We start from the raw sequence: 72,089 nt of genomic DNA, 5'->3' as shown, positions 1-72,089 counted from the left end.
TGCTTTCATATTAACATACATAGACCATAGTCTTCATTACATAAAGAGCCTAATCATAACCTCCCTTAGAGTACACTTGTGCAATGCATAAGTAGGGCCCATAGTCCTACCTACACTAAGTAACTCTTCAAGAAATCATGACTAGAGTTCATATTCTTATCTTAGTTCATTTCTTAACTTTCGGGAGACATTTCCATAACCGACATAGACCATGTGACCTACATGGAATCCGGTGTTCTACTCCCACACCGAAAAGAGAGGGTACTACTTGCCAAAGTAGGGCCTATATACATAATAGCTATCTAGTGGATCCACTAAGTTAATACCTACGGGGGCACGTAGTTATGGAACAAAGAGATTGCTACTAGAAACATTGACTTACTAGGCGTGGAGGTTTCCATCGCATGAGACAACATCTATGTTGGGAACCCGTACTTGCTAAACGTGAAGGTTCTTTTGTGGGAAGCCGGACTTGCTAAACGTGAAGGTTCTTTTGTGGGAAGCTGGACTTGCTAAACGTGAAGGCCCCACTCTCATTTTTCATGTTCACTCAATGCTAAGCTCCAACTCCCTTTTTAAACATCTTTAAGCCTTTATTTAATATTAGTTCATAAAATAGGCTTTAGGGACTTAATCCCTCATATCATATAGCTCAAAGGTTTCTAAGATAAGAATGACCTTTCATCATAGAACCTATATTATGTGAGAATGACCTTTCACATAATCATACCATATTTATAACATAGTCTAGTTTAGAGTACAAATGAGGAAACCTTTCAAGAGACTCACTTTCACTAGATTATCATAAACCTTATTCATTCATTCATGTGTGTGTACATATGTGAGAAAGGCTTTCACATAAACACCTTTATACAACACATATTCATACCTTTCTAATCATATACTTTGTATGCATAATAAGATGTAAGGGTGCATATAAGATTTCACCTTTCAATAGACACCATAACACATCATATTCATAGCTATACATGTAGAGAGAGTGTGTGCGCATATTGGTCCTTATAGTGACATATTAGCAACAACATTGATATTGAGTGTTCTTCCCTTAAAGGGATCAGAACACATTCATAATGTCCCCAATTCATGAGCAATTCACATATAAAGCCCTTAGGGATTCTAGACCACACACCCACACTTCATCATAGGAGACAAGGATAGATTATACCTTGAATAGGTACTCCTAACATGTATATGATCAAACATTCATATAGGGGTCATATAGGTAGGGGTCATTCCACAATAGTACCTAACATAATCAATCATGTAGACCACACCTTATACCTAACATTATCATTCACATTATACTCCTCATCATCAACACACTTTAAACATCATGCTAGCATTGAGGATTTCATACATAACCTTCATAGCATAACTTCATAAACATATGCATCATAATCATCAATTCACTTCACATATATTGCCTTCAAGGCCATGATCTCAACATGCATACATAGACAAGAAGTGAACACCTCCACCATAAGTGGATGACACCACACAACATCAATTCTCATACTATAGACTAGAAGTTAGGTCAACTTACCAATTCTCCAAGCTATGATCACCATAGATCAATCCTCAACAATTCATAATCAATTGACATAGATATTAATAGGAATCAACAATGTAATTCAATAACATAAACACAATCTAAGTACAATTCTATAAACAAAGGGATCAACCCATAACTTTGCCCATTAGGCCATAATCCTCAACTCATCAATATACCAATAATTCAACATGAATTAGTATAAATAATCATAAGAAACATCAATACAATCTAATCTAAACCTAATTCCACCAATAGAGATCATATTCACAAAGACCCACATCATAGACCAATTTTCAAGAATTTGGGGATCATGGGTTCTTCAAGAATTCCTTTGAAAATTGTCTTAAAAACATTAATTTCACATGAATTCATCAATAGAATGATTTAGAAAATCATTTGACAAGGAACCCATGTTTAGATTGAAAATTGGGAATATTGGTCTTTGAATCACTTTTGAAAATCTTTGATAGAACTCCTAGAATGAGAGGTTATTCAAGAATCAAGAGTCACCATACCTTAATTATTGAAGACCCATGAAATTGAAGAAGAAATCAGTTGAAAACCCATCTTCTAGCTTGAGCTTCATCAAGGTCTTCAATGGAGTTTTTGAGAGAATCTATTTTGAGAGGGAACAGTCAATTTGAAGAATGGGGTCTAATTTTAGGTTTTGGGGTTTTAACCAACTTTAAATATCCTAAAATAGGTAGAATAACCGTTTATAATAATTCCCCAAAGTACCCAAACTACCCCTCACTTAGTTGGACCTTTTAAATAAGTCAAACTTGAGTTTTATTTTTGCAGATTTCATCTGAAAACAAGTTCGCGACGCGGAGGTGTTCCCACAAGTTTTCATAAATTAAATCTGGGACAGTAGAGTTCGCGACATGTCCGCGACGGGGACCAAACTTTTGGCCCTTGGTGGAGCAGGTCCGCGACGCGGAGCCACTCCCTCCATGCACAACTTAAAGCTGCCTTGGTAGCTAGCTTGGCCAAGGTTGGGGTCCTCCTCGGGGACCCTTAGGGTGGCCCCCGGGGCGTCGTATCTGAACGTTTTGACCCTAAAACCATTTATTAAGGCACTAGGGTCACCTCCACTGATTTTAGACTCCAAACAATAAATAAAAACATGAACAACATACTAGAACACACCAATACGTAAAAGATTAGTTTCCAAACATCTTGGTCGTCCCTTGACGTTTGACTTCCAAACTCTTTAAAACTGACTTAAAAGGCTATTCTTCATTATTTTGACAAGTTATAAATGCATAAAACCCATGTGAGGTTCTACTTTATCCTACTTTATTTTGAGGGTCGTTACAAAGCTTTGCTTAAAAGTAATAAGTAATTAATTATCTAAAAAGTATGACCCTTTACTTGCATACATGGTTTTTGAGGATTTTGAGTTGTCTGAACTCATCCCCATATTGGTGCTCAATACTACTCTCAATAATATATAACTCATGCTCAAATGTTTAAAAACATAACTATTTCTAAAATTGAGATAATTACTCAAAAAATCTCTTAAAAGAGGTGATACTTAAGACTCCTCATAAACTCAATTAGAAATCAATGTTTCTCTCATTTTAAATGTAAAAGTAGTACACACTTGTGAATACCTAGTTCCTTTATACTCATTTTGAAACATGAAAATCAACTCTCCCCATTTTCATACTCATTTACTCAAGTCTTACTTCAAGTTATAGATAATTGCAAAAGACTTCTCAAATTGACTCAAAAGGACATCCTTGAACTTTTCTCTTAACTTTACCTTGATTTGAAAATGTAAATTAAGAGACGTGATTAGAAATATGTAAGATCTCTGAAGGATCAATGAAGATTTTAAGTGTGGATATCAAGGAGAAAACATAGGTATGATTCGAGGGAACACACACGGAAAGAAGAGTGGAAGAGTAAGGACATGGCGACCCTGGCACACTGAGTGGCGCAGGGCGCCAGCCCCAAAACTACTAGGTAGTAGTTGGGGTGCACTGTTGACGCGGCGCTCCAGGCCCCAAACTACTGGCCAGTAGTTTGGGGGCGATGGTGGTGCGGCACCCCACCCCTCTACCCAGATTTTTGACGATTTTTCTTGCTCAATTTCAAGGCCTAACTCATCTAGAATCGAATTATTTCCTCCCAACTCTTTTTTATTCATAAACCCAAAAAAAATTAACAAAAGCCCACCCAAAATCAATCAAGAACAACACTCATTCACAAGACCATCACCTTAAGAACTCAAAAACCTTCATAGTTAAGGAATGGGGTTAAAACTCAAGAACTTCTCAAGAAACTCAATCAACCAACTTAAAGAATGAATTCATGGATAAAATTACATGATTGGTGTAAGGGAAAAAAACCCAACACTATGAAAGCTTACATACCTCGAAGAACACTTGTGCTTGGCGAAATCCTCAAGTTCTTGAAAGAACACTTGAAACCCTTCTCCTTTCTCCTCCTAAACTTGCTCTAAAATCCCTAAATGTTATTGGAATGTCTAAATTAACTTAGCGTCTTATTATACCCTTTATTTGGGTGGGTAAAATGTGGGTAGGCCTTTAGGGGTAAGGAAAAGACCAAAATATCCTTTCCTTAAATGGATGAAAAGTCTTAACTAGAGAGGCTCCACTCAAACGAGAATAATCTCTCACTCCTAGCTTGGAATATAGTAAACCCGGTAGTATTGGAAAGCAGACTCAAAGACCTTCGATTTGATACCTGATGGGTCACCTAACTTTTTATGTGCTTAAAGTTATGGTCCTTTGAAGTTGACCCAAAACTAAAAACTGAAGTTTAACTTGTACGAATCTCTAGTTGGCTTTTCGAAGTATGAGATGTTACAAAGACTATCTTCACATGTAACTTTATTGAGCTCTAGCTCGCCTGAAAAAATATATGTGACAGTGCATGATATATGTGAAACAAATTATAAGTTCAAAACTTTGGATTGGAGCTTCAATCTAATGACTGCCATTTAGGTTGTCACTATGTTGTATGTCATTTAGGTCTAAGGGTTTCAATTACCTTGCGCTCATTGATTTAAAATTTCTTCAGTACCATCGATATCTCCTTCTTATTGTTGGTTAGGTAGTTCCTCCTCGAAAGAATCTTTTTGATCCTTTCTTATGTTGCTTTCATTGCGTTCTTTGAAATATCTCATTTTCCAACTCCTATAAATCCACTTTATTTATTTTTTTATAAATAACTGAAGATAAAAGAAATATGGAATATAATAAATGTGCTCAATGAAAAAATAATGTAAATGGGCATAAGTGTTGCTAAATTACCTTGCACCCTATGTTGTTGTCCATTAAGTTACAATTACACTTATTCAATGGGCATATTCAGCAAGACTCCCACCCAAGTCTGCCTACATCAATTTAAAAGAAGCTATAAAAATGCTTCGATATCATTGAAAAAACCGTCCGACCCGGCATAGGAGAATTTTCTAAGGCAAACGGGCTATTCTATGACAATCTCTAGTCTAAGTCTAGACTAAGGTCAAGAATAACTTTAAAAAATCCTAGGCATAAAACATCAACATGGCATGATAGGCATCGCAGGCAAGATAAAACATGCTTAATTCCCCTAAAAATATCAAAAATGAATGCTAAGAAAATAATTATATCAACTAAACATGAATGATACTAAGAAACCTCTCAAAAGTAGCTAAACATCGTGCAAATATATTGTCTAAGATCGGTAAGTCGTACCCTACCTCGAAGCCGATCACACACGCTTCAAGGTCTACTAAATTGGAGTTTTCCCTTTTGAACCGCCTCCGATCACTGACACACTATCAAATTAATGATCACGAAGTTAATATGGTCGAAACAATATCCATATTGCAAATAATATCATGGACCTAAAATTGAGTAAAAATGGGCTTGTGGGTCTCGTATGCGTAACTATGAAACTAACTACAATGAGTCCCAACCAGCTCAAGAAACTTATGCCCAAAAATTAGGCACAATCCTAGCCCAAATCGACACCAAAATAGCCCCAAACAAGTTAAGAGCATCAAAATCACCATTAAAGAGAAGAAGAGAGGATTATGGGACAGGAAATTAACAAGTCCACAATGATATCCCAACAACTCTAACTTAAGACCCCCACAAATGCAAACAAATAGCACCAGAAATGAGCTCAAATGGAGTTCAATTGATCAAGAAGTCGCCTTTGGAATTTTGAGAAATGATGCTACAATTCGTCTATATAACTTATATATTGCAAATAACCTCCGTATATACGGAACCCAGGGCTGCGAACAGGGTAGTTATAACACTCTCGATAGGGTGTATACATCGGACTCCAAATTTAGCTCATGTGGTTTAATGTTGGTTAGTAGTGGCTCTCACAGTTCAGTTAGATTCTATTGCATTGACCATGTTATCAGTACAGTCAGTATTCAGTCTCAGTATGTTATAAACTTTGTTATTACATTCAGTTAGTTTATGTTCAACATTGTTAGTATCCTTATCATGTTTAGATTATATCATTGCTTTATTGCTTTGTTCAGATATGTTATTATTCAGCTTTACTCTATCCTACATGCTCAGTACCTTTCAAGTACTAACGCATACTCTGCGCTACATCTTCTCGTGATGTAAGTGCAGGTCCTCAGCTTCTAGATCACGCCTAGATCGGTTCTTGATCTCCAGTTCAGCAGAATCAATGGTGAGTCCTTATTCTTCGAGGACAAGTGACATGATTATATTCTTTTGCTTTTAGTTCTAGATTCAGTGTTTCTAGATCTAGCTGGGGCATGTCCCAGCATTTTTAGTCAGTTAGAGGTTTATTTCAGACATAGATAGTTTTAGCTTTTAGATTTGAGTTTCATCTTCAATTGTTATTGAACTCTTCTCAGATTGGCTATTCAGATAGTATATGGGTATTCTCCATCATTTTAGTTTAACTAATGATTTAGCTTCCGCATAGTATATTTTATTCAGTAATGTCATAGTATGTTTATGATATGCTACTAGGGTTAGCTTGGGGTCACTCCTGATCCTAGGTCCCGTGTCCGCATCCTGGGGATAGTTTCGGGGCATGATAAACTTGGTATCAGAGAATTAGGTTTAAGTGTCCTAGAATGTCTAAAAACCCACACTAAGTAGAGTAATTTTCATGGGTGTGAAGTGCACCACATCTAATAAGAGGGAGGCTATGAAATGTTTTAGGAAAACATCATTTTCGTTGCTACTCTTATCATGCGTCAAGTTTAATCTAATTCCTCGTTCTCACTCGTCGTTTTACATTTCAGATCATGCCTCCTCGTAGAGCTTACGCAAGGAATGCGAATGCCAGGAATGCAAACGCAGCTCCTCCAGTCCCAGATCAGGAAGTTTTGAATGCTGAATTTTGGAATGTTACCCAGTTGTTGGCTCAGAGTGTAACCAACCAGAACAATCAACAGGTTCTAGTTCCGGAAAATGCTAATGTTAGGTTAGCTACAGCAAGAGTTCAAGATTTTGTTAGGATGCATGTGCCTGAGTTCTTAGGATCGCAAATTGGTAAGGATCCCCAAAACTTTATTGATGAGTTCAAGAAGGTCTTTGAAGAGATGAGGGTAACTGGGAATGATCGGGTTGAGTTGGCATCTTACCAGCTTAAGGTTGTGGCTCATATCTGGTATACTCAGTGGAAAGAGAACAGGGGTACAAATACAACTCCTATCACTTCGGAATGCTTTAGTAAAACCTTTCTGGACAGGATTTTCCCAAGAGAGCTAAAGAAGGCAAAAGCTCAGGAGTATATGAACCTGAGGAAATGTAACATGACAGTCCAAAGGTATGGACTCAAGTTCACCCAACTCTCCAGGTATGCTCCTCACATGGTTGCTGATTCCAACGCACAAATGAACAAGTTTATGTATGGAGCGTCAGACTTATTGAAAACGGAGTGTAGGAATGCTATGTTGCTGAAAAATATGAACATCTCTAGGCTCATGACTCATGCTCAGTAGGTTGAAGGAGATAAGCTTAGGGAACAGGCTAAGGAGAATAAGAGGGCTAGGACAGGCAACTAAGAGTATTCTCAAAAGAAATTGGGTAGTGGAAATCGCTCACAGTTTCAGCAGAAATCTTGAGCTCCAACACCTTCATCAGCTAGTGTTCCATCCTCCAAATTCTGACATGATCAAAAAGGTAAGGCATCAGGCTCTAAGTCTCAGGGGAGTGTTTCAGGCACCAGAACCTACCCAACTTGTCCTAAGTGTGGTAAGAATCATCCAGGCGACTATCTTGCAGGAAAGAAAGGATGTTTTGGATGCGTTCAGACTGGTCACAGGTTGAGAGATTGTCCTTCTGCTAAACAGGGAGAATGAATCAATAATAGTATAGCTCAGTCTACAACTTCAGCAGCATCAACAGGTCACCTGACTCAGCAGGGTAACTCATCCCGTACAGGTGATGTATAGTGCCAAAATAGGTTGTATGCTCTTCATGCTCGCCGGGATCAGGAAGATTCTCCTGATGTGGTCACTGGTACGTTACGAGTCTTTAATCTAGATATTTATGCTTTGTTAGATTAGGGGCTACTCTTTCCTTTGTAACTCTTTATATAGCAATCAAATTTGATGTTAGTCCAGAAACTCTCTCAGAACCCTTCTCAGTCTCTACTCTAGTCGGTGACCCAGTTATAGCTAGACGGGTATATAGAAATTGCCCTGCCACAGTTTCTCAGAAAGTCACCTCAGCAGATCTTGTAGAATTAGAAATGGTAAACTTCGATATCATTCTAGACTTGGATTGGTTACATTCCTATTTTGCTTCAGTAGATTGTAGAACTAGGATCGTTCCTTTACAATTTCCAGACGAACCAATCTTAGAATGGAAGGGTAGTAGCTTAGCACCTATGGGTCGATTCATTTCTTACCTTAAGGCCATGAAGATGATCTCTAAGGGTTAGCTCTATCATCTAGTTCAGGTTAAGGATTCAATCTCTAAAACCCCAACTCTTGAGTCAATCCCAGTAGTTAATGAGTTCCTAAAACTGTTTCCACAAGATCTTCCCGGAGTTCCTCCCAAAAGGGAAATCAACTTTGGAATTGATCTCCTTCAAGATACCCAACCTATTTCTATCCCTCCTTACATAATGGAACCAATTGAGCTTAAGGAATTGAATGAGCAGTTGAAACACCTTCTAGATAAGGGCTTCATCAGACCAAGTATCTCTTCATGGGGTGCACTAGTATTGTTCGTGAAGAAGAAAGATTGTTCTCTTAGGATATGCATTGACTATAGGCAATTGAAAAAAGTCACATTCAAGAATAAATACCCTATCCTTAGGATTGATGAATTGTTTGACCAACTTCATGGTACAATCATTTCTCAAAGATAGATCTCAAATCCGGTTATCATCAGCTCAAAGTCAGTGATAGTGACATTCTCAAAACAACCTTCAAAACTCGGTATAGTCATTATGAATTTGTAGTTATGTAATTTGTACTAACCAATGCTCCTACAGCTTTCATGGATTTGATGAACAGGGTGTTCAAGCAATACTTGGACTTGTTCATTATCGTCTTTATTAATGATATACTCATTTACTCTAGGAATGAGGAAGAACATGCGAGTCATTTGAGGGTTGTCGTGCTAACTCTCAAATATCTCCAATTAATCACTAAGTTTAGCAAATGCGAGTTTTGGTTGCAATATGTTGCTTTCCTTGGGCATATTGTGTCTAGCAAAGGAATCCGAATGGATTCTCAGAAAATAGAAGCAGTGAAACAATTGACCAGACCTACCTCTCCTACAAATATCAAAAGTTTCTTAGGTCTAGCGGCTTACTATAGAAGGTTCGTGAAGGGATTTCATCCATAGCCTCTTCATTGACTAAGTTGACTCTCAAAAAGGTTAAGTTTCAGTGGTCAGATGATTGTGAGAAAAGCTTCACAGAACTAAAAACTAGGTTGACAGGACTTGTTTTTAACTCTATCAGCAGGTTCAAACGGTTATGTTATCTATTGTGATGCATTTAAAGTCGGCCTAGGTTGTGTGTTGATGCAGCGAGGTAAGGTTATCGCTTACGCTTCCAGATATCTCAAAGTGCATGAGAAGAACTATCCAACTCATGACATCGGGCTTACAGCAGTGGTGATTGCACTTAAGATTTGGAGACAGTCCTTGTATGGTGTTCACGTCGATGTGTTCACTGACCATAAGAGCCTTCAGTATGTGTTCACCCAGAAATAGTTGAATCTTCGCCAGAGGAAATGACTCAAGTTCCTCAAGGATTACGATATGAGTGTGTATTACTATCCGGGTATGGACAATGTAGTAGCAGATGCTCTTACAAGGCTATATATGGGTAGTGTAGCACATGTTGAAGAAGAAAGGAAGGAACTAGCAAAAGATGTTCACACGCTTGCTCGCTTGGAAGTTTGCCTTATGAGCATATCAGATGGTGGTGTAACAGTTCAGAATGGGTCAGAATCTTCATTGGTAGTGGAGGTTAAGGAAAAGCAAGACGGTGATCTGATATTGCTTCAACTAAAGGCAGCAGTCCATCGGCAGAGAGTTGAGGTTTTCTTCCTAGGGGGAAATGGTGTGCTTTGTTATCAAGGTCGATTATGTGTTCCTAAGGTGGGTGAGTTGAGACAGCACATTTTTGCAGAAGCTAATAATTCCAGGTATTATATTCATCCAGGCGCCACGAAGATGTACCTTGATCTGCGAGAAGTCTTTTGGTGGAATGGCATGAAAAGGGATATAGCAGATTTTGTGACTAAGTGCCCAAATTACCAGCAAGTGAAAGTAGAACATCAGAAACCAGGAGGTACGACTCAAGAGTTCAACATTCCTACTTGAAAGTAGGAAGTGATCAACATGGACTTCATTACAGGGTTGCCCCGTACTCGCAGACAACATGACTCAATTTGGGTGATTGTTGATAGAGTTACTAAGTCTACATGTTTTTTGGCGGTTAAGATTACAGACTCCGGGGAGGACTACGCCAAACTTTACATTAATGAAATATTCAGGTTGCATGGGGTTCACTTGTCTATCATCTCAGATATGACGAGCTTTACATTAATGAAATAGTTAGGTTGCATGGGATTTCCTTGTCTATCATCTCAGATAGAGGTCCTCAGTTTACCTCTCATTTCAGGAAGTCATTTCAGAAAGGTCTTGGTACTCATGTTAATCTTAGCACATCATTTCATCCACAGACGGATGGTCAGGCAGAACGTACCATTCAGACCTTAGAGGACTTGTTGAGAGCGTGTGTGATCGATTTCAAGGGTAGTTGGGATGATCACATTTCTCTTATAGAGTTCGCCTACAATAATAGCTATCATTCCAGCATTCAGATGGCCCCTTATGAGGCATTGTATGGGTGTAGATGTAGATCTCTAGTTGGTTGGTTTCAAGTAGGTGAAGCAGCCTTGATAGGGTCAAATTTAGTTCATGATACTATGGAGAAAGTGCAAATCATTAAAGATAGACTTAACACAGTCCAGAGTCGCCAGAAGTCCTATGCAGATGTAAGGAGAAGGGAATTCGAGTTCCAAATTAATGATTGGGTTTTCCTAAAAGTGTCACCTATGAAGGGGGTTATGAGATTTGGCAAGAAGGGAAGCTCAGTCCTAGATATGTAGGCCCTTACAAGATCTAGAAAAGAGTTGGAAAAGTGGCTTATGAGTTAGAGTTGCCAACAAAACTAATACCAGTGCATCCAGTTTTTCAAATTTCATTGTTGAAGAAGTGTGTGGGTGATCCAGTAGCTATTATACCTTTAAAGAGTATGGTTGTGAAGGACAATCTCACTTATGAAGAGGTACCAGTTGAAATCCTTGATCGTCAAGTTCGAAGGTTGAGAAACAAAGAAGTCGATTCAGTTAAGGTTTGGTGGAGCAGTCAATTTGTAAAGGGAGCTACTTGGGAAGCAAAAGCAGCCATGAAGGCAAAGTATCCTCACCTATTTCCTTTTGATTCCATTCCAGCTTGAGGTAATAGTTCCTCTACAGATTTTCAGTCATTCATGCATATATTTAGTCTTAGTATTATGTTCCTTCAGTTGTCCTTGCATTTTCTATGTATTTGCATATTTTGTGTATTTGCATGTTCTTGGAACTTAGTTCAGTCAGAAATCAGTTTCCAGTGTTTAGTGGTAGTGTTTGCAGCTTTTCCCACCATGTTCAGCTAGTTTAGTCTTCATTCGAGGACGAATGTTCCCAAGGGGGAGATAATGTAACACCCCGTATGTTAGAACTACCAAAATGCAGGTTCAGAAGTTGCAAGGTCCACCGACGGGCCCATCCACGGATAGTAGGGTGACCAACAGTCCGTTGTGCTAGTCTGTGGTTCACCACCTGCGACCCTCCCCATAATCAGCCCAAAAACTATTTTTAAGTGTCGACCCACGATCAGACCCACGGATTGTAAATCAGACCACTGACCGCGGTCTTGGTCTGTCAATCGACACCTCATAATCAGTCCCAGAACTCCCCAGAAAATTCTCTAAGTCCATACCTACTCCAGGACCTACAGACTATAGGTCAAACCATGGTCCGTGGTCCAGCGCCATAGTTCAGATCCCAGCTTTTCAGCCTCAGATATCGAATGACAGTTGACAAGAATGGACAGTCAGTCCATCCACGGTACGTGGGTCTAGTTCATCGGTGACCTCGATAACTTTTAAGTCAGGGGTCATTTGGTCTTTTCCTTATGCGTTAGACCCCTAAACTACGTCGTTTAATCCCTCAACTACGTAGTTTTGGTCAATTTTCGCCTAGTAAACTAAGTTGAACCTACCCTAGTCTCTTCATTCTCAAAATAATCAATCAAAACAGATAAATAGAGGAGAAGAAGTTGATCAACCCTAGTTCCAAGAACACAACAGGTTTTCACTGTCCAACCTTGAAATAGAAAGATTTCTCCATGGAATTCGTCACTAGGTATGTGGGATTTCACTAGTGGGTTCCTTTCGCCCATTAGGTCCCTAAAATACAGTCAGATTCTTGATTCCCTTAACATAGGGTTTCTAGAATTTTTGCAGATCAGTATAATTTAGTTACTTTGATGTTCCTAATCTGATTATCATAATTTTAGTATGTTTTAGTATAAATTCCTTCATAAATTTAGAGCCCTATCTATGTAGTTCTTTTAGTTCATGAATTGCACATGCTAGGTCAGTTTATTCAGTTATACATGCTCCAGTTATAAATGTTTCATTACCAGTACATAAATGTTGCACTTTCAGTTAGCATGTCAGTATTTGAGCTATCCAGAATTACATCATTTCAGTTATAAATTGCTAAATTACATAATCAGTTGGGAGTAGACTTAATACCAAGTGGACCAGGGTCAGTCACTCGCAAGTCCCAAAACTACGTGCCCAATAGGTTGTAAGTCCCCTTTGTAGCCAACATTTTAGTGATCATGTCAGTCATGCCTTTATACCTCTAGCGGGGTATATTGGGTCCTCTCGATGGGACGTATACATCGGACTCCACATTTAGCTCATGTGGTTTTATGTCGATTAGTAGTGGCTCCTAGAGTTCAGTCAGATTATATTGCAATGACTATGTTACCAGTACAGCCAGTATTCAGTCTCAGCATGTTATAAACTTGGTCATTGCATTCAGTTAATTCATGTTCAGCATTGTCAGTATCCTTATCATGTTCAGATTATATCATTGCTTAATTGCTTTGTTCAGTTATGTTATTATTCAACTTTACTCCATCTTGCATGCTCAGTACCTTTCAAGTATTGACGCATATTGTGCGCTACATCTTCTCGTGGTATGGGTTCAAGTCCTCAGCTTCCAGATCACTTCTAGATCGGTTCCCAATCTCTAGTTCAGCAGCATCAATGGTGAGTCATCATTAGTTGAGGACGAGTGACATGATTATATTCTTTTGCTTTTAGTTCTAGTTTCAGTTTTACTAGATCTAGCTGGGGAATGTCCCATCATTTCTAGTCAGTTAGAGGCTTATTTCAGACATAGCTAGTTTTAGCTTTTAGTTTTGAGTTTCATCTTGTTATTGAACTCTTCTCAGATTGGCTATTTAGCTAGTATATGGGTTTTTCCCATCATTTTAGTTTAAATTATGATTCAGCTTTCGCATAGTATATTTTATTCAGTAATATCTTAGTATGCTTATAATATGCTTGCAAGGTTAGCTTGGGGTCACTCGTGATCCTAGGTCCCCTGTCCGCATCCTGGGGTAGCTTCGGGGAGTGATAAACTTTATATCAGAGCATTAGGTTTAAGTGTCCTAGGATGTCTGAAAAGCCGCACTAAGTAGAGTCTTTTTCATGGGTGTGAAGTGCACTTCATTTAATGAAAGGGAGGCTACGAAGTGTTTTAGGAAAACATCACTTTTTTGCTACTCTTATCGTGCGTAAGGTATAATCTAATTCCTCATTTTGCCTCATCATTTTGTGTTTCAGATCATGCCTCCTCGTAGAGCTTACGCAAGGAATGTGAATGCCATGAATGCAAACACAGCTCCTCCAGTCCCAAATCAAGTTTCGAATGCTGAATTTTGGAACGTTATCCAGTTGTTGTCTCAGAGTGTAACCTACCATAACAATTTAGCAAGTTCAAGTTCCGACAAATGTTAATGTTGAGTCAGCTGCAGCTAGAGTTCGAGATTTTGTAAGGATGAATCCGCCTGAGTTCTTAGGATCGCAGATTGGTGAGGATCCCCAAAATTTCATTAATGAGGTCAAAAAGGTCTTTGAAGTGATCTTGGTAACTAGGAATGATTGGTTGAGTTGACATCTTACTAGCTTAAGGATGTGGCTCATATCTGGTATACTTAGTGGAAAGAGAACAGAGGTTCAAATGCAGCTCCTATCACTTAGGAATGCTTTAGTGAAACCTTTCTATATAGGTTTTTCCCAAGAGAGCTAAGGGAGGCAAAAGCTCAGGAGTTTATGAACTTGAGGCAAGGTAACATGACATCCACGAGTATGGACTCAAGTTCACCCAACTCTCCAGGTATGCACCTCACATGGTTGCTGATTACAGGGCTCAAATGAACAAGTTTTTGTATGGAGTGTCAGACTTAGTGAAAATAGAGTGTAAGAATGCTATATTACTGGAAAATATGAACATCTCTAGGCTCAGGACTCCTGCTCAGCAGATTGAGAGAGATAAGTTTAGGGAACAGGCTAAGGAGAATAACAAGGCTAGAACAGGCAACTATGAGTATTCTCAACAGAAATTGGGTGATGGAAATCGCTCACAGTTTCAACAGAAATCTTCAGCTCCAGCACCTTCATCAGCTAGTATTCCATCCTCCAAGTTTCAACATGATTAGAAAGGTAGGGCATCAGGCTCTAACTCTCAGGGGAGTGTTTCAGGCACTATAACCTACCCAACTTGTCCTAAGTAGGGTAGGAATCATCTGGGCGAGTGTCTTGCAGGAAATCAAGGATGTTTTGGGTGTAGTCAGATTGGTCACTAGTTGAGAGATTGTCATTCTGCTAAACAGGGACAAGGAGGCAATAATAGTATAGCTCAGTCTACAACTTCAACAGCATCAGCAGGTCGCCCAACTCAGTAGGGTAACTCATCTAGTACAGGTGACGGACAACGTCAAAACAGGTTGTATGCTCTTCAGGCTTGCCAGGATCAGGAAGATTCTCGTGATGTGGTCAATGGGTACGTTACGAGTCTTTAATCTAGATGCTAATGCTTTGTTAGATCAAGGGCTACTCTTTCCTTTGTAACTCCTTATACAGCAGTCAAATTTGATGTTAGTCCAGAAACTCTCTCAGAACCCTTCTCAGTCTCTACTCCAGTCGGTGACTCAGTTATAGCTAGATGGGTATACAGAAATTGCCTTGTCAGAGTCTCTCAGAAAGTCACCTCATCAGATCTTGTAGAGTTAGAAATGGTAGACTTCGATATCATTCTAGGCATAGATTGGTTACATTAATGCCTCAGTCGATTGTAGAACTAGGATCGTTCATTTTCAATTTCTGGACAAATCAATCTTAACATGGAAAGGTAGTAGCTTAACGTCTATGGGTCGATTCATTTCTTACCTTATTGCCAGTAAGATGATCTCTAAGGGTTATCTCTATCATCTAGTTCAGGTTAAGGATTCAAGCTCTGAAACACCAACTCTTAAGTCAGTCCAGTAGTTAATGAGTTCCCAGAAGTGTTTCCATAAGATCTTCCTAGAGTTCCTCCCGAAAGGGAAATTGACTTTGGAATTGATCTCCTTCCAGATACCTAACCTATTTTTATTCCTCCTTATAGAATGTCTCCAGCTGAACTTAAGAAATTGAAAGAGTAGTTGAAAGACCTTCTAGATAAGGGCTTCATCAAACCTAGTATTTTCTCGTTGGATGCACCAGTGCTGTTCGTGAAAAAAAAAAGATGGTTCTCTAAGGGTGTGCATTGACTATAGGCAGTTGAACAAAGTCACAATCAAGAATAAGTACCTAATCCCCAGGATTGATGACTTGTTTGACCAACTTTAGGGTGCTAGTCATTTCTCAAAGATAGACCTCAAACCTGGTTATCATCAGCTCAAAGTCAAAGATAGTGACATTTCAAAAACAACCTTTAGAACTCGATATGGTCATTATGAATTTGTAGTTATGTCATTTGGACTAACCAATGCTCTTGCAGCTTTCATGGATTTGATAAATAGGGTGTTCAAGCAATACTTGGACTTGTTCGTTTTCATCTTTATTGATGATATCCTCATTTACTCTAGGAATGAAGAAGAATATGTGAGTCATTTAAGGTTTGTCTTGCAAACTCTCAAAGATCGCCAATTATTCGCTAAGTTTAGCAAATGCGAGTTTTGGTTGCAATTTGTTGCTTTCCTTGGGCTAACTGTGGCTTGCTAAGGAATCTGAGTGGATTCTTAGAAAATAGAACCAGTGAAACAATGGCCCAGACCTACCTCTCTTACAACTATCAAAAGTTTCTTGGGTCTAGCGCATTACTACAAAAGGTTCGTGGAAGGATTTTCATCCATTGACTAAATTGACTCAGAAAAAGGTTAAGTTTCAGTGGTCAGATGATTGTGAGAAAAGCTTCGCAGAACTAAAAACAAGGTTGACTATAGCTCCTGTTTTGACTCTACCAGAGGGTTCAAACATTTATGTTATCTATGGTGATGCATCTAGAGTTGGCCTAGGTTGTGTGTTGATGCAGCGAGGTAAGGTTATAGTTTATGCTTCCAGACAGCTTAAGGTACATGAGAAGAACTATCCAACTCATGACCTCGAGCTTGCAGGAGTGGTGTTTGCACTTAAGATTTAGAGACACTACTTATATGGTGTTCACGTAGATGTGTTCACTGACCATAAGAGCCTTCAGTATGTGTTCACCCAGAAAGAGTTGAATCTTTACAAGAGGAGATGGCTCAAGTTCGTCAAGGATTACAATATGAGTGTGCATTACAATCTGGGTAAGGCCAATGTAGTAGTAGATGCTCTTAGTAGGCTATTTATGGGTAGTGTAACACATATTGAGGAAGAAAGAAAGGAACTAGCAAAAGATGTTCACAGTCTTGCTTGCTTGGGAGTTGGCCTTATGAGCATATCAGATGGTGGTGTAACAGTTTTGAATGGGTCAGAATCTTCATTGGTAGTGGGGGTTAAGGAAAAGCAAGACAGTGATCTGATATTACTTCAACTAAATGGTATAGTCCATCAGCAGAGAGTTGAGATTTTCTCCCAAGGGGGAGATGGTGAGCTTCGTTATTAGGGTCGATTATGTGTTCCTAAGGTGGATGAGTTGAGATAGTAGATTCTTCCAGGTATTCTATTCATCCAGGCACTACTAAGATGTACTGTGATCTACAGGAACTATTTTGGTGGAATGGCATGAAGAGGGATATAGCAGATTTTGTGGCTAAGTGCCCAAATTGCCAGCAAGTGAAACTGGAACATCAGAAACCAGGAGGTATGACTCAAGAGATCAACATTCCTACTTGCAAGTGGGAAGGGATCAGCATGGATTTCATTACGGGGTTTCCCCGTACTCGCAGACAACATGACTCCATTTGGGTGATTATTGATAGAGTTACTAAGTTTGCGCGCTTTTTGGCAGTTCAGACTACAAATTCGGGGGAGGACTACGCCAAGCTTTACATTAATGAAATAGTCAGGTTGTATGGGGTTCCCTCGTCTATCATCTCAGATAGATGTCCTTAATTTACCTCTCATTTCTGGAAGTCATTTCAGAAAGGACTTGGTACTCAAGCTAATCTTAGCACAGCATTTTATCCACAGGCGGATGGTCAGGTAGAATGTACCATTCATACCTTAGAGCATATGTTGAGAGCGTGTGTGATCGATTTCAAGGGTAGTTGGGATGATCACCTTTCTCTTATAGAGGTTGCCTACAAAAATAGCTACCATTCCAGCACTCAGATGGCTCCTTATGAGGCATTGTATGAGCGTAGATGTAGATCTCCAGTTGGTTGGTTTCAAATAGGTGAAGCACCCTTGATAAGGCCAGATTCAGTTCATGATGCTATGGAGAAAGTGCAACTCTTTAGAGATAAACTTAAGACAGCCTATTGTCGCCAGAAGTCCTATGCAGATGTAAGGAGTGGGGAATGAGAGTTCCAAATTGATGATCGGATTTTCCTAAAGTGTCACCTATGAAAGGGGTGATGAGATTTAACAGGAAAAGGAAGCTCATTCCTAGGTATGTAGGCCCTTACAAGATCTTGAAAAGAGTTGGAAAAGTGGCTTATGAGTTAGAGTTGCCAACAAAACTAGCAGTAGTGCATCCAGTTTTTCACATTTCATTATTGAAGAAGTGTGTGGGTGATCCAGCATCAATTGTACCTTTAGAGAGTGTGACTGTGAAAAACAGTCTCACTTATGAAGAGGTATCAATTGAAATCCTTGATCGCCAGGTTCGAAGGTTGAGAAACAAAGAAGTCATTTTAGTTAAGGTTTGTTGGAGGAGACAATTTATATAGGGAGCTACTTGGGATGCAGAAGCAGCCATGAAGGCAAAGTATCCTCACCTCTTTCCTTTCTATTCCATTTTCTCTTGAGGTAATAGTTCCTCTTCAGATTTTTAGTCATTCATACGTATATTCAATCTTAGTATCATGGTCCTTCAGTTGTCCATGCATTTTCAACGTATTTGCATGTTCTTGGAACTTAGTTCAGTCAGAAATCAGTTTCCAGCTCTTTCCCTCCATGGTCAGCTAGTTTAGTCTTCATTCGAGGACGAATGTTCCCAGGGGGAGATAATGTAACACCCCGTATTGTAGAACTACCAAAATGTTGGTTTCAGAAGTTGCAGGTGCCACCGACTGGCACCATCCACGGACCGAAGGGTGACCCACGGTTCATTGTGGTGGTCCATGGCTCACCACCTGCGACCCTCCCCAGAATCAGCCCAAAAACTATTCTAAGTGTTGACCCATGGATCGTAAGTCAGACCACGGACCGTGGTCCTGGTCTGTGGATTAAGGCCCCAGAATCAGTCTAGAACTCCCTAGAATATTCTCTAAGTACAAACTTATGCCAGGACCTACGGACCGTAGGTAAGACCACGGTCTGTGGTCCAGGGCCGTATGTTGAACCCCAGCTTTTCAGCCTTAGATGTCGATCGATGGCTGACCAGCACGGACCGTCAGTCCATCCACGGTCCGTGGGTCTGGTCCGTCGGTGACCCTGACAGCTTTTAAGTCAGATTCATTTGGTCTTTTCCTTATGCATTGGACTCCTAAACTACTTCTTTTAATCCCTAAACTACGTAGTTTTGGTCAGTTTTAGCCTAGTAAACTAATTAGAACCTACCCTAGTCTCTTCATTCTCAAAATAATCGATCAAAACAGAGAAATAGAGGAGAAGAAGTCGACCAACCCTAGTTCGAAGAACGCAGTAGGTTTTCATTAGTCTAACCCCGAAATTGAAAGATTTCTCCATGGAATTCGTCACCCAGTAAGTGGGATTTCATTTGTGGATTCCTTTCGTCCATAAGATCCCTAGAATTCAGTCAGATTCTTGATATCCTTAACATTATCTAGACCTAGGGTTTCTAGAATTTCAGCAAATCAGTACAATTTAGTTACTTTAATGTTCCTAATCAGATTATCATGATTTTAGTATGTTTTAGTATAAATTCCTTCATATATTCAGAAACATAGCTATGTAGTTCTTTTAGTTCATGAATTGCACATGCTAGGTCAATTTATTCAGTTATACATGCTCCAGTTATAAATGTTTCATTATCAATACATAAATGTTGCACTTTCAGTTAGGCTGTCAGTATTTCATCTATCCAGAATTACAGCATTTCAGTTATAAATTGCTAAATTACATAATCAGTTGAGAGTAGACTTAATACCGAGTGGACTAGGGTCAGTCACCGCAAGTCCCAGAACTACGTTCTCTGTAGGTTGTAAGTCCCCTCTGTTGGCCAAATTTTAGTGATCCCAGTCATGCCTTTATACTTCTTGCAGGGTATATTGGGTCCTCTCGAAGGGGGGTATACATCGGACTCCACATTTAGCTCATATGGTTTTATATTGGTTAGTAGTGGCTCTCACAGTTCAGTCTGATTCTATTGCATTGACTATGTTACCAGTACAGTCAGTATTCAGTCTCAGCATGTTATAAACTTGGTCATTGCATTCAATTAGTTCATATTCATCATTGTCAGTATCCTTATCACGTTCAGATTATATCATTGCTTTATTGCTTTGTTCAGTTATGTTATTATTCAGCTTTACTCTATCATGCATGCTCGGAACCTTTCAAGAACTGACACATACTCTGCGCTACATCTTCTCGTGATGTAGGTTCAGGTCCTCATCTTCCAGATCACGCCTAGATCGGTTCCCAATCTTCAGTTTAGCAGCATCAGTGGTTAGTCCTCATTCTTTGAGGACGAGTGACATGATTATCTTCCTTTGCTTTTTGTTCTAGTTTCAGTTTTTCTATATCTAGGTGGGGCATGTCCCAGCATTTCTAGTCAGTTAGAGGCTTATTTCAGACATAGATAGTTTCAGCTTTTAGTTTTGAGTTTCATCTTCAGTTGTTATTGAACTCTTCTTAGATTGGCTATTCAAATAGTATATGGGTAATTCCCATCATTTCAGTTTAACTCATGATTTAGCTTTTGCATAGTATATTTTATTTAGTAATCTCTTAGTATGCTTATGATACGCTAGTAGGGTTATCTTGGGGTCACTCGTGATCCTAGGTCCCATGTCTGCGTCCTGGGGGTAGCTTCGGGGTGTGACGGTGGTCAACTGGACTAGGTCTACATTTGTAACATATCGCAACTAGAAAGAACTAGAAATAAGTTTAAAATCTGGAAATAGTCATTTTTGGAAAGTATAAGGAAATCTGGAAAATTTTAATTAAGTTAAACTGAGTTTTTGGTCAACTTCAAACTACTATAACTCCTAGCTCAGGATGAGTTAGGTATAGTTCCAGATATGGTTGTAAATCTCTTAGAATGACCTTTCCAACGCCATTGATTTTGCGCGATTCCGAATTCGTATGAGTAAGTTATGTCCTTTGGAAGTTGGGCTGTTAGATTAAGGAAAGTCTAATCCGGGTTTTGGAAGGGTAAACTAGTCTTTTCCTTACCTAATTTGCCTATTTCATTTTTAGGAATTAATTGGGGTAAAACAAGACTTTATTCAGTTTAGAAAATTAGAATTTACGCTAGGGATTATGGAGGAGAAGAAAGAAGAGAAAAGAGGAGAGAAATCAAGAAATCGCCCAGAACGTTCAAGCTTTGCAAGTGGAATTCGTCGAGGGTGATCCCTAAAAGGTATGTGAGATCACATAGTGTTGGGTTAGCTTACCCACACGCCAAACTTGCTTCAATTCAGCAAAATTGGAGTTGTTTGAATGTTAAGAAAGTGAAGTTCTTGAAGAACATTATTGAATTCTTGTTGGTTGATTGTTGATTGCCTAGTGTTATTTGATTTGTGTTTACAGGTTGTTTTTTCGAGTTAAATCTATTGGGTATTTGAGGGTACTAATGATCCTAAGTGTTTGGGGAAAGAACTATGGAAGTTTAGAGGGTTTAGAGATGAAAAACGAAGGAGAAAAGTTGGAATTTTCTAGGGAAAAGGGTGGGGCATCGTGCCAGCCAACGCGCCCCAAAAGAGTCTTTGAAGTTTACCCCTTGGGGCGACACGCCAGACAGTGTGCCCCAACTTGTCCTCTGAAGTTTGGGGCCTGGCGCCCCACGCCTCTTAGAGCACCAAGGACACCAGTTCACCCCATTCTTCCCCCATCTTTTCGTACTAGTTTCTAAGTGATGTACCTATGTTTCCTAGTTGATTCTAACACTCTAAGGTACATCTAAACATCATGAAATCATCCATAAACATGAGATCATGAACCTTGAATCCATAATCCAATTCAAGGAAAGTTAAGATCAAAGTCAAAAAAGTCAAGAGTCAAGTCTAAATGTTAAGAAGCAAGTCAAAGCAGAGTTTCTTAAAGTTTTCAAGAGTCTTTAACAATGTTTTAAATTCATTTTAAGACTCAAGTTTTCAAGCTAAGCAAAGTGTAAAGAGTTGAGTTCATTTCTCAAAAAGCTATTAGGGAAGTAAGTATTCCCAAAGAAGTTTATAAATATTTTCACATTTGAGCAAGAAAAGGAAACATCGATTCCAAGAGAGCCTTTGGGCTAAGCTTTGAGTAATTATCTCAAACTAAAGAAAGAGTTATGTTTTTAAACATATGAGCTAAGTATATATTTTTGGAGTAGTATTGAGCACGGATATAGGGATGTGAGATCATATTAACTCAAGTCTCCATAAACCATGTAGCAATCATGGGTATTAATGGGTCATACTTTTTAGATGATCACATAAGTTAAGCTAGTTGATCCACTAAGTTAAGTAGGTTCTATATGACGGCAAATTATAGGACCATTCTGGCAGCGTGTCAAAAGACGTTGTATCACCACTTAGGCTCATAGTGGTGGTTGTCGGTTAGAGAAACTCCCACCTAAACTATATTACTTTGTATATGAGTAAAGTTGAGTTTGTTATTGCATTTTCTTTAATGAACTAAGTTGTTTTTACTGTTTTATAAATCTTTCATATAATGAATGTGTTTCATTATTTTATTCTGAGTTAAGTTTATTCATGAGTTGAGAAGAGCCAAGGTAGGTGTTTTCTTCAGATTCCTTTCAAGCCTATATCTTGCTTTAGCATTCCGACTCGCATACTCGTGCATTCAATATACTGATATCAGCTAGCCTGCATCTTCTTATGATGCAAACGCAGGTAACCAGGATCAGCATCCAACGCCTCGTTGATCCAGCTTGAGCATACAGAGTCTGTTGGTGAGCCTCCTAGCATTTCGGAGGACTCCTTTGTTTGCTTTCTAGTCTTTCAGATGTTAGGGTGATCGGGGGTCCTGTCCCGACATCCCTCTTTGTTTTAGAGGCTTCGTAGACAATTAGTAGTCAAACGTCCTTACATTATCATTTCATATGTTAAGACTTGAGTTGCCATTTTGGCCAAGTTGAATGTTGACCATTAAACATTCTGAGTTATTTCACTAAAGTTATTTGAGTAAGTAAGTCAGGCCAAGGGTTCACTTGGGGCCAGCAATGGTCTTCGAGTACCGGCCACGTCCAGGGTGTAGGCTCGGGGCGTGACAACATTGACCCTTTTTTGCAAACATAAGACTTTGTCCACGATTGTGTGGGTTGGGGTCCCCACTCTTCGTGAACGTAGAGTCTAACCCGTGAATGCAGTTGAAGGGTCACGAATGTGAAGCACAAAATGTGGTGCATCAACAAAGGTTGCACGAACTCAAGTTAATTGGAAAATTATCCTGACGGGGTGATCGACATTCGTTCGAAATCCATCCACACAAACGAACTTTCTACCATACCAAATTTGACAATTTGGACTTAACGGAGATGGCAAAACTTTCATTGGAGGTCGTCTCAATAAAAAGTGGGTCCCACACTCACAACTTCATTTAGCCATTAAGCCACAAGGTAGGTCAAAATGAGTGTGGAAGCCTCGAGACCCAAAATTAAAGGTTCACTTAGATCAAACTCGACTCTCCGGAATTAACAAGAAAAGCAGAATTGCATTCTGAGGTCGTTTATTTGAAGTATTGACCGTAGTCGACCGTTCAAACTTCAAAAGTTCCAAAATAAAGAAACTTACATAAAAACCAAAGGAAGGTCGGGTGACTGAACTGCTAGTCCCAGCAACTCATAAATGACTTGGGATCACTATAGAAAAACTATAAATTAAAGTTATATCAAATGTATAAAATTTTCCTTTAATCTTGTGGCCTTAAATATGCCACGTGGAAAGCTGAAATTAAAATGTTACCTAAAAAGGAAAGAGGACATTCTTTTTTAAACAAATTAAAAAGGAAACGAGATCATTTTTTTGAAATAGAGGGAGTAATTTTTTTAGGGTTACTCTACTAATACGTTTGGTTGTTGCTCTTAAAAAACCAACGAGAAACTTTGTGTCGATTTGGTTAACATGAAACAAGGAAATATATGAAGACATTAATTTTGGAATGTACTTTCATTTTCAACCCTTCTATTCCAATTTGATTCTGATTTCTACAAAAATAATACTATCAAAAATTGTAAAGAGACATTAGACAAACTCAACCTCAAAAATTGATTTCATTGGGACCTTAAGGATTTGTGGTTATAATAGTGTGACCCAAGCGGCAGCGCATTTTCTATGTTGACAATGAAAAAGTCACAGACATACACACAAAAAAAGGTTGATATAATTCCCTCAAATATATATATATATATATATATATATATATATATATATATATATATATATATATATATATACACTTCCTGAATTGTGATTGAAATCTCATTGACACAATTTATCTTTATTACCCACCCACCCCCACCCCCACTCCTAAACTTTGTTTTTTCTATATTTCTTTGTACCTTATATGATGACGTGGAACCATAACTCAATACAATTAGTTGTGGTGATATACACACACCGCCATATGTATAATGTGTATATATTTTTTTTTCTTACTTTCTTTGCCTTATATTTGAAATTTTCTCAAGTACACCTAATTTTTATATTTATTTTGCCTTGTATTTAAAATTTTCTCAAGCATACATATATTTTTTTCACGTTTTACTTCTTTCATTGTTTTCTCTCCTTTTTCAAAAATAAAATAAAATTGATTTTACTATTTCTTTTATTTTATTTAAATTTTGATTTCAAATTTAATTCCAAATATTTTGAATTTAAAATAAGTTAATTTTAAATGAATGAAAAATAAAATATAAAAAATAAATAAAGAACACTTTTAAATTTTTTTACCGTTAATTAATACTTCTAAATGACGGGTCTTCATATTTTATTGTTGTCCTTCTATTCCTCTAATGTTTATCAAAAGGGTGTAAAAATAAAAAAAATAAAACTTAAATGACTTTCAAATCAAAAAATAAAAAGTAAGAAAATGTCATTTTTTGGGTTTAACTTTTTTAAGTCATTTTAAATTATTTCTAACCTTGCCAAACACTTTCAAAAGCTAAAAATAATTTAAAAGTAAATTTGATAACCTTTTAAGTCAATCTAAATAACTTTTAATCCAGTAATTATGCTAATAAGTAATAACATAAGAAATTTGAGACAAAAGGCTTTGATAATTTTAAACTTTTTTTTCTTTTAGCTAATTTCAACTTGAAGGTTGCGAGTTCGAGTTACCAAGGGAGCAAAAGGAGTGGAGCTCCTAGGGAGGGTAAAAAAAATTTAAAAAAATATATATTTACATAATTATTCCTTTTTTTTGTTTCCCACCCGGTGTCTAGAGCCCACATTGGAGTTCCGACTAAATTAGGATCGCGCTCTGCAGGGTCCATTCGGGGGTGGCGCTCCCAACAGGATTTTCTCCACACTCAGGGCTCGAATCCGAGACATCTGATTAAGAGTAAAGCACTTGAATTGATAGAAAATACAAATAAACAATAAAATCACAAAAGCGTATACCAAACACCACTATCATAAAAATGTAACAATTATTTTCGATAAATCATATCAAAGTTAAATCCAATTAGTAAAAGTAGCAAAATCAAGCTACGTAATTTTCATAAAATTCTTTATTTACGTTAAATTTATTTCTTATCTTATTTAGCATGATTTATTGGGACACCCGGCCTATTCCTTTTATTTTTTATTTCTCATTTGATGTTTAGTATTCATATTGGTAAAATGCTTCCTAAAAAAGACGACTCCATATTTTAGAGGACTGTAATCCAAAATCTCAGATACAACTCGGTCGCAACGGTTTTTTTTTAATTCTTATCCATAGCTACACCAATTTCAAGGACAAGAAAAACAAATGAAAGTTTTATTTCATTATTATTTTATTTTACAACGTAATATGAGAATATGCCCATAGCGGTAAAAGGACGCGGACCTCGAAAACCACCCATAACGTTACAATTTTTCTGTTAACCACTCATAATACGCCACGTAAGTCTGAATACAGCTGTCACCCGCTTTACCAAAACCCGCAGACAAAACTTGAAAAGCAGTAAATACACACGTTGATTGGTCCACGTGTACAGCAACTCCTGTAAAATCTAGTTGTTTGCCCTAACCACTCTTTCCTCTTTTTTCCCCACTTTCTGTTTCCGCCATTGTAGTGTCCAAAAAGAAAAAAAATCAAGAAAAAGAAAGCATGGGGAAACTCATCTGCGACTCAACAGCATCGTCACCGGTGATTCCATGGCGGGATCCTACCTCTACTCCCTCATCTATCGACCTCGTTGACCAATCATCGCCGGCGATCACCCCTGTCACCGTCGTTGATACCTCTTCCTGGGAAAATGTTTCATCTTTAGAGGACCAGCAGAGAAAGCATTTGATAAAGATTCAGTCTAAGGGAGTATTGTGGAAACATCCTCAGGATCAAAACGCTTCCATGGTTTTCCGGCTTAGCCACGGCGGAGAAGTCGAGGCAGACGAAAACTATCTTTTTACGGCTTGCGGGAAATCAATGGGGTGAAAACGGTGTCGTACGCGAAAGATCTGAGACGGCGGACAGTGCGGAGGTTCTTGGAAGATCTTGGATCGGAGAAAGAAGCGATTGAATCGGTGATTAAGCACATGTATTCTCCGGATCTGAAATTTGGTTGGGGTATTCATGTGGTTCAAGAGTTGAAGCTGTTAGCTAAGAAGGACGATAGAGAGGTTCTGGAATCGGCTATTTTTGAGCTTGTTCACCTCGGAATGCAGCGGTAATTTCCTATCCATTTCACCTAATTATTCATTTTATGCATTAGGGATTGAGGCCTAATTATTGTTATTTGTTAGATCTGGATGAGAAAGTTTAGATCTGGTTCATTCCGCTGACTATCATGCATTTTTCCATAGAGAATAGTTTTCTTTGATGTGGGAATTGCTTTTATTTGTAATTCATTTGATACGAAGAAGAAAATCAAAGCTTTGTTTGCTAGGTTTTCAGCACTGCCCGAAAAAAATTTTCAAAACTTTGTTTTTTCTGGTATAGGTGAAGATGTGCTAGCAAGTGTAAAATTGATTGAGTCGCTTTTAAAATTTTATTGGATATAGTTGTGTTTTTTGACAATATTTTTTTGACATTGAAGAGAATTGGCTGTTGAGTCTATATACAAAGAGAGATGCGTAATTGTGGATGATGGCCCAAGTTGGGCCAAGTACATGTCAATTTCTGGTTCGCCTGATGATGAATATGATATCATCACTTTGCAGTATACCGAGGAGGGTTTATTAACTGTAGATGAGAATATTGATGGTCATGCGGCTGTATTTGGAGACGATATAGCGATTGAGTGTCTTGCAACCGAGTTTAAAAGAGAGATCTTTGTGGTAAGAAACTGATCTTCTTCTTTTGCATGAACAATTGCTTGCTCTTGAATAATTTCCACCTGTATTACTTGTGAGTAGTTTGCACAATAAGGTTTCACAATCGGCGCATACATTCTCTGAAGGTGTAACAGTATGCAACGTATTATTTTTGTTTCAATTTCCAAATGGTGCTATTCAGGCTTTACTCTATATAAAGCTGCATGATTTGATAAAAAACAATGTCATGAGAGCAATAAGTGATGACAGACATCCATGAGAACAATACTAATGAAAGTAGGATGTTTAGGAAGATTATCTTGCTAGTGGATGTGCCCGTTCCCCATTCCTTTTTCAATTTGTAACGGCAACATGTGTCTATTGATAAAGCGGGCTTATCTGTGTTCATAATAGCAATCCTCCTATTCTTTTCATATATTTTTTTTTTGTTTTTTGATAAATAAGAGATGATCCCCACCAAAGCATTTTGATAGATTGTGTGCAAGTTCTTTTCTCAACTCCTATGTTCCTTACTGTTTCTCAATTGTGTGATATTGGATTGTTAACCAAACAATTTTTTTCCTAAAGTTTTTCTGTTGGTATATAATTATTAGGTGCAAGCACATGGATCCGACGCAATGGTTGATGAAGAAAATTGTGTCTTCTTTCTCCCATATCGTCCCAAATGTGAAATATGCAAACCTCATTTCTTCCTTTTCATGAAAGGAACAGGTACAGAAACTTTTTGCAATGAAAGATCCTACTGCTAATATTTTATGTTTTCCCATCTGAGATTGTACCTTGGCAATTGCAGGCTGGTGTGGTGTTGGGGTTGATCATTATGAGCCTCTTATTGCTTCTCCTTCAGCTTATGTTTCCCAGGAAAAGGTAGCATTGGTACTGTAGGACATTAGTTGAGGAATTCTTGTGGTAAGAGAGGTAGTAGTTAGTTATTCAAAGAGAACTGTTTCTTCTCCCCCCAGGATATTTGGTTTTATTCAAAGAGAACTGTTTCTTCTCCCCCCAGGATATTTGGTTTTCAATTGGAAAGATGTTCCCGATTCTTTTTTAAGGAGGAAGATGTCCAATTGGGACATCAAATTTTTGTTGAGGGTATGTAGGATTTGGTGTATTTCGAAGTCCATCATCATCAGGCTTGGTTATATTTAGTTGTGTTGCCGGCTCGTTTTGTTGTGCATTTTTTTGAGGCTAGTTGTAGTTTGCTACTGGGGGTACTATATTCACTATTCTTTTGAGAGCTGGAATAGTACACTTATTTTGTTGTAACTGGGTGCTGAATTCCAATCTTAACAAGGAAATGGCTTCTCTTTTCATGTCGATTCCTGTTTCTTTTCTTTCCTCTTCTTCGAGTTTTTGTTAATCTGATTTGAACACCATTAAGTATCTTACTAAATGGTATCTTACGTACCTCAATTCCCGACTTAGAACAATTATGTTCTTAACATTTCCGGTAAGTGTTAATCTACAAGAATGGTGAGTAATGCAATCATTACTAACAAGTAACAGCTCAATAACAAGCTAAAGATCATATATGCAACAAATCAAACTCTAAATGAGTGGCAATGGCAAGCTTTGTACGACCCTGTAATCATTAGTGTTTTAGGATACGCTTCCATTTTGACTCAATTACAACATCATACGGTCACAAGGTCACCCAATACTCTTTAAGCTTCATGACACAGAACAACCCCTTAACTTCCTTGTACAGATATCAAAACATGAACTCATGGCTTTCGAGTTGTTATTAAAAACATGATTAGAATGCCCTATAAGCTCATAGAAGAGTTAAGGACTTACCAAACCTTAAAAAATTATTCACTTAAGGTGGTGGTTGGCAAGAATTTGTGGTGTGCGGTCGGCCGGAGATCGGAGTCAATGGGACTCTCACAATGAAAACTCCAGCGATTTGCGGAGACGAAGAGAAAAATGACGATAAGTGTTCAGAGATGAGACACCAACAATCCATCGTGGGGGACAATGACCAGTGATGAGTGGTCGACGTTTAGTGTCCAGCGATGAGTTGTAGAAGTCCAAAGAAGATGAGAGCGATAAGCAGTAAATAGAGTTGTCAAAAAGGGCCGGTCCAAGCCTCACGGGCCAAGGAATTTGAAGGGCTAGGGCGGGTCGGCCCTTCATTTGGAAGGGCCTGAAAATGTTCAAGTTAACTCAACCCTAGAAGGGTCAAGGGCTGGGGCGGCTAGCCCTCCTCTTTTTCTTTTCAAACTTATAATTCTATAACATCAAGAAAATGAGAAGATTTTCAAATCAAATATGGCAAACAATGGTGTTGTTTCAATAACACTAGCAAAAAATCTAGTGTAATTAGCATGTATCTCGCATACCATATACACGAGCAAGAAAAGAGAGTGACAAGCAAGATGGGAGGGAGGCGAAAGCACAAGATTTGTCTATGTATCCTAGATACATGTGAATCTACTTGGATAGAGTGTATCTAGAACAAATTAACCTAATTTTGAATCTATATATTCCGAGATACATGTATCTGGACGTACCAAAATCTGGTAAGATTGATAATATTACAACACAACGTGTATTTAAGTAATTAGATGATATACTAGTGAGATTATTGTAAGTTACCCTTAAATAAAAAGTTTGGGCCCATGGACCGACCTCGGCCTAGCCCCGATCAAGCCTCAAGGGCAAGGGCTTATATGGGCCGGGCTTATAAGCCCTAGTTTTAAATGGGCTTAAAAAATCCTATCTCAATCCTACCCCAATAACGAGTTGGGTTGGGTCGGCCCCATGGGCTAAGCCCGTTTTGACGGCTCTAGTGATAAAGAAAACTCATTCCACTAAGGTGTGTTTGGTATGAAGAAAATGTTTTCTTGAAAAATAAGTGAATTTCTAACTTATTTTTTGATGTTTGATTGGTAAGTAGAAAAAGTTTAGTTGTGAATGAAAAATATTTTCTAGAAAATATCTTTTATTTTTAGCTTGAGACTAAAAAATACTCTTTAGAAAAATAATTTATTACCCGAAATCAACCCCAATATTCGATCTAGGACCCGACAGTGACACTTGAACTAGAACACGACCTCGATGACCGTTCCAAAATCTAACCCTGAGATCTGACCCAGACTTCCGACCATGAAATAGTTTTCAAAAATAAGTCTTGGTGGCATGAATGCTTTATGAATTGAAGAGTAAGACTTAAGGGATGCTTTCGAATAAAGTGTCAATATGTTTGATGAACTATGTTGCTTCTGATTGAAGTACTCTTATATGAAAGATGATCATGACTGAGATGCTTCGATTAATGTCTCTATGAATAAGTTATGAAGTCATGATAATGAAAAGGGCTACTCTCAAGTATAATGCATTAATTCTGTTGGGGAGTTGTACTTAGCACTGAGTGGACTAGCGGTGATTATCCATATCCCATAAATTATGTGTCACTGTAGGATAGGCCAAGTGTTCATGAATGTAAGGAGACTAGAGGTGAGTATCCATAACTTTGAATGCTTGAGGTCTTAAGAGGGACTAGTGGCAAGTACCCAAGTCTTGAAGTTATGAAAATGATCATTTACGCCCTGATAAGATATTTAGGGTCCTCTTCGATGAGGTAATACATTGAGCAACGTGATTAGTTCTCATGGTTATATGTCAGTTAATGGTCTCTCCCACACATTTAAATGGAATTATTTAAACTTACGACATGATTTCTAATAGCCTTAGATTGACCTTTTTCTTATGACATATAAAACTAACTAATAAAGATTTGATATTGTTTACTTGGTCATGCATCGTCATGTTTTGAAAATTATTATGATTTATGCTCCCATTTTTATGCATGTTCCTCATATTCAGTATATTCAAAATACTGATGCATATTGTGCATGTATTGTTTTATAATATAAGGTTTGACGTTTCTCCATTCGGTTGTGGTTAGATTGAATCTTTCAGCGGTGCTTGCTAGTGGTGAGTCCTCATGGTTTGAGGGTTGGATCACCTTCTATCAGTTTATTGCTTTATGTCATTTTAGTTTTCAGACTTATTCGTTTGTCCTAACCACATCTATATAGTAAAGGCTTATGTTAAACTTAGTATAGCTTCCGCTTTACAAGTTTTGTATTAAGAATTCTCTTATGATGAAATGTTATGATTTAGACTTCTTTATCTTTATGATCGATTTCATATTATATGTCTTTATCTTACATCATTACTTATGTCAAGTGGCTTGTTTAGTGTCTCTTGGGATCCTATTCGTCATGTCACGTTTAGGGTATCATTTGGATCGTGACAATTGATATCATTAAGGCTGATATCATTAATGATATATATATATATTGTTGTGGTATCATTAGGGTTTCTTGTTCACACCCTACTAATTAGTCAGTGATACTATAAGAGTATAAATATATTGTTGTGGTATCATAAAGGCTTCTTGTTACTCACTAGTTAATGATACTATAAGAGTGTGTGTATATATATATATGTGTGTGTGGGTGGGTGGTATCATTAAAGTTTCTTGTTCAGAAATTACTCATTAGTCAATGATACTATAAGAGTATATATATGTATATATATATTGTTGTGGTATCATTAGGGTTTCTTGTTCACACCCTACTAATTAGTCAGTGATACTATAAGAGTATAAATATATTGTTGTGGTATCATAAAGGCTTCTTGTTACTCACTAGTTAATGATACTATAAGAGTGTGTGTGTATATATATGTGTGTGTGTGTGGGTGGGTGGGTGGTATCATTAAGGTTTTTTGTTTACACCCTACTCATAAGTCAATGATACTATAAGAGTGTGTGTATATATATATATATATATATATATATATATTGTTGTGGTATCATTAAGATTTCTTGGTCACATTCTACTCATTAGTCAATGATATTGTACAAGTATATATATATTGTTGCGGTAAGGTTTCTTGTTCAGAAATTACTCATTAATCAGTGATACTATAAGAGTGTATATATATATATATATATATATATATATATAAGATTTCATGTTCAGAATTACTCATTAGACATTGATATTATAAGAGTATATATATTTATTTTTGTCATATCATCAAGATTTCTCCTTAACACTCTACTCAGTAGTCAATGATACTTTACAAGTATGTATACATATATATTGTTGTGGTATCATTAAAGTGTCGTGTTCAAACCCTACTCATTAGTCAACCAATTTTCATTCGATGGAACTGCAATTATGTATTACCGTTACATCGCATCTAAGTAACAAGAGCAAATTCAGACAATTCAAATCAAAGATGTGCCCCATTAACATAATTTTGTATTATTTAAAAAAAAAAAAAAACTACACTAAATCTCAAGTGTAATTTATGCAAACTCAAAATCACATAATTATGCATTTTTTTCTTATATATTTACTATTGTTGTCTAGTTATTTTTTTAATTAATATGAAAGTAGTTAGTTAATATTTTTATTTTTTGTTTTTTTTTAAAGGCAAGAATATTTAAACAAAAAAATAATAATTAATCAACGATAAACTAACAAAAAAACAAAAAAGAAGAAAGAAACAAATAATTAAAATATTACCAAATGGTATCTCTAATAAAGGGTAAAATGAAAATAAAATAGTAAATGAGAAAAGAACCAATGTAATGAACAAAAAGTAATTTATTTTAATTTCTTAAAAAGGTAAAAATATAGAAAGAGAAAAAAAAAAAGAAGAAGAAGATAAACTAATAAAAAAAAATAAATAAATAAATAATAAAAACGTTACCAAATGGTTCTCTGATAAAGTAATATGAAGAAGAGGATAAAAATAATAAATGGGAAAAGAATAAAAGAGAAAACAAATAGTAACTAAGAAAAGAACAAAAGTGATTTATTTTATTTTCTTAAAAATGTAAAAATATAGAAAGAGAGATAACAAATTAAAAAGAAGATAAACTACCAAAAAATAGAAATAAAAAAAAAATATTACCAAATGGTATCTAAGGATAAAATTTAAAAATAAAAATAAATGAGAAAAGAATAAAAGAGAAAATAAAAATAATAAATGAGAAATGACAAGAGAAATTATGATAGGACAAAATAATTAATAATACGACAAAAGGTTTGGGCTGAGGTATATTAAATTGAGCCTAAATTTAAAGGGAAAATTATGCTGAATAACAAATATTTAACATATATTAGGTATATAGCTATAATTTAAGAAAATTGTAGTTCGCTGCTATAATTTCTTCATTTTTTGTTATTTGCCTGATTTGTATAATTCAACTAATTTGTATAATTCGGTTTCTGATTGTATAAATCCAGAATTTTGTATAATCTTACCCTAGCTATTTGTATACGTTTTATGTAAGAATCATAATAAATTATGTTGTTTGTATATTGGCAAGTGAAATATACCAACAAAGTTCTTCAAAAATTCCTTAAATGTATAAGTAAAGAAATTCTATATACTTATCCTATTTGTATATTCGCATTTCGAATGTGAATATACAAATGAACAGAAATATACAAATCGCAACGTGCATAGCAAATAGATTTATAGGTATAGAACGTAATTATCGAAATTATAGCTATAAAACCTTATTATATCTATTATGTTTGCTATTTTCTAAAATTTTCTCAAATTTAAAAAGATGAGGAGAAACTAGGCCTAAATTTAAAGAAGGTTGGAAGGGAATTTGGGCTAAACTAAAAGAGGACATGAACTGTAATTTATTTTGGACAAATAAGTATTTGCTGAATTAGTTTGAGTTAGATTATAAAATTTTAATTATTTTATGTTTTGTAGCCCATTTATATAAACTTTTCCTCTAAATTATATGACCAAACACTAATTTCTAAATTTTTTTCCAAATATATTTGTAGCCAAAAGCCCCAAGCCTTAAAAGAGTTCATTGTTGGCAAGGGAGGCAAACAAAGGCGGAGAAGGAATATAAACTACAGAAAAGGCCAAAGATTCTGTGGTAGCTTTGTCGCTTCACTAAGAGCCAATTTCGATATACAAACTTGACTTGTTTGCTTCATAGTTGCAACAACCAGTTTTTCATGATACAATTTCCTTTTTATTGGGCCCTCTAATTTTACAAATAACTAATTAACAACCCCTTATGTTTGCAATTTTTTAAAAAAGATTTAAAATATTCTTAAATTATGTGAAATTGAACAACAATGTTGTTAATTAAGAGTTTGATTAAAAAATCTCCCTCTAATTACCTAAAAGGTCAAGAAAGTCCTTTTTTCAAATAAATATATTCTCTTTTTTTCTTTTTAAATACATTCTTTTTTAATAATAATATTTTTATTAGAAAATGTATATCCTTCTTCAATTTGAAAAAGATTAAAAAATAAAAATATTTTCTATTTTATTATAAAAAATTTATTGTTATCTAAATGAATATTAATGATATGGTTACTATGATCTAATGATCTTATATTATAACATATATTATCAGTTAAAATAAGATAAACAAGAAAACAAGAATAGAGTTAAAAGTAATCTTTTTTTATTAAGGATATGATGTGTTTAAAAGAAAAAGAAACACTGTATTACTCGGAAAAAGTGTTTTTGACCCATTTAGTAACAATGTGGGAATTTCTAGATCAAACTATTATGGTAGGAACATTTTTGGACCAAATTATTAACAATAAAACATTTTCAGACTAAATTATTAAGACATGAGATTTTTTTAAAAAAATTATATGGTGGTTTAAAGACATTTTTTCATAAATTAGTTTTTTTAATAAGAAAAGAAGAATGATATTGCATACTACTTACGCTACATAATATGAAAATGGTACACACGTAAATGAAGTATAAAATTTAGATACTCTATCTCTGTCTAGCTTTCAAACAAATAGAAAGGTTGCAGACAACGCTTGCATGGTCCAAGAATTGTTGCACTTTTTCAAAAAAATACAAAGGGTAGGAAAAACTTTATGATGCTTAAGATAAGGGGTGTTAAATGGGCGGGTTTGGTGGAAATTGAAGATATTAAAAGTAAAAATTAGATAAATGACATAGTATAAGAACGAAATTACTTCCTTTCCCTACTCTTTCATTAATTGTCAAAAATCCCTTTTTTTAGTGTTTTTCGGATACATAATATAGCAGTGCGGATACTTTAATTATTAACGGGCAGATGCTTAAATTATTAAGTTGTTGTTATCAGTTTAATGTGTTGAATAAGGGATTAAAAACTGAAATTATAATTAAAAAAAAATTATAATTGACTCCCACAAATCACGCTTACATTTCTTCCTTCAACCAATCAATCGTTCATAATCCTCTAACTGAATTATATTTTTTTAATTTCAAATTATGAAACGTTCTCCCTGTTCTTCGAAAAAACAGTAAAAGTTTTATTCAAACAAATTTGGAACGCTATTTTGTGAAGATTCGACATGAATATTTCGATCTTGTTAAGGCATTCTGGATCATGGAAAAGCGATGCTAGATACGAACGATACATAAGTGATGGTATAGTGATTTGTGAAAATATTTCGTTTGTGAATCTTATTTCAGCAATTATAGCTGAATTGGGTATTGATGAATTGAAAAAAAACATCGAGGTCAGATACGTTGTTGAAGGAAATTCGTCTCATTGTGTATTCAGAATGATATGGGGGTGAAATTGTACATAGAAATTAAGAAACATGAGGTGAGATTCGGTATGTATCCTCTATGCATTGATACCTCGGATAAAAGTGATGAAGAGATACAAAATTTTGATGCAACAACAGGTGCAATCGTGTGTGTTGAGGATGGAAAAAGCGACGCAAAGGTTCTAACCATTTTTTTCCAGTAAAAGTATCATATAGAACCTGTATCTGATAATAAAATACTGTTGTTTTTTATGATTTAAATCAATGTTACGATATTCAACCTGTTAAAGAATACTACATATATAGAACCTTAATTGTTTTGTACCAATTGTAACATATACACAAATTAGTTATTTGATACTAAAATGTGTATCATATAAATAATAATTATTTCGATATTTTGTATCTGATACACAATAAGATATTACCATTAGGTGTGATTTTAACTTTATATAAAAATTTAATCATTTAAAGCAATGTTGAAACATGTTAACTGATACTAAATATATTGAAACTTAATTGTTTTGTACCAATTGTAACATATTATTTGATAGTAAATGTGTATCATATACATAATAATTGAATGAATATTGTGTATCTGAAAATAATATGTTATCATAATTTGTGATTTGCATCAAGGCTACCACATGTTTTAATAGATACTAAATAAATTGAAAATTAGTTGTGGACCCAATTATGGAATATATAGTATCAGATATTATGTATTTGATAGTTATATTGTAACGACAGTATTGATGTAAAAGATACATAAATTGAAAAAATAATTAAAATAGGAATACAATTTTTGACAAAAGCAATCTTCAAATTAATAATTACTTAGATAAACAGTGTTAGAAAGGGAAGGAATATTTCAACACAATACTAAAACATAACTATTCTATATTAATCAATCCACCTTCTGCTGGTATAGTGTAGAAACTTTTCGGCCTTGTAGGATCATCGTTATCACTAACATATCCCGCCTTGAACTTGTCCATACCATACACTTCCATAACAATGTTTCATATCTATTGCGAAGATAGTCACTCCAAAAATTTTATAGATGGAATGTTGATTTCGTCGCGCAAATATTTAGCAAAAGCAGCTACATACATTCCACAATCACTGCAAACAAAAAGTAGATACATTAAAAAAGTGAATTAAATATGTAAGTAAACAAATTATTTTACAATACTAACAGGCTATTGCTTTGTTGTTGCATAATATCTTGAGCATATTCCACCTCAAATGACTGTTGTGGACCCAACAGATCACCAGTTTCCTTGTCTTTGTACGCCTCCATTGATATCCAATCAATTCTCCCCGTTTTATCAAAGAACCCACTATCATGAAGATAGTTTGGAAGCATTACAGACAACTACAATTACATAAATGACATTTTGCAATCACATAAATGATTTTTATCAATCATAAAAAAAGTATATGATACTAAATAACAAGAAGACATAATATGTACACAAAATCAATTATACTGTATAATTCGATGTGATACAAATATAGGTTCTTTTAGGTATCATTTGGAGACTTATCATTAACTATGATTCACAGTACAAAAACCAAACTAGATGCAAAATTGTTGAATTAAGCAATTTTCTTATATACAGTAATATTCATTTCATTTGATACTAAATAACAACTACTTCATAAGAAAACATAAATGTACACATATTGAATTGTTCCTTATATACAGTGACCAAAATCTAACCTACAAAATAAATGTGATTTAAGTACTTAACTTAGATACAGTTCTCTTAACTTTTTATACAATAACAGTTAACAAATAAAATCGTAAAAAAATATTGTATCTGAGAAACAACTACATATTTCACAAATGATACTTAATAAAAAAATAAAAAAATTATTTATCATCATATTTAAGGAAAAAAAAACAGGGGTAAGATATATGATAAAAAATGGAAAAAATTGATGCTTACATTTAGTAATGTTGGTAGAACAATGGGAGGGGCAAACCTTTCTACCCCTTTTTTGGAGGGTTTTCGGATATTTTGAAGTAGTTGCATGTACTTTCTTCTTCGATTTTTTCTTGCTAGAACTTGAATTTGTCATGGTTATCGGAATAGGCAACCTTTTTGAACTGAAACCTTTGCTGTTTGGATCTTCTGAATAAAAAATAGAGATTAGTTAGATGTTAGATGCATAATGCAAGATAAGGCGATTGATACAAAATAAAAGAAAAAAAATGGTGGAGATTACAATGAAGACGATGAGAAACCCTATTTTGAACTCTGAATCCGGTTGAAAAGTGATAGGATTCTTTTCAAATTCAAAATTCTTTGAATTTGATAACTGAAATTGTAATGGGAGAGATTGGGGGCGAAATTTAGGGAATGGGAAACATCTGATTTTGCTTTAAACTAATAAAGTATCCGGCTAAGTTGAATTGGGGAAAAATAAGAATTTTTGTATTTTAGTAAAAGAGTAGGGAAATGTTGAGAATAGGTAAAGAAGTGTTGTGTATTTAAGTAATTTGTCCATATTAAAATGGGTTGAGATAGAAATTGGGTTGGGTCTTGATCCGGCCAAATTTACTTTGGGCTCAAATGGGTTGGGTTCAAATGGGCTAAAAAATGAGTTGGGTCTTGACCCGTCCAATTTGACCCGATTAATTTCAATAATTTTAACATGGTGATATTTAACTTTTATAATCACAATTCGAATTTTCGCTCAAGATTTTTTTTTTAAAAAAGTAACAAATTGTTAGATAAATCCTAAAAGATGTTAAATAGATAATAATTCATACATTTAATATATAAATATATCTTAGTAAAGAGTTTAAAACGGGTTGAATTGGAGATTGAATTGGGCTCAATTGAGGATTCTCTTAAAATGGGTTACGCTTGAATGAGTTGAGATTGAACCCAATTCAAATTATCTTGAGCTCAACCCTTAAAATTCTGGGCGAATTACCTATGTTTGGGTTCATTTTTGACACCCCTCTTAAGATCGATCTTGAAAAAGTTTTCGACCATGGTAGGCTTCCTACTTTAATATTATGCTCAATACAAATAGTGGATTCAATATAGCCATGGATTTATCTATCATAGGAGGAGTCTTTAAGAATCGTATTGGTGATCGAATTTTAGAATCACGAAACTTTGCTATAACTTTCAACCCTTAAAATTTGAAACTCGTGCATTCTTGATGAGCCTTACGTTGACCTAGTTAACATGTTGTACATAGTAATAGTGCATCAGCAACTGCTAGCTCAATTGTGGCTATAACGTAGCTCCGATTATGACCTTGTAAGATTTTGTTATAAATAAATAAAATAGATTTGTCCCTTTTCACTAGAAAAAGAAGAAAGTATTTAATTAAGAAGGTTTATGTTAATTATATTATGATGCGCAAAATCAAGCACCATAGTCCACTGTGGAAACTTATATTGCATATCATTCTCAACGTACCACTATTTAATGTTAGAGTGAAGTTTCAAAAAACATACATAAAAGGAGTATTCTGATTTCTGGAGTTTATATTTATACTATAAGGTGTGTACGAGTTTTCTATCTAAACTATGATCAATTATTTATTAAAATATACATCAATTATCAATTGTTTCCTTTAATGATGATGATATTTCAAATAGGAAACTAAAATTATAAATGGATAGGTATGATGTATTTTTTTAATAAATAGTTAATGATAATTCAAATAAAAAACTTGCATAATTGTTCTTTTAGCTATTAACTTGTTAAGATAAGAGTAATAGGATTGAACATTGACATAGACATAGTAAAAAGGGAAAGAAAGAAAGAAAGAAAAGAGTTAAGATTGATAAATTATGAAGTTTGAGGTTAGATTCAAAGTTGATGAAACCATGGGGGGCTGATTAGAAAGTTTGTTAATAGGGTATTAGTTAGTATTAATGAATGGCAACATACATATAGTAAGTAGTAGCATTTCTCCGTCTCTCCACTTGGCGGAAGAAACTAATGTTTATTTAGCGAAGGCGAAACACCCTTTCGGAGATCTCAAGAGACTAATCCCAACTCCTTTTACGCCATAACCCCCCATTCATATTTCATTCCCCTCACTTGTATCGAACCCATCTTCTCTGATTTATCAAGATATGGTAACCCTTTATTCTTCCCCTTCCACTAACTGTTCTGGGGCTTTTTCATCTTACTCCAATTCTTCTATTGGTTTCTACAATTATCATTACAACTTCCCTATTTCATCCAGAAAGTTTGGTTCTCACAAGATTTCTTTGCAAATTAATGCCGTTCGCATGCAAGATGGTTCGCCTTTTTCCTTTCTTTTCAATTTATTCCTTGTTTAGTTAAGTTGCAAGATTTTTGTTCGACTTGTTATTGACTTTACATAGATAAAGTTCGAATCTTTTTTTATGTTTCTTCTTTTGCTGATCTAGACGAATGGTTAATTGTTTCAATTTTATAAGTTAATTTTGTCCCAATTTAGTTGTAGGGACCTTCTTTTTTTTTTTGTTACTCAAAATTGATTAACTTGTTCTCCAACAAAAGACACTTTTTTGAGTTCACATCATAAATTTTGAGATTCTTTCATTTTTATTTTTTTTTTGTTGAATGGATTATCCATGCACAGAGTAAAGCTGACCGTCAATGTGATTTTTTTCAAATTATTGTATATGTTGGTTTCTTATGTTGAGTTTAATGTTGTATAGGTGCTGTAGTGGCTCAACCTAGCAAAACCCAAGATGAAACTCCTTTGAAGAAATTAAAAGATGGAATTTTTTCAAAGGAGCAGAAACATACATTTGATTTTGATTGCAACAAAGATAAATCAACTGTCAGTATTACTGTTGTTGGTGCTTCAGGAGATCTTGCCAAAAAAAAGATATTTCCTGCACTTTTTGCACTTTATTATGAGGGTTGCTTACCGGAGGTATGTCCCGTATTTATCCAGTTTTGTGGAGGTTACTGATGATTATAAATTAATTATATATCTTTAATTGCTTGTCTAGTTGTATACTTAGATACGGTAGAATGGGTTTAACAAAATTATGTTTTTTTTTGTTAATGCAGCATTTCACTATTTTTGGCTATGCCCGGAGTAAGATGACTGATGACGAACTCAGGAACATGGTCAGCAAGACACTTACTTGCAGGATTGATAAGAGGTGAGATTTAGTTTGATTAGTAAATATACATAATTTTAATCTTTTTCGATTTGCATATAGGACATTTAGTTTTTTTTTTCTTCACGTTTTATTTTGATCAATGAAATGTTGGCCTAAGATGAATTTAAATGGAGACACATGATCTGTGTGTTCGTATAGCCAACCCCAAGTTGTTTGGGATTGAGGCATAGTTGTTTTATTTCTAGCAGTGGTTAAATCAAAGTGACTGGGATCGATATAATTGTGCTTAACTTTGTTATTCAGGGAAAATTGTGGTGAAAAGATGGAACAGTTTCTAGAAAGGTGTTTCTACCATAGTGGACAATATGATTCCCAGGAACACTTTGCAGAGCTTGATAAAAAGCTGAAAGAACATGAGGTAATTAGGGATGATATCCTGAGTATTTTGATCTTTAGATTTTGGGATAAATGTGTTTGTTTTTCATAAACTGAAGCCTCTGCTGGTCTTATTCATAATGGGAATGTGCAGTATTTTGTTATTTGGTTGGCACTATAAGGGCTTGCAAATTCAATCGACCTTGCTAGTTCATCTTAAAACACCCAACCCCACTCATAAAAACCCCGAGGGATATGACAAAGGGGGAACTTTATACTTGAGAATGGGCATTGCAAACACCACTCAATAGAAAATCACCCTCTCTGTTTATATATCAGCATTATGAATTATTTGGTTGAACTTGTCATTGTAAGTCATTATACAGCCTTATCCTATCATGTCTCTCTCCTCCTTTCCCTGGCAAATGAAAGAGCTTTAATGATTTTCAACTTCTGCCAAGATCTTCAGCCAAATCCATCTCCTTATTGCAGTTTCCATAATTCTAAGGAGTGGTGAAGTTCAATATAATTTCTCTGTACTTGCAATTCTCAGCGTTGATGGTAATAAGTTTTGTAGGCTGGAAGGTTTTCCAATCGTCTGTTCTACTTGTCCATTCCACCAAATATTTTTATAAATGCTGTACGATGTGCAAGCCTCTCTGCATCATCTGCTCATGGATGGACTAGAGTCATTGTAGAGAAACCCTTTGGTCGGGATTCTGAATCCTCTGCTGCATTAACAGGAGCACTTAAGCAGTACTTGAAGGAAGATCAAATTTTCAGGTGCAGTTATTTAAAGTTGAATTGTGTTTGACCCACTGAGAGGACTATTATTTAACTGGTATATTTTATCCTCTTTTCTATTTTGCAACAACAGGATTGATCACTATTTAGGGAAGGAGCTTGTGGAAAACCTTTCTGTCCTTCGTTTCTCCAACTTGATATTTGAACCCTTATGGTCAAGGCAGTATATAAGGAACGTGCAGTTTATTTTCTCTGAAGATTTTGGCACTGAAGGAAGGGGAGGGTAATTCTCTTTCTCAAAGTTGGAATGTAGGTGGTGTAGAACTAGATTTCATAACTTATTGTTTTACTTTTATGTGTGTCTCCAGTTATTTTGATCATTATGGGATAATTAGAGACATTATGCAAAACCATTTGCTTCAAATTCTTGCCCTCTTTGCCATGGAAACACCTGTCAGTTTGGATGCAGAAGATATCAGGAATGAAAAGGTTTTATTCCTTTATGTCTGGTTTATGTTAAAGGAATTTGTTGTTCCCTAGTTCCTTAACTAATTCCTATTATATGCTAGGTAAAAGTTCTGCGTTCTATGAGACCTTTACAACTAGATGATGTTATCGTCGGGCAGTACAAAAGTCACACAAAAGGGGGTGTTAACTATCCTGGTTATACCGACGACAAGACTGTACCCAAGGACAGTCTAACCCCAACTTTTGCTGCAGCTGCTCTTTTCATAGATAATGCAAGATGGGATGGAGTGCCTTTCCTTATGAAGGCTGGAAAAGCTTTACATACCAGGAGGTTAGTGAAACCAATCAGAGAAATACATATTTTCTTTTTCATTCCTTCCTTATTTTCACTTACCCCTCATACCTCTTTTCTTTTACTTTGCCAGTGCGGAAATAAGAGTACAATTCAGGCACGTGCCAGGAAATTTATACAATAAGAACTTTGGCTCAGATCTAGATCAGGCAACAAACGAGCTTGTTATCCGTGTTCAACCTGATGAAGCTATATACCTAAAGATCAATAACAAAGTTCCCGGTCTAGGAATGAGACTGGATCGCAGTAATCTTAATCTGCTTTACTCAGCAAGGTACTGATGACAATTATGTAATGCATCATTTCATATTTGAGACTGTTACTTTAATTTAGGGAATAACCTGAATATATTGAAAAAATGAGATAATTAAAAACTTTGTATTGAGGAGTTTGACATACATACAAGATGCAAGCTAAATTTAGTTACTGCGAATAAGTTTTCCTTCGTCACTTCTGCTACCCATTTTGATAAAAGCTGCATTACAACAACATACAACTATGCCTCAATTACAAGCTAGATAAAATCTACCTTAAACATCTAAATTTGGATCACATAAATCAACTGCATCTGTAATGATTAGCCGAGGTTTGTCTGCTGTTTTGATATCAGAACGAGATGATTGCTGAAATGATTTCCCATCACGTCCATGTCTCACATCATGAAAGTTAATGCACTTTTTGCTAATTTGGAAGTAATTGAAATGAACTTTCAGCTGTTGCATAATTGAGATAAAAACTATGACGAAGTGTCTGCATTTTATGGGTTCATGTTTGAAGGCTTAAATCTTCTGATTCTTTTAGAAAATTCTGATGCATTGCTTCAGTTTATATTGTTTGCTTGTTAACTCAATATGTTCTTGGCAACAAGTGAAAACCTTGTCATGCTATGTGTTTTCTTTTCACTCTAAAGAGTGATTTTCTCTTTATGTGCAGATACGCGAAGGAGATCCCTGATGCATATGAGCGGCTACTTCTTGATGCCATAGAAGGTGAACGTAGGCTTTTTATTCGCAGTGATGAACTGGATGCTGCTTGGTCTCTTTTCACACCAGTGTTGAAAGAACTTGAGCATAAGAAAATAGTACCGGAAAGCTACCCCTATGGAAGTCGAGGACCTATTGGAGCACATTACCTTGCAGCACGATATAAAGTAAGATGGGGTGATCTTGCTTAGACAAAGTAATTTGCCATTGCTATGAGAAACCATATGTGGCCTTACAACTTCTTCTGCTTAGTATGTTGCAACCAAATTTGTTAGTGGGATTCCAGTATCCAGACTAACAAAGCTTGAAGTTGTTACTGTCAAGGCATATGACAATAGAGAACACAGTTGGTAAAACAAAAGAAGAGGAGAATCTGGGTTCATTTTGTTATTTCAAATAAATCTTTTCTATTGCACCAACGCATATCCATTGGTAGCATCTTTTTTCATGTAGCATTTAGTATACTTTGTTAGAATCTAATAATTCGAAAAGTCATCGTCTTCTTATCAAGTATTCATACATGCAGCTTTCTGGTTCCGAACTATATTAGATTTTATTGCATGAAATGTACTATGAAATAGAAGGTTTGTTGCCTTCAATATTTCTTCACCTTCTATGTTGGTTAGTGTACCTTAAGCATGGTAAGATAAGTGCTTAAAAGGACATTAACATTTTGTAAGGATTACAGGTGTAACAACCCAAATACCCATTTTGAGCATTTATACTTCATTTCATATTTTGATTTGGACTTACTTAGATGGTTCGAGTTGAGACCCAAAGAATTCGAAAAGGTTCTTTGATATGGTCTTGTTTTTGAAGGCTTAAAGGTTAAATTAAGGAACCCAACCCTTTTAAGAGTTTATAATTTAAAGTGTGATTTAACACCTTGTATAAGTGATCAATGTTCTTAGACCATCTACAACTCCACACTATTTTTTACTCTCCATTCTCTATATTTGAAGAGTAAAATAGAGAACTAGGTCTCCAATCACCCTCCATCTCCAACCCTACTCTATTTTACTCTCCATTCTCTATATTTGAAAAGTAAAACAGAGAATGTCATCTCCAAGCACTTTCTATTTTATCCTCTACTCTCCAATTATGGAGAGTTGAATAGTATTGGAGAACTACTCTTCTTACTCTCTATTTCACTTTTTAAATATTATAATATTATTTCTATTATTTTGTAATTAACATATTATTTTTCATGTAAGACTTAATTAAATCTCTAATATTCACAATTATTTTTAAATGTAATATAACATTTTAAAAATATTTTTTTTATATATACTACCTTCATCTCAAATTAATAAATTTTAAATATTTTTTTTAATTTTCGTCACTTTGTGATACAATTTGATGTTATTATTAATTTCCACTATGAAGAATGCACAAAATTTAAATGATAAGATAAAAAATACATAACATAATAATTTAAATACAAGATAACAATACAATACATAACATAATAATTTTTAAAATCACAACAATAATTTAGTAATCCGGTACGTCATTTCTAGATTTAACAATATTCAAAAAAGGAATTAGCGTATGATTTAGAGAAGTTGTGGTTGTGATTGCCGTTGTACTTGTTGATTTCTATTTTCAATTATTCGTAGTTGTTCTTTAGAAATTTAGAATAAAATATAATTTACTATTAAATAAAAATTTTCAAAAAATTAAAATTTTATATTAGATGAATTATATAGGATGATTATTTGAAGAAAAAAAAAGGAAAGATTTATATTATGAATAAGAAAATAAAAATGAAATAGAAATAATAATATAATATTGAGTAGAGAGAAAAAAAAATCTTTTTAGAGAGTAAAATAGATAATTGGCTTGTATCGTGTGCAATTCTCAGCTCCATACCCCCGGAGGTTAAATTGAAGCGAATTGGGGCTGCCTGGGATCGAACCTGCGACTTTGTGTTGAAATCTTGCATCAAGACTTGGAATCTATACTCTATATTTTCAACAACAATAATTTCATTGGGAAAAAAAAGGCCAAACACATGTTATTAATGTTATTGTTGCCGGAGACAAATCAGACCGGGAGAGCTCTCTAGGATAGCAACCCTATTACCGTCAAAACCCTACTTTTTTCCGTTCCGATGGCCGCCTCGGCCAGCGGCCAACCTCTTGAGGAGGTAGACCGGCTGGTTACTTCCGAACCCTCATACGCGGATTCATTAAGACAGAAAAAATCTAACATTAAGCGTTTACCACTCAAACCAATATCATACTTGCATGGAGAACCTCAGGTAATATGGGAGGTAGAAGAAGTCAATCAGATGATTGTCAATGAAAACCTGAAATATGCCGTTATTGGTAAGTTTTCGTATGGATGGCCTGATAGACAAGATCTGAGGAAATTGATTCCCAAACAATGTGAACTAAAGGGAGAATGCAATATAGGTCTGCTTAGCAACAAGCATGTTTTGATAAGGGCTACGTTGTTGGAGGATTATGTGCACCTTTTATCTAAGCCGACATTTTACATCACATAGAATAATTGGTCTTTCCCGATGAGAACTTTGAAATGGGATTCAATGTTCAATCCAGAAGAGGAGACAACAACCGCAAGCATGGATCTCTTTTCCCTCTTTGCCTCCAAATTTTTTTGGAGAAGAGGCTGTTTTTTCACTTGCAATGGCGGTAAGTAAGCCTTTACAGGTGGACTTGGCAACTAAGAATCAAACAAGGCAAAGTTGTGCAAGGGTAAAGGTAGAAGTAGATTTGCTAAGAGATTTCCCAAAACAAATTAAAATCGGGATGAGAATGAATAATGAAGAAATAATGGAAAAATGGATTAAAATCGTACGGTAATGTGTCAAAGTATTATCAAACATGTATGATACAGGGTCACAATGAGAAACAATGTTTTGTAGTGCACCCAGAATTGTACCCAAAGGAGAAAGTAGGACAAGCAGAAGGGAGGAGAACAGAAAGATCAGCAAAAAATCCTATTGCCAGGAAAACAGACGTAATGGAACCAGAAAAAGGTGGAAAAAACCAAAATATCAATAAAGAAGAAGGTTTTGTAGAGAGACGACAAAAAAAATGGGGTGGAGACAAACCTAGACAGCTGGAGAAGGTATGGAACAGGGTTGGTATTATTACTGGAAATAAATTCAATATTTTGGTGAAAGAAGGACAAGAGGGAGGTGATGAAGGGGAGAAAAATAATTTGTCGGTTCAGGAAACAAAGGAAGACATTCCTGGTGTACAAATGAGTGATAACAAAGTTAAGAAGTCCAATAATCAGGAAGACACAAATGAGAATGACCCGATAGAGGCGGACAGCCAATCAAAAAAGAAAGACACAACAACATCAATAGAAAAGGAGGACAGGCAGTAGGCAATACAGGGTGCAGGCATAACATGAAGAAATATTGAGGAAGATACTTCAATGAATAATAATTTTGTGGAGAATAATCATGCATAATTAGAACACAACAGGGAGGTAGTGGTGACTGATATAATGAAAGGTCCAGAATTAATAGAAGATGAGGATGAGGTTTTACAACACAGAAAGGACACAGAGGAAGACGAGGAATTGGAATATAACATACAACAAATTAGTAAGGCAGGGGATTTATCGCCAAGGCACACTAATAGCTTGAAACAAGGGGCAAGGAAATGAAAACAAACACTTCCTTTACAAGTCCAAACAAGGAGTAGTGTCGCACCCTATTTCGAACCGGCCGAAACAGTTCACAACATAATGTGGCTAACACTTTGTTTTTTAGAAAAAATTGTTTTGTTTGTTTTAGAGTTGCCACCTAAATTTTAAGGAAAATATTAGGAAAATCATTTTTTATATGTAAATGTAAACTCTGTTTTGATTTGTGAAACCAGTGAGATTCTGAGTAAGGGTTTTGGTTACTCAAGGGGAAGGTGTTAAGCACCCCTCAGAGCCTATCCGAAGATAGACCTTAAACTCAATTTAGGAAAATATGATTAGGAAAACTTGTTTATTTATTTGCTTTAAAAATCAATGATTAGTTAATTAGTTTAAGAAAAGAGTAAAATACAAGGTACGACATATATGTCTTATAAAATATATTTAATAGTAGTATTTTTATCATATTGTAAAAATAAATAAAAGAATGTACTTAAGAGTACGATTTATATGTAAAAATATATATAGTTGTATCATAAAATTATCCTAAAGAATAAGTAGATGTTGCATTTGTGAGAATCTGTCGTCTTATATAAGACGTGAAATAAAAATAAGATAGTAGTTGGGTGTGAATACGTAGTAATATGGGATGTGTAATTTGAATGAAAATACGTAAAATGGAGTTTTCTAAAATAAAATAGAATAAAAATACTAGATGATAAAATATTATATGAAGGTTTGTAATCTTAAATATGTTTATTATGAAGTGTAATATGTAAGTTGTTCAAGACATGAATGTTTATCATTTTTATTATTTTTTTTACATGTAGGGATAAGTTGACGATAAATATTTAGTAAAATAACATATATGTTTAAGTGTAGAGATTTATAAATTATAAATAATATTAGCAAAAGAGATAGTAGATAATAATAAGTTATGTAGAAAAAAATAGAGTATATACCTTTATATGTACGACATATATATGTGTACCTTGTATTTGAACCTGTTTGCATATCTAAAATTTGAAATAGCATGTTAAAAAGATTAAAATATTATTAGCAATGTTTGATTCAAAAAAAAGTAAGAATAGTCAATATATTTTATAAAGGGGTGATGTAAAGAGTATAAAAATAACCTAAACTATTGAGCTTTATTCTATAGTTACATTTGTTTTGTTAAATATATGAGCCTACTTCCCTACTTATTTCTTCTTTAAAAAAATATAATCCCACAAGTTAATTATTTTAAAGTTTAATTTATTTAGCCTTTATATATCTCTAAATTCACTTGGAAGTCCCAATTCATAAGTTTTATTTTTCCTATTTTAATACCTAAATGAATATTATTTTAGTCCTTTTGAAACTTCATTTGGAAACTTTTAAAGTATAAGCCCCCTCTCTTCAACTTAGAAGGCCTAAAAGATTGTTATAAGTAAGAATGCTAACTCATTTTTAAGAAAATATCTTTTATATCATTTATTCTAAAGGTGTCTCAACTAAATTCATAAACAAATAATATTAGTTCACGTAAAAATAAGCTTCAAAATAAAAGACAAACAATATATCAAAAACTTGTAAGTAAAGGTTAGCCAATATATCCAAACAATATAATTAAGACTCGAAAAGAGGAAGGCTAAGAAATATTGGACTCCTAATTTGCGAGGCTCCAAGTGTTGCGATGATCCTGATTTGCTGTTGGCCTAATATCTTAGGCCAATAACGAGTTTCAAAGTAGAAACTCCAGCTTTCCAATTGTACATGTAACATAAGAAGAGGTAAAGGGATTAGGAACTATTCAAATAACTATAATAAATTCAAAACAGACCAGCCCTTTACACAATTTTACATAGCGTATATTGTATTGGAAAATGTAACAAGGTCAAGATTTGAGGCCTAGATACCCATACATTTGAGGAAAGAGAAAGAAAAATATTATGCCAACGATGATTATAACAATCAACTAAATTTTGATGATTCAAAGTCACTAATCCAACACATTAGTTGAATACTACATGTTTTAAAGCTTCACAAAACATTATTCATCAAGATAAAAAATGCTTCGTAAAAATATATTGTCTGTCAAAATGGAACAGCGAGCTGATGATTTATTCAAATTTTTTATGTAAACATACGACCAGCAACACTTTTTCTTAAAAAAGAGAATCACAGGCCACTACTGTCATATTTTGCTCCTCATATTTAAATGAGATGCAACTGTAATTAATTTTATATAACATAATGACCATTTGATTAAAATTAGTTGGAAACAAAATGACGGCTGAAAGATGAAAAGATTATGATTGTTTTGGCTGTATAGCTTTGGATTTTAACAGATGAAAAACAGCAATTAACAACAAGGAGATACAACACCAATTTCAGTTATATAGATCAAAAAATGATGACTTGACATCAAGCTTTACTGTCCAAAATTAGTTTACTTGCACCAATGACCTCTAAGAGGGGATATATATACTAAAAAAAAACATTTCAACAAAACACATATCAGATACATTAATCAGCAGTCCTTTTTATTGCCATTGACTTCTATTACTTGTTTTTATGAGCCTATTTAGAGTAGCTAATTGAATCCAAATGGCAGAATCAAGATAACGACATAAGAATAGTATTTTTTAGAAAATCGAAAACAAAATATAAGGCGAGGGTGGTTACCGACTTCAGTTTACTAACCCATGATCTGTGGGAAGCAAAACCAAAGACAAAAAAATACTAAAACCAGGAGATAAACTCACTCACAACAGAACTCACAAACAGCAAACAAGGATCTTATTTCGGAGATGAAAAGGGACAAAGAGCGTCATAAGGAGGAATGGTTTTACCTTGTGTTGAGCAGCAAACTAGAGTTTCTACGTCTAATAGATTCCAAAATCAAACTTACTCTCGAAACTCGAGTTGAAAATAAAAAAAAAGGATGAAAGAAGATCGAAAAATTCTAAAACCTAATGCTTGAAGCGTGCTTTTGTCCCTCTTTTTTATCGTTCTTCGATGATTTTTCGGATCATTTTCTGGATGATTTCCAGATGGATGTTCGAGAGCTTTTTTTTTTTCGGATCTCGAATGAGGACCAAAGTCCTCCTTTTATAGTTGGGGAGAGGTTTCAATGATTCAAATTTTAATCTTTTTAAGATCAAATCTCAGAAGAAAAATAATGATGGAGGGGAAGAAAATATTATCAACCTCTTTTCAGATTGATGAGAAAGAATGAGTGATGGCTTGGGGGGGTTCCAATCTCACAACCATCCGATTAAAGGGATAACGATCCCAAATTCGATGGTCCTTCACGTTCTCCACCTTTTCAGTGGTAGCAGCGGCGGTGGTGTGGCTTTTGAGGTCTGTTTCGATTCAGAAAAAAATGATGGAAGGGATGTAAAGTTGACATGAGGAGGCTATGATTGATAGAGGATAGGGAGATATATTGAAAACCACCGGAAATTACCATTTTCCGGTGGTCTGTAGGTAGAAACGTTTGGCAGAGGAGGAGAAAGGTTGATGGGAGATGAAGCGGTGTGTATCTGGGAAAAGAAAGAAGAACAGAGGCGTTAGGATTGTACTACTTTGGGAAAAGATGAAAAACTTGGGATTTAATTTGGGTCGTCCGATCATTTGATCGGACGGTTGGTAAAAATAAAGAGTTTAAAAATAAATAATAATTATATACATACATATATATATATATATATATATATATATATATATATATATAATAGTAAAAGGATGACTTAATTAAGGCCGTTAGATTAGATTGTAAGGCTGAGATCGAATCTAAAGAAGCACAATCCATGTGCTCGCCTATGTGGCTTACATGGATTGGCCGGTTTAATAAAACTTGGATTGCTAAATTTGCTCAAATTAAAAATCATTTAAATTATAACCTCTTCTTTATTAAATAGTCATAATTTATTAAATTAAAAATAGTTATTTTGCAAGGTTAGCTTAATTGATAAAATTAGTCACTCTTAAAATTAAATTAATACAAATTAGTAAATCATCAATTAACGAAGCTTTCTAATTTTAATAAATGTACGAAAAATATCTATTGCAACAAAAGGAATTATATTTGAACCAAAATAGATTCAATTCTTAAGAAGAACAACATTTATTTAAAAATGAGAAAGTAAGTAGTAATATAATATATTTAATTTTTATAAGAAATAACATTTAAGAAATAAATTTATCAAGTCAAATAAATAATTAAAAAAAAATTGTATTCCTATAAAAAAAATTCATAACATATATATTTTATTATTATTATTATAAGTATTACCATAGTTAAATGTGGAGAGCCAAAATTGGGTGTCAACAACTTGCCCCTTTCTTTGTCCATGGAAGAGAGCAAAGAAGACGTGGACAAAGAAATATTGACACAATCCAATTTTAGGCGACCCACAAAAATACACTTTGAGCAATAACTTGACAAGAATGTTTAATGGGGTTATGGCCAAACTCTGGCTTCCGAGCTTCCTACATATCTCAGGTTTCATGAGAAATCAGGCCACATGTAGTTCGAGAACATAGCAAATTTTTATTAAAAATTGCCCCAGTATTGAATTATGATAATACTTAAATCTTTTGGTGGTGAGGTATGAAGAGATTGGCACGAATAGAGGGATGAGATACAGTTCTAAAGAAACTTGTATGAGAGATGCTCCACAACAATTTCTACTAAAGACTCATGGTAGATGAATTTTAAAAAGAATGTCCGGTGTCGAGTTACAATGAACTGAGACATGAAAGAGCTATAAGTGAAATTTAAATCTGAACTTCTGAAAATCGAGTTGAGTTGAGTTTTGAAAGTGAATCCTTGACGTAGCTAGTGATGCTTGACATTGCACTAACTTGCCCTAGTTTGCTGCTTAGAAGGAGTTCCTCGTTGTAATGCTTTGTCCTGCAAAACATGTAAAAGGGTGAAAAGTACCTGTTGCGGTTCAAGAATTATAAATTGAAATAGTAATGTAAAGAGCAGAGTGTAGATGTTCAGACGATTGTTGACACCTCTTTTTGTGTTGTGAGTGTGATGTAGGTAAAGTAACTTGTAATGTAGAGGCCCTCGACTGGCGGGGCTGTTGTACTGTAAAAGCCTGTATCCGGCTGTGTAAAGCTTGTAATGTAAAGCCTCCGGCTGGCGGGGTTATTGTAATGTAAAAGCCTGTATCCGGCTGTGTAAAGCTTGTAATGTAAAAGCCCTCGACTGGCGGGGCTGTTGTAATGTAAAAGCCTGTATCCGGTTGTGTAAAGATTGTAATGTAAATTTAATTGTCGGTGTGTGACAACGTTTCTATGCGTGCTTGCCCCCAATCGATGGAGCTTTAGTGACGTCACTACGATGTGGTCTCCGATTGGCGGAGTTCGATCGATGTTTGCTATATACAACCTCCAGGTGGCGGAGTTCGATCGATGTTTGCTATATACAACCTCCAGGTGGCGGAGTTTGACGATAGTTACTATGTACACCCTCCGAGTGGTGGAGTTTGAAGATGTTTGCTATGTACAGCCTCCGATCGGTGGAGTTTGAGTGACATTTGCTATGTACAACCCCAGACTTGTGGAGTTTGGCGCTGTTAGACGGTGGTCTCCGATTGGCGGAGTTGTTGATGAGGTTAGATTACAAGCTCCAGTTGATGGAGTTATTTCGAAAGAAAGCTAACTATCCTATTTTCCTACAAGGATCTTCTTTTTTCAGCATTTGGTATGGATCTTTTAGCATACCTGCAAAGATTTAAACAAAAAATATATTTTAGTCGTACGATGCAAGTTGAAATATTTCCAAGAAATGAAGTAGAGAAAGAGTATTTTGGCTCATGATTGGGAGAAATCAAATGGCGTTTCCGGTCATGCCCCAAGATTTGATGTTATTTTCTTGATTCTTGTGTTCCTGCACTCAAAGAAAATTTTAGTTTGGGAGGGGGTGTTGATTTGCATCGACTTGCGGACTGAAGCCTCGTCACTAGAATCCTTCGACGTCTTCTTAGTACCGCACATAGTTTCTTAACCTAGAGACTTGGTAGGTGGATGAGTAGAAAAATATTGTTGAAAATAATTAGCTTGTTTTTCCAGAAAATAAGTATACTATGTATATTAGGTGTGTGTATATATATATATATATATATATATATATATATAGATTGTAATTCTCCAGCGTTTTTAGATTATGACATGTTCCGAAGTCCATTGAGCTTTCCATTTTGTTGACTATATCCAACATAGTCCTCATGTAGCTTTTACCCTTCTGATGAAACTTTCCTAGCTCTTTTGCAGACACTGCGACGATCAATATTCTTCAACATTCTGAGGTTACGCTAACTATGAGGAAGTTTTCCTAAGGGTAAGTAAAGAAGAAAAAAGAAACAATAAAAAAAAAAATTATGCAATGCATCGATCGATCCTGACTCAGGCTGCCTACGTATCCCCAAGATAGGAATCAGATCGTAACGTAGTTCGAATACAAAAAGGGAGAAGTAGAAGTATGTAATGCAATGACCGAGCTTGACTCAAGCTGCCTACGTATCCAAGTGGAATCAGGTCGTAACGTAGTTCAAATACAAGAGGAAAGTGAAAAATATTAAATGCAATGACCGGGCCTGACTCAGGCTGCCTACTTATCCAAGCAGAATCAGGTCGGTACGTAGTTCAAATACAAGAGGAAAGTGAAAAATATGAAATGCAATGACCGGGCCTGACTCAGGCTGCCTACGTATCCAAGCGAAATCAGGTCAGGACGTAGTTCAAATACAATAGAAAAGTAAAAAAATTGAAAAAGACTGAATCCGTCAAGGATTGCCTACATATCCCACCGAGGGAATTCAGGTCGAGCGTAGTTCTAAATACATGGAAATGATGATTTTGGGTTTTCTAAGGGAGACCGGATCCGATGTGGGTTGCCTACGTACCCCACCGTGGGAAGTCAGGTCTAGACGTAGTTTTGTTACATTGAAAAAATGCAAAAGTACACAAAATAAGCACTAATCTTGAGGTCTTCAGATGTAGTATTTCTTGATGACGTCTGAATTGATTGGCTTTGTGCTTACTCTGCCGTCCATTTCTGCTAAGATTACCGCTCCTCCTGAGAGCACTCTATGGACCATGTAGGGTCCTTGCCAATTTGGTGCAAATTTCCCTTTTGCTTCTCCTTGGTGAGGAAAGATCTTCTTCAATACTAATTGCCCCGACGTGAACTGTCGAGGTCTGACATTTTTGTCGAAGGCTTTGGTCATTCTGTTCTGATAGAGTTGGCCATGACAAACCGCATCCATCCTCTTTTCATCGATGAGCATCAATTGTTCATGTCTGCTACGTATCCATTTTGCATCGTCGAGACCAACCTCTTGGATAATCCTTAAAGATGGTATTTCCACCTCAGCAGGTATTACTGCTTCTGAACCATAAACCAACATATAAGGAGTTGCCACAGTTGATGTTCTGATTGTGGTGCGATAACCGAGCAAAGCATATGGTAGCTTCTCATGCCATTGCCTATGACTGTCTACTATCTTCCTTAAAATCTTCATGATATTCTTATTTGCAGCCTCAACTGCTCCATTCATCTGTGGCCGGTAAATTGTGGAATTTCGATGAGCAATCTTAAACCTTTCACAAGTTTCCATCATAAGATTGCTGTTGAGGTTAGCTGCATTGTCTGTTATGATTGATTCCGAAATTCCAAACCGACAAACTATGTTATTGCGAACAAAGTCTGTCACTACCTTCTTAGTCACTGTACCCATTTCGTGAAGTAATCGATAGCCACCAGGATGAAACGATGTCCATTTGACGCGGGAGGCTCTATGGGTCCAATAACATCCATGCCCCAAGCGGCAAATGGTCAAGGGGAACCCATCACATTGAGCTCATTTGGTGGAACCTGTATAAAATCTCCATGCACTTGACACTGATGACATTTTTGCACATATCGGATGCTATCTCTCTCCATGGTCATCCAAAAATATCCGGCTCTTAGAATCTTCTTTGCCAAAGTGAACCCATTCATGTGAGGTGCACATGTTCCGGCATGTATTTCTTCCAAAAGCATTGTCGCTTCTGCGGCGTCGACGCACCTCAGCAATCCTAAATCTGAAGTTCTCCTATACACGATTTCTCCGTTAAGGAAGAAATGATTGGCCAGTCTCCTCAAAGTCCACTTTTGGTTGCTTGTGGAATTTTTAGGATATTCTTGTGTTTCTATCAATCTTCTGATGTCATAGTACTAGGGTTTTCCATCCAGTTCCTCATCTACATGAAAACAGTATGCATGTTGATCATGTATCTCTATATCGATAGGGTCGATGTAATTCTTGTTTGGGTGTTGAATCATCGAGGACAATGTTGCCAAAGCATCGGCAAACTCATTTTGAGCTCGAGGGACATGCTTGAACTCAATACTTGTGAATCTCCTACTCAACTCTTTAATGTAATGCAGATAAGGCAGGATCTTGACATTCTTAGTGGTCCATTCTCCTTGCACCTGGTGAACCAATAAGTCGGAATCTCCTATCACCAAGAGTTCTTTGATGTTCATGTCGATGGCCATCCTGAGTCCAAGAATACAAGCTTCATATTCCGCCATGTTGTTTGTACAATAAAACCTGATCTTGGCTGAGATCGGGTAATACTGACCTGTTTCTGAAATTAAGACTGCTCATATTCCAACTCCAATAGAGTTTGATGCTCCATCAAAGAACATTCTCCATCCATCATATGACTCTGATATGTCTTCTCCTACAAACAAAACCTCTTCATCAGGGAAGTAGGTCATGAGTGGCTTGTAATCCTGGTCCACCGGGTTTTCTGCGAGGTGATCAGCCAGAGCTTGTCCTTTGATAGCCTTCTGTGTCACATACACAATATCAAACTCACTCAACAAAATTTGTCATTTCGCCAGTTTACCCGTAGGCATGGGCTTCTGAAAGATGTACTTTAGTGGATCCATTCTTGAGATCAAGTACGTGGTGTATGCAGATAGGTAATGTCTAAATTTTTGCGCAATCCAAGTCAAAGCGCAACATGTTCGTTCCAACAACGTGTATCTTGCCTCGTATGGTGTGAACTTCTTGCTCAAATAGTAAATAGCTTGCTCTCTTCTACCTGTCTCATCATGCTGCCCCAATACACATCCAAATGCATTATCCATGACAGATAGATACAATAACAAAGGCTTTCCCGGCTCTGATAGGACTAATACTGGTGGATTGGACAAGTATTCTTTGATTCTATCAAAAACCCTTTGGCATTCCTCTCTCCATTTTGTGGCAGCATCTTTCTTCAGTAACTTGAATATGGTTCACAGATCACTGTGGATTGAGCTATGAACCGACTGATGTAATTCAACCTTCCCAAAAAACTCATCATGTCTTTCCTCGTCTTAGGTGGAGGTAGCTCTTGGATTGCCTTTATCTTTGATGGATCCAACTCTATGCCTTTCCTGCTAACGATAAATCCCAATAGTTTTCCCGCGGGTACTCCAAATGCACACTTTACTGGATTCAACTTCAGATTATACTTACGCAACCTCTCGAAGAACTTTCGTAAGTCATCCAGGTGGTCTGAACTTCTTTTGGATTTGATAACGACATCATCCACGTACACTTCAATTTCCTTGTGGATCATATCGTGAAAAAGGGTAGTCATGGCCCTCATGTAGGTTGCATCGACATTTTTTAGACCAAACGGCATTACTCTGTAGCAATACACTCCCCATGGAGTGATAAACGTTGTCTTCTTTGCATCATCTTCATCCATTGGGATTTGGTGATACCCCGCAAAGCAATCGACAAATGATTGCAACTCATGTTTTGCACAATTATCGATGAGTATATGAATGTTTGGAAGAGGGAAATCATCCTTAGGACTGGCCTTGTTGAGATCTCGATAGTCCACACATATTCTGATCTTTCCATCCTTTTTGGGCACAGGCACAATATTGGCTAACCATGTGGGGTAATTTGTGACCCTTACAATGTTCGCCTCAATTTGCATAGTTACCTCCTCCTTGATCCTTAAGCTCAAATCTAGCTTGAATTTTCTTATCTTTTGCTTAACAGGTAGATAAGTTGGATCAGTCGGTAATTTGTGCGAGACAATATCGGTGCTTAATCCTGGCATGTCATCATAAGACCAAGCAAATACATCAATATATTGCTTAAGCAATTCTATTAACTCTTGCTTTCTTTCAGCCTCCAAATGTATGCTGACTCGTGTCTCCTTCACGATTTCCTCATCTCCTAAGTTGACAACCTCTGTTTCATCCATATTGGGTTTCTTCTGACTTTCAACCTGCTCAATCTCGTGTGGCAGATTTTCAGGCATCATGCTTTCATCATACTCTTCGTGATCTTGTTCATCATTTTCATCTTGCTCGGTGGATTCATTACATGTCATAACTGTTGAACGAGAATTTTTATTAATATGAGTCCTGAAAAGTGCAAAAGGCAAGTAAAAATAAATAAATATTTAAAATAACGAGATTTTTTTTAAAAGAAAATAAAGACTTTTATTTCAAAGCATTCTAGCTTTTAGAAGAGGCAAGCAACAAAAGATTAGGCATGATTCAAGCCTCAATTCGATCATGCGAATTTTTAAAATTAAGACTACTTTTTCACACTACCAGGACTCTGGTTGAAACAGGGATGGGCTGGTGGTCCAATTCTGCAAGATTTCTCCAGGTTTGGCATCACGAATGGTCAACTTGTTGAGATTTACCCCTTCCTCTTCTCCAGCCATGGCCACGAACAGATTGCCTAATCCTTCTACGATGTCATCAATGCCAGCTTGATCTGGAATCAAAGTTTATTCTGGTACAAAGATTGTATCGCTTGACCCGTGACAATCTCTTCCCGAGGCAAACTCATATCCTAGTCCGTTGGTGCCTCTCTGATGCTTCAGCTGGATTGGCTCAACTATGCCATTGGACTTAGGTCCAAGTCCATTTTTAGGCTGATATCCATACTTCAACATTTCTGATGCAACCATTTTCGTTGCACTTGACAACTTGGTATCTTCGGGCTCTGCTCCCTTATTGACCCTTATAGCTTGCATGATTTCCAAGGTGTGAAAGGTGGCTCCGTCTAATTCATTGGTGACTGGGATAGAATTAACAGAATGAATGGGGTGACTGAGTTCTCCGTGGATGGTAACTTCTGTGTGACCCCACTCAAACTTTATACATTGATGAAAAGTGGAGGGAACTGCTCTTGCCATGTGAACCCATGGTCTTCCTAACAACAGGTTGTAGTTGGATGATACATCCATCACTTGAAATAGAATGGGGAATTCAACCGGCCCTACCTGCAATGAGAGATGTATCTCTCCGATGACACTTCTTTGCGCTCCATCAAAGGCTCTAACTTTCACACGACTTTCCTTTATCTCTCCCATATTAACACCTAAATTTCTCAGAGTGGTGAAAGGACAAATATTGCATCCAGAGCCACCAAACACGAGTCACAATCTTATCACAACATTTGACTGCGATGTGAAACACTTTGTTGTGCCCAACCCCTTCTGCGGGCAACTCATCATCATGGAAAGAAATCTTGTTAGCTTCCACTATTCTTCCAATCGTTGCAGCTAAGGTCTCACTTGTGGTCTCTTTTGGAATTATCACTCCGCTTAACACCTCCATCAAAGCATTCCTATGAGCTTCAGAACTCATAAGCAAAGACCAAATGGATATGTGGGCTGGCGTCTTCTTCAACAGTTCTTCAACCGAATAGTCTTTAGACTGCATCTTCTTCCAAAACTCTGCGGCTTCAGCATCGGTAATATTCTTCTTTGGATTCTGTTCTTTTCCGAGAACTCTTTGATTTAGGTCCTCTGGGGCATAACACCTCCCCGACCTAGTCATCCCTTGAGCCACGGCAGTGTCGATCATCTTGCCCTTGGCACTTGCTCGATAGTCCCAAGGGACTGCTTTGGTGTCATACTCAGGCTTCTTAGCAATTAGAGTGGTCACTACAACTCTTGGGAGAAATGTTTGGACAGTCAGAGGTTCTTTTAGCTAAACAGTGATAACAGGTTGCGCCGAAGATGTCATGGCATCCGCTTCATCTATGTTTGGATAGTCGGGGGTCCCATATTCATCATCCAGAGTAACCATGTTGACTTCCCGATTCTCATGGTTTGGCAAGGGATTGTTGTTCACATTAGGAGGTGCTGGAGTGCATTTGATTACTCCTCTCCTGATCAAAGACTCGATCTGGTTCTTCAAACCATAACAATCTTCTGTGTCGTGTCCCTGGACTCCTGAGTGGTAAGCACATCTCTTGTTCCCATCAAAATTACGAGGGATTGGATCAGGAAGTTTTCCTTCAACTGGTTGCAGCACTCCCGCTGTCCTCAACCTCTCAAACAATTGAGCATAGGGTTCAACAATCGGTGTGTAAGCGCGAGCATTTCTAGCTTTAGGATTTGGACGTGGTCTCGGTGCATATGCTAGTCTATTTTGGTGAATTGGTGCTTGGACAGGGACATATGGTCTTGGAGGGTTTTGGTATGCTGGTGCTCGGGGTGAGTTATAGTGTGGTTGGGTATTATACACTAGGACGTATGAAGTATGCGCAGCGATTTGGGGATTATTAGGGTATCGGTGAGATGGTCCTCCTGGTTGGTAAGTGACAGCTGAAACATCCTCTATTTTCTTTTTGATGCCGCCAATGGAACCCGATTGTATAGCCCTACTTGCAGCTTGCAATGCGACCATAGACTGAATCTTCCCAGATTTAACCCCTTCCTCTATAAAGTCTCCCATCTTGACCAATTCTGCAAACTTCTGACCCATCATTGACATCATCTTGTCAAAGTAGATACCTTCTCGAGCTCGGATAAAGTACTTCGAGAGCTCACTCTCATCTAGTGGTGGTTGCACCCTCGCAGCCTCAGTTCTCCAACGTCATGCATATTCCTAGAAATTCTCAGATGGCTTCTTCTGTATATTGGCCAATGAGAATCTGTCAGCAGTAATTTCAGTATTGAATCTGAAACGAGTCATGAAGTCCTCGGCCATTTCCTGCCAGTCACGCCATTTGTGAGGGTCTTGGAGGGTATACCAGGTTAATGCTTCTCCAGACAGACTCCAAATGAACAACTTCATCCTCAACTTCTCATTTCTCCCTACACCGACTAACTTGTCACAGTATGCCCTTAAATATGCGTGAGGGTCACCCTTTCCATCGAACATGTCAAACTTCGGTGGTTTGTACCCTACTGGCATGTCAATGTCTGGATGGATGCATAAGTCATCATAATCCAGACTCTCTGTCCCTCTAGTGACTTGTAAGCTTTTCAAGGCTTTTCTCAGACCCTGAAGCTGGTCATTTATCGACGCGTCTTCTTTCAATCGAACATCTTTCTCCATTTCTTCATATTGATCGACCTCGTATGGGACATTAACCACAGCTGGCATAGTGAAGGTAAGATCCCCAACAGCATATACAGGTGGAACATGTGGCTCATAGGGAGCGGCGACATGTGCCCCAAGTATCTGCTGCATTATAAGTATGGTAGGGTCGCGGTTGGAGAAGCTGGTGGAACTCGACCGTGAGTAGGAGCGTGTTGAGTCAATCCTGCTGATTTGGTAAGTCGGCAGAAGGCAAGTCAGCCTTTGGGAAGTAGATAGGTGTCTTGAAAGTAGGGAAAGTGGTTGCAGATAGTTTGGCCAAGTCTCGCACTTGACGCAATTCTTCCCTCAAGATCTCGAGTTCTTGTTCCATGTGAGCCATTTTCTCCTCGTTTTGAATGTCAGCTATACTTCGAGAACTTTCGGGATTCTCAATAGGTATCATTATGTTTGCTGCAGCGCTGAAGTCGTCTTTATCAGTCATCTTTCTCTTCGATCGAAGGTTATATCGTGAGTCAGCCAGTTTGCAAGTCGACACAAATCAACGTACCTTTGGGGATAAATAAAGAAAGGAAAACAAAGAAAAATAAAACTATGTTAGTTTGGGAAATATTGAAAGCTGTAACAAATAAGTTGATGTAACACATATATACGCCAATTCGGCGACATTCAAAGCGCGTCCTAACATAGAACCTCTTTTTGCCTGAGGTAGGCCTACGTTGAAATTAGTTTGATAATAAATGATCCATTTAAACACATTTTAGATTTGGAGCAAACATAACTTCATTGCTTAAGGTTTGGCTATTACAATGATGTAGGTGGTTGGAAGCCGAAGAAATAAAAGTACAAGGGTGGCCATAAGGCATACAAGAGGGATAGGTCATACGGCCTTTTGAGAAACTTATGAGGGAATTCAAAGAAGAAAGATGATCTACGGCCAAGTTGGATCATCATCATCATTATCATCATCGTCCACATCATAGTAAGGACCCGGGTGATACTCTGGAGATTGGTCGATTTTCCATTCCCAGTTGTTTGAATCTTCCCTTTCATCAAACCCTATGGAACCATATTCTGAGTAAGCGTCTTCTACTGTTGGAACATGTTCATCCTCTATATGCATCACTCCTCAATCTTTAGGGTCATACAAATTAGGGTCATGCTCTGAGTATTCTACTGGATCCTCTTCCATCTCCTCAATTGGCTCTCTAGGATCTTCCTCTGGGTTTTCCTCCAACTCTTCATATGGTTCATCATTAATTGTTTGTATGAGATGGTCGATAGACCGTGGGGTCACCTGCTGATACATGGTCGTAGTGATGTGTATGAGGTTTAATAGCTCCATGCCAATTTGATTTGACCTTTGAGTGTCTGTGAACCCTAATATTTCCTCATAGCTAGGCCTAGCGAGAATTCCTCCTATCATAAACCAAGTATAATATTCATGCGTGCACCACGATTCAACCCCCATGTTTGAGTCAAGAATACCGCACCATCCTTGTACCAAAGCAGCGATCCTTTCGATCGAAATTCTTCCTTCATAATTGACCTCAATCAATGCCATATTTGACCATAGACGAACGTCTTGGGTAATCCCAAACTGCCGTAAGACTCTTAAAGGTGCGTAGGGCTGGAAGCCTTCCAACCCAATCAACTCAATAAAATAGGCCTGGTTAGTTCTCAACAAAGCTTGGCCATGGACCCACGGTAGTCGCCATTGAATGCAGTTCCCTGTGACGTGGGTCAGGAAAAGGCGCCAACCATCTTCATCATTTGGGGCATCCCACATGCTCAATCTCATTGCATGGCTTCTGATTTTGTTGCGTAAGTCTGCTTCAACGCAATTTTCTGCATGTCTTTGATAAAAGTGTTCCAACACCCAAATCTGCAGTAACAAGTTATTTCCCTTAAAGTGATCATATCCTCTAGAGCAAAGGGATAATGATCAAAATATTTCTGCCAAGATCATGGGTACGATGGTCACTCTAATAGGTCCCCTAAACATGAAAATGATCATAGGCAGTAAGTCGATGTCGACACACCCTTTTTTCTTTAAGAAAATCATAATACCCAAAAAGGCCGTCACGAAGACAATAGCCCTGAGTCTTTCCCAATCAACCCTGGAGATGAAGAATTCTTGATGGAACCTATCATAGCTATCTCGACGACCGAACCTTTTAAACAGATAATCCAATTTGACCCATCCTTCATCAACTCTTCGCAAACATTGGCCTACCCTCAAACCCAAAGACTGGAGAAAATTGATTCCTGACGTAGTGCGCTGGGCAAAGGTACTCTGCCAGCCAACGGTAAGTCAGCAATTTGACTTATCTCTTCCAATGTTGGTGTGATTTCAAAATCTGTGAACTGAAAGGTCACCGTTGTTGGTTGCCAAAATTCAATCATTAGAATAATGAGTGACTTGTTTGCCTCCACATTCAGCAGATCAGTAAACGACCCTAAGTGTAGCATAATCTCATTTCTGTAGGCCACTCGGATGTTTCCCCACCACTCTTTCAAAGTTCGGGGGACCTCAGCCATCATCCTGATATCAGGAAGGTTTTGGTTGATTTGCATCTGAAAGAAAGGGTAAAGGGTATGATGAGTTTATTTGCTCTAAATCTACTAAGTGTTTAAGTTTGGATAATTTATATCAATTTCATACAAAGTTTATGTCTCGAGTTTTAAAGAAGAAACTCATTAACATTTGGGTGGTTTCTTAAATGCAACGACAATACCGTATATTGTCTTGCCTAAGGCTATGCAACATGACCTATTCTAAGAGTAAGATAATGTTCCTAGATGATTGAGAGTGGGACAGAATAATTGCGAGAAGGTGCACTATCTTAACTGCACCAACTCTGAAACTAAGAAATCCAAAGAGAGTTTCGGAGGAGTGCAGGAACACCCCTTGCGTGTACAATGTGTACGTGTACGGCCAAGACTCGATAGAATGTGCAACTGACAATGTAGGGAAAGCAGTAACAAGTAGTGTCTTAAAACAAATAATGAACAGAAGCTTGGATTTCACCTATAACCTTTCAGTCAAACAAATATATCAATAGCAAGTTGAAAAGTAAACATGTAATCACAAATATTGCTCCTAAATTGAGTTTTTCTAAGGTTAAAACCTAAGTCAGGTCCCCAGCAGAGTCGCCACGCTGTCGCACCCTATTTCGAACCGGTCGAAACAGTTCACAACATAATGTGGCTGACACTCTGTTTTTTGGAAAAAATTGTTTTGTTTGTTTTAGAGTTGCCATCTAAATTTTAAGGAAAATATTAGGAAAACCATTTTTTATATGTATATGTAAACTCGGTTTTAATTTGCGAAACCAGTGAGATTCTGAGTAAGGGTTTTGATTACTCGAGGGGAAGGTGTTAAGCACCCCTCAGAGCCTATCCGAAGATAGTCCTTAAACTCAATTTAGGAAAATATGATTAGGAAAACATGTTTATTTATTTTCTTTAAAAATCAATGATTAGTTAATTAGTTTAAGAAAAGAGTAAAATACAAGGTACGACATATATGTCTTATAAAATATATTTAATAGTAGTATTTTTATCATATTGTAAAAATAAATAAATGAATGTACTTAAGAGTACGATTTATATGTAAAAATATATATAGTTGTATCATAAAATTATCCTAAAAAATAAGTAGATGTTGCATTTGTAAGAATCTGTCGTCTTATATAAGACGTGAAATAAAAATAAGATAGTAGTTGGGTGTGAATACGTAGTAATATGGGATGTGTAATTTGAATGAAAATACGTAAAATGGAGTTTTCTAAAATAAAATAGAATAAAAATACTAGATGTTAAAATATTACATGAAGGTTTGGAATCTTAAATATGTTTATTATGAAATGTAATATGTAAGTTGTTCAAGACATATGAATGTTTATCATTTTTATTATTTTTTTTACATGTAGGGATAAGTTGACGATAAATTGTATTTAGTAAAATAACATATATGTTTAAGTGTAGAGATTTATAAATTATAAATAATATTAGCAAAAGAGATAGTAGATAATAATAAGTTATGTAGAAAAAAATAGAGTATATGCCTTTATATGTACGACATATATATGTGTACCTTGTATTTGAACCTATTTGCATATCTAAAATTTGAAATAGCATGTTAAAAAGATTAAAATGTTATTAGCAATGTTTGATTCAAAAAAAGTAAGAATAGTCAATATATTTTATAAAGGAGTGATGTAAAGAGTATAAAAATAACCTAAACTATTGAGCTTTATTCTATAGTTACATTTGTTTTGTTAAATATATGAGCCTACTTCCCTACTTATTTCTTCTTTAAAAAAACATAATCCCGCATGTTAATTATTTTAAAGTTTAATTTATTTAGCCTTTATATATCTCTAAATTCACTTGGAAGTCCCAATTCATAAGTTTTATTTTTCCTATTTTAATACCTAAATGAATATTATTTTAGTCCTTTTGAAACTTCATTTGGAAACTTTTAAAGTATAAGCCCCCTCTCTTCAACTTAGAAGGCCTAAAAGATTGTTATAAGTAAGAATGCTAACTCATTTTTAAGAAAATATCTTTTATATCATTTATTCTAAAGGTGTCTCAACTAAATTCATAAACAAATAATATTAGTTCACGTAAAAATAAGCTTCAAAATAAAAGACAAACAATATATCAAAAACTTGTAAGTAAAGGTTAGCCAATATATCCAAACAATATAATTAAGACTCGAAAAGAGGAAGGCTAAGAAATATTGGACTCCTAATTTGCGAGGCTCCAAGTGTTGCGATGATCCTAATTTGCTGTTGGCCTAATATCTTAGGCCAATAACGAGTTTCAAAGTAGAAACTCCAGCTTTCCAATTGTACATGTAACATAAGAAGAGGTAAAGGGATTAGGAACTGTTCAAATAACTATAATAAATTCAAAACAGACCAGCCCTTTACACAATTTTACATAGCGTATATTATATTGGAAAATGTAACAAGGTCAAGATTTGAGGCCTAGATACCCATACATTTGAGGAAAGAGAGAAAAATATTATGCCAACGATGATTATAACAATCAACTAAATTTTGATGATTCAAAGTCACTAATCCAACACATTAGTTGAATACTACATGTTTTAAAGCTTCACAAAACATCATTCATCAAGATAAAAAATGCTTCGTAAAAATATATTGTCTGTCAAAATGGAACAGCGAGCTGATGATTTGTTCAAATTTTTTACTTAAACATACGACCAGCAACACTTTTTCTTAAAAAAGAGAATCACAGGCCACTACTGTCATATTTTGCTCCTCATATTTAAGTGAGATGCAACTGTAACTAATTTTATATAACATAATGACCATTTGATTAAAATTAGTTGGAAACAAAATGACGGCTGAAAGATGAAAAGATTATGATTGTTTTGGCTGTATAGCTTTGGATTTTAACAGATGAAAAACAGCAATTAACAACAAGGAGATACAACACCAATTTCAGTTATATAGATCAAAAAATGATGACTTGACATCAAGCTTTACTGTCCAAAATTAGTTTACTTGCACCAATGACCTCTAAGAGGGGATATATATACTAAAAAAAAACATTTCAACAAAACACATATCAGATACATTAATCAGCAGTCCTTTTTATTGCCATTGACTTCTATTACTTGTTTTTATGAGCCTATTTAGAGTAGCTAATTGAATCCAAATGGCAGAATCAAGATAACGACATAAGAATAGTATTTTTTAGAAAATCGAAAACAAAATATAAGGCGAGGGTGGTTACCGACTTCAGTTTACTAACCCATGATCTGTGGGAAGCAAAACCAAAGACAAAAAAATACTAAAACCAGGAGATAAACTCACTCACAACAGAACTCACAAACAGCAAACAAGGATCTTATTTCGGAGATGAAAAGGGACAAAGAGCGTCATAAGGAGGAATGGTTTTACCTTGTGTTGAGCAGCAAACTAGAGTTTCTACGTCTAATAGATTCCAAAATCAAACTTACTCTCGAAACTCGAGTTGAAAATAAAAAAAAAGGATGAAAGAAGATCGAAAAATTCTAAAACCTAATGCTTGAAGCGTGCTTTTGTCCCTCTTTTTTATCGTTCTTCGATGAATTTCCGGATCATTTTCTGGATGATTTCCAGATGGATGTTCGAGAGCTTTTTTTTTTTTCAGATCTCGAATGAGGACCAAAGTCCTCCTTTTATAGTTGGGGAGAGGTTTCAATGATTCGAATTTTAATCTTTTTAAGATCAAATCTCATAAGAAAAATAATGATGGAGGGGAAGAAAATATTATCAACCTCTTTTCAGATTGATGAGAAAGAATGAGTAATGGCTTGGGGGGTTCCAATCTCACAACCATCCGATTAAAGGGATAACGATCCCAAATTCAATGGTCCTTCACGTTCTCCACCTTTTCAGTGGTAGCAGCGGCGGTGGTGTGGCTTTTGAGGTCTGTTTCGATTCAGAAAAAGATGATGGAAGGGATGTAAAGTTGACATGAGGAGGCTATGATTGATAGAGGATAGGGAGATATATTGAAAACCACCGGAAATTGCCATTTTCCGGTGATCTGTAGGTAGAAACGTTTGGCAAAGGAGGAGAAAGGTTGATGGGAGATGAAGCGGTGTGTATCTGGGAAAAGAAAGAAGAACAGAGGCGTTGGGATTGTACTATTTTGGGAAAAGATGAAAAACTTGGGGTTTAATTTGGGTCGTCCGATCATTTGATCGGACGGTTGGTAAAAATGAAGAGTTTAAAAATAAATAATAATTATATATATATATATATATATATATATATAAATAATAGTAAAAGGGTGAGTTAATTAAGGCCGTTAGATTAGATTGTAAGGCTGAGATCGAATCTAAAGAAGCACAATCCATGTGCTCGCCTACGTGGCTTACACGGATTGGCCGGTTTAATAGGACTTGGATTGCCAAATTTGCTCAAATTAAAAATCATTTAAATTATAACCTCTTCTTTATTAAATAGTCATAATTTTTTAAATTAAAAATAATTATTTTGCAAGGTTAGCTTAATTGATAAAATTAGTCACTCTTAAAATTAAATTAATATAAATTAGTAAATCATCAATTAACGAAGCTTTCTAATTTTAATAAATGTACGAAAAATATCTATTGCAACAAAAGGAATTATATTTGAACCAAAATAGATTCAATTCTTAAGAAGAACAACATTTATTTAAAAATGAGAAAGTAAGTAGTAATATAATATATTTAATTTTTATAAGAAATAACATCTAAGAAATAAATTTATCAAGTCAAATAAATAATTAAAAAAAAATTGTATTCCTATAAAAAAAAATTCATAACATATATATTTTATTGTTATTATTATAAGTATTACTATAGTTAAATGTGGAGAGCCAAAATTGGGTGTCAACAAGTAGCAGGGGGAAGACATCGAATAATGATCAATGATTGAAAAAATTCTTTTCAGAATATTAGGTCAGTTAATACTCAAAAATCTTTTGAGCGATTAATGGACCTAAATAAAAGACATCATTATTCATTCATAGCTTTAATGGAGCCTTTTCAAAATCCAATGGAGCTAGATCAATATAGAAGGAAGTTAGGCATAGAGTATGCAGGGGTAAATTGTTCTGGAAAAATTTGGTACTTTTGGAGAACTGATTGGGAAGGTAGCATTATTGTTGATACAATGCAGCAATTAACTATCAAGTTCAAAATAAAAAATCATTTTTTTCTCATCACAACAGTGTATGCAAGATGCATTGCTTTGGAAAGATTAGAATTGTGGGAAGAATTGGAGGATATAGTTAGCTGGGAACAATGTCCATAGGTGGTGGGAGGTGATTTCAACGTAATTCTTAATGAGGAGGAAAAACTAGGAGGCCTTGAGTTCACTCAGAATGAAGCATTAGATTTTGCCTCTTGTATTACCGCATGTGCTTTAATAGAGGTGCGCACATCAAGAAGTAAATATACGTGGTGGAATGGGCGAATTAAAGGGGAATGTATTTTTAAAAGGCTGGAGAGAATTCTTGTGAATCAAGAGTTTATGGATCTTCTTCCGTCATCAGAGGTGCATCATCTTATTAGACAGGGGTCGGACCATGCTCCTCTACATATGATTTGCAATTCAGATGCGGGGACAGCCATAAAGCCCTTTAGGTTTTTGAATTTCTGGAGTAAACAGAAATATTTCAAGAAAATGGTGAAGGAGAATTGGAATGTGGATTTTGTTGGAAACCGTTGGTTGAATTTCAAGCTAAAATGAAGAAAGTTAAAAAAACGTTGTCTTCATAGAGCAAGAAGGTGTATGGAGATGTATTTAAACAAATTGCCACCACAGAAGATGTGATAAAGGTGAAAGAAGCTCAAATAGAGATGCAACCATCGGAAAGCAATAGAGCAGATTTGAGTAAAGCTGAAGCGGAGTTGAAGAAATTCTTGAAAATTGAAGAAGAATTTTGGAAACAAAAGCCCGGGATGAAATGGTTTTCTGAGGGGGATAGTAACATGAAGTTCTTCCATTCTTATGTTAAGGGGAAAAGGAAAAAGCTACACATTGCTGAAATAGAGACGGACCAGGGGACAATTCTGCACTCGAATAAACAAATTGGTCAAGCGGTAGTAAACCATTTTGCGCAACAATTTCGTACAGATTGCTTGGCAACTGATTTTGGCATAATTGAACACATTCCAAGGAGTATATCAGATGATGAAAATAAGGTAATGACTAGATTTCCAGAACAAGAAGAAGTGAAAAGGGTGGTTTTTGAATTAAATGGGGGAAGTGCTTGTGGCCCGGATGGATTTACAGGACATTTCTTTCAATGTTGCTGGGAAATCATAGGGGGAGATGTTACTAAAGTGGTTAGAGCTCTTTTCTGTGGACATGAACTATTAAAGAGCATTACTCACACTAACTTAGTGTTACTGCCTAAGAAAGAGGTAGTACGCAATTTCTCAGACCTAAGACCTATAAGCTTGAGTAATTTTTTAAATAAGATCATTTCCAGGGTGTTACATGAACGAATTGTGGTGATCTTACCCAAGATTATTTCTCCAACCCAATTCGGATTTGTGAAGGGAAGAAGTATTACAAAGAATGTTTTGTTGGCTCAGGAGATTATTAGAGATATGAATAAGAGGAACAAGAATTTTAATGTGGTGGCTAAATTGGATATGGCAAAGGCATATGATAGAGTATCATGGATTGTCTTAACCAAATTGATGAGGAAATTTGGCTTCTTTGAAATAATAATTGATATGATATGGAGGATTATGTCCAACAACTGATACTCTGTGTTGATTAATGGGAGGGTTCATAATTTTTTCCAATCGTCTAGAGGATTGAAGCAAAGAGATCCACTGTCTCCTACTTTGTTTATTATTGCGGAAGAAGTCCTTGCAAGAGGACTTAACAGTTTACATGGGGACACAAATTTTAAGGGATATGGGTTGCCGAAATGGAGTCCTAAGTTAAATCATCTGTCGTATGCAGATGATACGATTCTTTTTTGTTCTGGGTAAAGAGGGTCAGTGATCAAAATTATGAAGGTGTTAAGAGACTATGCATATCAAGGCAAATGATTAACAAATCAAAAAGTTGTTTCTATTTACATGAAAACACACCTTTGATTGTTGCAATCAGATTGAGAAGGTTAACAGGAATAAGGCAAGGGAATTTTCCTTTTATTTAGTTGGGTTGTCCAATGTTTTATGGGAGGAGAAACTCGTGTTACTTTGAAGAGCTGATCAGAAAAATTGCGAGGAGGATTTTCTCATGGCATAATAAATTCCTTACTTTTGGTGGTAAGCATGTGCTAATCAATTATGTGTTGCAGTCAATGCCTTTATATTTACTTTCAACCATGAACCCAATCAAGAAAGTAATGGAGCAAATACATCAAATATTTGCGAAATTATTTTGGGGTAAGGCTGGGGGTATTAAAGGAAAACACTGGGTGGCATGGGAGGAAATGTGCTTCCCAAAAGAGGAAGGAGGAATTGGTTTCAAGAGTATTCAGGACATAAATAAAGCCTTGTTTGCTAAGTGGAATTTTAGAGTTTCCACAAACTCACTATGGGCTGAATATATGTGGAGTAAGTACTGTAAAAAATTGCATCCAGTAATGGCTAATAGTATTAGAGCATCGCAGGTATGGAGGAAGATGATTAAAATTAGGGAGGAGGTGGAACATGAAATTTGGTGGCAAGTCCAGGCAAGTGGCACTTTACTTTACAGAAGGTGAAATGGCACAAGATGAGGAACTGGAGGTTAAAGCGTTTATTAGAAATAATGAGTAGGATGAAGACAAGTTGAGGTCTGTGATTTCAGACGAAATGGTGCAACACATTATTTTAAATATCAGGCCTAATAGTATGGAAGGTAGTATTGACAGGGCCTGGTGGGTTCATATCACTACAGGGGATTTTTCTGTTAAATTAGCTTATCAAATTATAAGAGGCAAGGGGATTTTATAAGAGGCAAAATTACTGAGAAAAGTTGGAGTAAGCATATGTGGATTAATGATCTTCCTTTCAAGATTGGTTTTTTTCTTTGGAGGGTTTGGAGGAGGAGAATAGCAAGTGATGATAACCTCAAAAGAATGAGGCTGCAGGTGGTGTCCAAATGCTATTGTTGTGAAGAGGGACAGGTGGAGACTATGTCTAATTTATTACTAACGGCTCCCATAGCCCAAAAGCTATAGAAGCAGTTTGCTTCTTGTGTAGGTATTGACATATACGGAGTTAATTTAAAACAACTCATTTACAGATGGTGGGAGCACAAGATGTCAAGTAAGCTAAATCAGATTTTAAAGGCAATCCCAGCAATCTTAATTTGGGAGTGATGGAAAAGGAGAAATGACATAAGACATGGACATAAGACTTCTTATAGTTACATGTATTATCAATGTCAGTTGGCACTACATCAATTGATAAGGGTCAAGTTTCCATGGATTAAAGGGGTTCCATATCATTGGCCTGCAATTGTGGATATACTATAGAACTACAAGCCCAACATACATTATCTTTTAGTAAGGTGGAAGATGTCGATGGAGGGCTGGATTACCTGCAACACTGATGGAGCTAGTAAAGGCAACCTAGGTCAGAGTGCTTATGGTTTCTGTCTCAGAAATAAAAGTGGTGATTTGTTAGATGTTAAGGCTC

At 36.0% G+C, this 72,089-nt stretch overlaps 2 protein-coding genes and 1 pseudogene across 2 annotated transcripts; 2 read left to right on the top strand and 1 right to left on the bottom strand.

Moving 5' to 3' along the window:
- Window positions 1-26,101: 26,101 nt before the first annotated feature.
- LOC125869331 (uncharacterized) lies at window positions 26,102-28,668 on the top strand (annotated as a pseudogene).
- Window positions 28,669-39,878: 11,210 nt separating this feature from the next.
- Window positions 39,879-44,565, top strand: LOC125867580 (glucose-6-phosphate 1-dehydrogenase, chloroplastic). The gene is made up of 10 exons (XM_049548131.1): window positions 39,879-40,213; window positions 40,618-40,838; window positions 40,979-41,073; window positions 41,338-41,452; window positions 41,987-42,192; window positions 42,287-42,436; window positions 42,522-42,642; window positions 42,723-42,952; window positions 43,047-43,247; window positions 43,907-44,565. Exons 1-10 carry the CDS (start codon window positions 40,045-40,047, stop codon window positions 44,145-44,147), a joined length of 1,749 nt encoding a protein of 582 aa, XP_049404088.1. The 5' UTR covers window positions 39,879-40,044; the 3' UTR covers window positions 44,148-44,565.
- A 10,007-nt stretch (window positions 44,566-54,572) lies between these two features.
- Window positions 54,573-55,319, bottom strand: LOC125868702 (uncharacterized). The gene has a single exon (XM_049549293.1). It carries the CDS (start codon window positions 55,317-55,319, stop codon window positions 54,573-54,575), a length of 747 nt encoding a protein of 248 aa, XP_049405250.1.
- Window positions 55,320-72,089: the final 16,770 nt, after the last annotated feature.

Source organism: Solanum stenotomum, chromosome 6 (genome assembly GCF_019186545.1).
Source record: "Solanum stenotomum isolate F172 chromosome 6, ASM1918654v1, whole genome shotgun sequence".
NCBI classification, from domain to species: Eukaryota; Viridiplantae; Streptophyta; class Magnoliopsida; order Solanales; family Solanaceae; genus Solanum; species Solanum stenotomum.
This window is presented reverse-complemented; position numbering and strand designations above follow the sequence as displayed.

Bases quoted from the DNA above. Each gene is read 5' to 3' on its own strand.
- LOC125867580 (XM_049548131.1), top strand. From the start codon at position 40,045: ATGGTAACCCTTTATTCTTCCCCTTCCACTAACTGTTCTGGGGCTTTT. The intron at 42,437-42,521 runs GTAATTCTCTTT...GTGTGTCTCCAG, and splicing joins GGCACTGAAGGAAGGGGAGG to TTATTTTGATCATTATGGGA. The intron at 42,953-43,046 runs GTTAGTGAAACC...TTACTTTGCCAG, and splicing joins AAAGCTTTACATACCAGGAG to TGCGGAAATAAGAGTACAAT.
- LOC125868702 (XM_049549293.1), bottom strand. From the start codon at position 55,319: ATGGGTACAGTGACTAAGAAGGTAGTGACAGACTTTGTTCGCAATAAC.